This window comes from Lactuca sativa, chromosome 2 (assembly GCF_002870075.4).
Source record: "Lactuca sativa cultivar Salinas chromosome 2, Lsat_Salinas_v11, whole genome shotgun sequence".
Taxonomy (NCBI): Eukaryota; Viridiplantae; Streptophyta; class Magnoliopsida; order Asterales; family Asteraceae; genus Lactuca; species Lactuca sativa.
Window position 1 is genome coordinate 210,151,480 of NC_056624.2, and position 72,089 is coordinate 210,223,568.

General features: G+C 40.2%; 1 protein-coding gene across 1 annotated transcript; it reads right to left on the reverse strand.

Annotated features, from left to right (window-relative positions):
- Positions 1–24,030: 24,030 nt before the first annotated feature.
- On the reverse strand, positions 24,031–27,616 carry LOC111917961 (G-type lectin S-receptor-like serine/threonine-protein kinase At4g27290). The gene is made up of 7 exons (XM_023913602.3): positions 26,253–27,616; positions 25,920–26,087; positions 25,663–25,811; positions 25,330–25,540; positions 24,993–25,230; positions 24,753–24,903; positions 24,031–24,528 (listed from the first exon to the last, which is right to left on the reverse strand). Exons 1-7 carry the CDS (start codon positions 27,526–27,528, stop codon positions 24,244–24,246), a joined length of 2,478 nt encoding a protein of 825 aa, XP_023769370.1. The 5' UTR covers positions 27,529–27,616; the 3' UTR covers positions 24,031–24,243.
- Between the last annotated feature and the right edge of the window lie 44,473 nt (positions 27,617–72,089).

The following is a 72,089-nucleotide window of genomic DNA, read 5'->3' on the forward strand; positions in this document are numbered from 1 at the left end:
AAACTTGCCCTATAAATAGATTTGAAGGGCCAGCCGTTTAGCGTTGCTATTCTCTCTCTTCTCTTTCCCATTTTACCTCGATTTACATGCAAGAAATATCCCGAAGCAATTCCCAAAGCCCCGAAGATCCCAAGAAGTGCAACTCCCGAGCCGAAGCTCTGCCCGCGAGGAGTCCGGTTTTTGTGAAGATCTTCGAGATCTACTGAAGAATACTACTTCTACGAGCCGTAGTGCTGTTCGATATTCTTCTGATCAAGTGAGTGTGTAGTTATTTTATTCCAATACAATATTATGAAGTATTTTATATAAAATACGTGCTATGTGTATATATTTTGCTGTTATATGTGTGAATGTATATTCACTCTCTTCTATCTCATAGATCTGATTTATTCTCTATGAAATACGTGTTATGTGTGTGTGCCTCATCTGTTATGTGGAATATGTATTGATTAAAGCATGCTATACAGGTTTTTAAACTATGTATAAAAATGTATATTTTTATCTACTAATATGTTGGGTAGAACATGGGTAGATAGTTGGTGTGTAATAAACAGATGAGAGGCCTCGTTGTTGTTTTGATTCAGTCATCTAGCGGAGTTTAGATGATGACCACAGACTTTTCTAGATAATCTTGTGGAACACTAGCAGGCTCGCCACCTGTAGGTGTTAATGAACTTGGGTGTTCATTCGTTGTACTCCACCCCCCTCATGGTTGCCTTATTTGACTTATATTGTTGAGGAACCCCCCAAGCGTGTGTTGTCGCCCCGATGAAATATTCTTAGACTAGGTCCCTTATGTTAGTTGTCTTAGGGACGTAAAGTGAGAATAACGGGAATGGGTAATTGGGTTATTATTGGTTGGTGGAATTAAATATAATTATTTATTGTGGGTTGAAAACCCTATATGCTCACCACGCTCCCAAGCCTGACCCACTCAGTTTATTTGTATTATAGGAAGTGGCGCGAGGGCATGAGATGGATGAATCATCAAGTTGTTTTGTTTACAAGTCTGTATATGTATATATTTGTTGAATGACTTGTAATGTTATCGTTTATGCTTTATGGTCTATATCGGAACATGACATCCTGAGTTTTGATTAATGAAAATAATTTTTTTTATGAAATGCTTTGGTAAATATTATTTTATCATACTTTGTTTTTGGGAACAAATTCCTCAACTCTTTCAAATCAAAAGGATGTACTCTGAAATTATTTTAAAAGCATAAATGAAAATTGGTCTTTTCTGGCCGAGATTTTGGGGATGTTACAGTTGGTATCAGAGCACTAGTTTAAGCGAACTAGGAATTTGTAGGATTTCTAGACTTCAACTTAGAATGCTAAGTGAAATTTTGAGATGTGTGTCTGTGATATTTTAGACACGAGCACTAGTTCATTTTAGGAGGGTTGCCTAAAATGCTTTTATGTGCTAAATGGTATATGTTGCCATATATGATATTATTTGTTCGGATCTATGGTCTGTTGTCGACCGGATCTGGAAACCTTATGTGTGTAGGATTCTAAGCGTATGTCTACGATATTAGAACTAGCATGTAAATGTTTCAGAGTGATAAGGATGATTTGAATATCTATCGTGAATGAGGATCTAATTTCACTTTATTCGGTGTGTAGATCAAAAATGGTGAGAACAAGAAGTGGAGTTGGAAATGCTGATGAAAACAGGAATCAACCACCAGTGATTGAACAAATACCTGTCGTAGCAGCAGCACCTGAGCCAATAACCATGGATGGTGTGCAAATGATGATTCAAACAATGTTGGATCGTCAAATGGATGAAACTAGGCGGTTGCTTCAACATAATCGTGAAGAACTGTCAATTCGTGTGGAAGAGCCTGAATTAAATGAAGGGCACTCGGAAGGTGGAAACTTCAGTGGGTCTATTGGTCAAGCCAACCCACCGATAGTTAGGCAAAACAACCATGATGGAAGGAATGATGGAATGGGATGCAAGTACAAGGACTTTCTAACTTGCAAACCATCGACCTTCAATGGAAAGGAGGATCCGATTGGAGTTATGGATTGGATCTCCGAAATGGAGTTAGCCTTCATGACTTGTGGCTGCAGAGGCAAGTTGCAGATTATCTATGCAGTGCGTCAATTACGAGGTGGAGCCGTTCGTTGGTAGAACACTCTAGGGAAGACGTTAAGCCCTAATGATCCGCTGCAATTGACATGGGCAGAGTTCTTGGTGCGTTTCAAGCACAAGTTCTGCTCGGCTCAAAATCTGTTGGAGTTGGAGAATAAGTTTTTGGCATTGACGAAAGGCAGCATGTCAGTTGATGAATACACCAATAACTTCACCGATAAGATGGAGTTTGCCTTGCGTATCGTCCCAAATGAGCTGACAAAGGTGGACCGGTATGCGAAGGGACTCCCATGGGAGTACGAGGTGCCAGTACGTCAGACACATACTCTAGAGGCAGCTATCTGGGCTGCCAAGTCTGTTGAGAACATGATTAAGGGGAGAACCACCGACAAGGTTGAGGTTGGTGAGAAGAGAAAGTTTTAGGGAACATCTGGTTCCGATAAGAAAAGCAAATTTTCGCAATCTGATTCGAAAAAGTTTGGTGGAGGAAAAGGAGGCGAAGCGAAGTGGTGTGATAAGTGTAAGAAAAAGCACTTTGGAAAATGTAGCGAGGATGTAACCTGCTACAAGTGCGGAAAAATTGGGCATTTTGCCAATGAGTGTCCGAACAACAAAAGGATGTGTTTTGGTTGTAATGCAGAGGGGCACATTTTGAAAGACTGTACGAAGAAGAAGGAGGCAGCTAAGCCCAACATTCCACCAAAGCCGAAGGCGAGAGCCTTCCAGATGACACTTGAGGCTGTGAAAGATGAAGCTGATGTCGCTTCAGGTACCTTTCTCATAAACGAATTACCTGCTCAAATTTTGTTTGATTCTGGAGCCAACTACTCCTTTATTTCGCATGAGTTTGGTAGAAAACTAGCCTTTCCTGTTGATAGACTAGATAATGCTTTATTAGTTGAAGTATCTAGTGACAAGTTTGTACCTGTTAGCCATCGTATGAAAGACATCTTAATCGACCTTAATGGGAATAAGTTTCACGAGGAATTATTGCCTATCGAACTTAATGGTTTCGACATCGTGTTGGGAATGGATTGGCTTATCACCGATGATGCCGAAATATTGTGCAAGAAGAAGGTAGTTAAAGTAAACCCGCCTGAGAAAGATTCATTTATGGTGTACGGGGACAAACGGCGAGTAAATTCTGGAATCATTTCCCTAATGAAAGCCAGGAAGTTTTTGACCAAGGGATGTACATCATATTTAGCATTCGTGATCGATGCTAAGAAGGAAAAGAAGGTGATGCAGAGTATTCCAGTGGTGTGTGATTATCCGGAAGTATTTCCCGAAGATCTTCCTGGATTACCACCTGATAGACAAGTAGAGTTTAGAATAGACTTGTTACCAGGAACCACTCCAATAGCAAAAGCACCGTATCGATTAGCACCAACGGATATGAAGGAGATGATGATGCAACTTCAGGAGTTATTGGACAAAGGTTTCATTAGACCTAGTTCATCACCGTGGGAAGCTCCGGTGTTATTCGTGAAGAAGAAAGATGGAAGTATGAGAATGTGCATTGATTACAGAGAGCTGAACAATGCAACAATAAAGAATAGATATCCGTTGCCAAGGATTGATGACCTGTTTGATCAATTGCAAGGTTCGAGCTATTTCTCGAAGATCGATCTAAGGTTAGGATATCATCAGCTAAAAGTAAGAGAGCAAGATATCGAGAAGACTGCATTCAGAACTAGATATGGACACTACGAGTTCTTGGTTATGTCGTTTGGACTAACCAATGCTCCGGCAGCATTCATGGATTTAATGAATAGGGTTTGTAATATGTTCCTTGATAAATCCGTGATAGTGTTCATAGACGAAATTCTGATTTATTTGAAAAGCCAAGAGGAGCATGGCAGACACTTGCGAGAAGTGTTGGAAGTCTTGAAGAAGGAGAAGCTGTATGCGAAGTTCTCCAAATGTGATTTTTGGATTCGAAAAGTCCAATTCTTGGGTCACGTGGTCAACCAAGAAGGGATAATGGTTGATTCAGCAAAGATTGAAGTTGTGATGAAGTGGGAACAACCGAAAAGTCCCACAGAGATCCGAAGCTTTTTAGGATTAGCCGGATATTACCGAAGGTTTATCCAAGGCTTTTCTTCAATTGCTACTCCATTAACAGCTTTGACCCACAAAGGAGCTACTTATGCTTGGAGTGATAAGCATAAAGAAGCATTCGAGAAGCTAAAGAAGAAGCTATGCGAGGCACCGATACTTTCTTTACCCGATGGAGTTGAAGACTTCGCTGTTTATAGCGATGTGTCTAGGATTGGATTGGGTTGTGATTTGACCCAAAGAGAAAAGGTGATAGCATATGCGTCTCGACAGTTGAAGGAGCATGAAAAGAATTACCCGACTCATGATTTGGATTTGGCAGCGGTAGTTTTTGCTCTAAAAATATGGAGGCATTACCTCTATGGCACGAAGCGTAAACTTTTCACTGATCATAAGAGTCTCCAATATCTCTTTAATTAGAAAGAGTTAAATATGAGGCAACGACGCTGGCTAGAGTTACTCAAGGACTACGACTGTGAGATACTTTACCATCCTAGTAAAGCTAATGTTGTTGCTGATGCTCTCAGTCGGAAAGTCAATCTTGAAAGGAAGAGTCCAAGAGCGTTGAGAATAGAAGTTGTCTCAACAATTGTGGAGATTATAAAGAAAGCTCAAGAAGAAGCTTTAGAGAAGAATGACCGAAAGGCGGAACGTTTGGGTAAAACATTAGTATTCGGTATAAACAGTCACGGACTGAAGGTGTTCCAAGATCGGATTTGGGTACCTAAGTCCGGAGGAATTAGAGATCTTCTGATGGAAGAAGCTCACAAGACCATGTACTCGATTCATCCGGGTAGCACTAAAATGTATAGGGACCTGAAACCCTACTACTGGTGGCGACGATGAAGCTTGATGTTGCAAAGTATGTGACCGAGTGTGTGACTTGTGCAAGAGTCAAGACACAACATCAGAAACCATATGGGAGTTTAGAACCTTTACCTGTGCCTATGGGTAAATGGGAAGACATTGCTATGGATTTTGTCACTAAACTACCCCAAACAAAGAATGGTCACAACATGATTTGGGTGGTCGTTGATCGATTCACTAAGAGTGCGCATTTCATGGCAGCCAATGAGAAATGGTCTATGGAAAAGCTTGCAAGTTCTTACGTGAAGGAAATTGTGAGGCTTCACGGTGTTCCGTTAACGATTGTGTCGGATCGTGACAGCCGTTTCACCTCATGATTTTGGAAAAGTCTACAAGAGGAAATGGGTACCAAGTTGTGTTTAAGTACAGCTTACCATCCGCAGACTGATGGTCAGAGTGAAAGAACAATACAAACACTTAAAGATATGCTGAGAGCATGTACCCTGGAATTCCTAGGTAATTGGGATGAACATTTACCTTTGGTAGAATTTTCCTACAATAATAGTTTCCACTCGAGCATAAAGATGACACCTTATCAAGCTTTGTACGGACAGAAGTGGCGTACGCCGTCTTGTTGGCTTGAGGCTGGGGAAAAGCAGTTTATGGGTCCCGACATGGTCCATCAAACCGCTGAAAAGTTGAAAATAATAATAGAAAGAATGTTAGCAGCTCAAGATCGTCAAAAGTGCTATGCTGACAAGAAGCGAAGACCGATGACTTTTGAGGTTGGAGATTCAGTTTTGCTTAAAGTCTCGCCGTGGAAGGGACTTATAAGATTTAGTAAAAGGGGAAAGTTGAGTCCAAGGTTTATTGGACCGTTTAAAGTTCTTCAGAGGATTGGGAACCAAGCTTACAAGCTCGAATTACCCGAAGAACTTAATGAAATTCACAACACTTTTCATGTGTGTTATTTGAGGAAGTTCACGGGAGAAGTTCCTGGTATAATTCCAATTTCTGAATTGAGAATTGATGAAAACAAGAGGTTAATTGAAGAACCAGAGGCAATCGTTAACCGAAAGACTAAGAAGTTGCAACGCAAGATGGTCGAATTAGTGCTTGTCTGTTGGAAACATTCGAATTGGCCAAATCTCACTTGGGAAACGGAGAGTGACATGTTGAGTCGCTATCCGCATTTGTTTGTTGATGTGTGATTCCAGGGACGGAATCATTCTAAGGTGGAGAGAATTGTAACGCCCGCTTTTCCAGGCTAGGCATTATCATTGATGTAATAGTCTAGGTTAACCCTTGTAACTCTTTTTGAAGTATTAATGATGAAATATTTAAGTATTATGTGTTATGTGCTTAATTGTGTGACTTAATTTAATTAAGAATAAAAATAAGCGTCAAAATGAAATGTTAGATAAAGCCGATATCTATGGATAATGTTGTAGTGGTTGAAACGAGGTTTCCGAATATATAAAGAATGTCGAAATCCGAGTTATAATGAAGAAGTTATGACTTGTCGAAGTTTCGCGACAAAACCGACAACGCTGAATGACGTAAAAAGTGAAATTTACGTTAGTGCGATATTTAGCCTTAGTGATCTAAGCGAATGTTGTAGAGTTCTTTAAACCGAGAGCGTGCATAAAAAGAACACCTAAATCTGACTTCGTATGAGGAAGTTATTATTTTTCGAAGTTTCGACTTAGTGGTATGCAGCCCGAATACTCGAAATAGAGATCGAGTGATATTTAGCCAAAAATTTCTAAATGAGAATTGAAGATCTCATTGATAGTAGTCCAATGATAGAAAGACAGACGAAAACGGAGTTCATATGAAGGAGTTATGAATTTCGAACAGAGTTTTCCTGTCCCGGCCTACTAAAAATACTATATAAGTAATATGCTTATAATATATTAAAAATCAATTCAAAATTAGCCAATGGAGTCTAAACGAGAGTTGTATAGCATAATGTCACCTTCGCTTCGATATAAAGAACGTCAAAAACGGAGTTCGTATGCGAAAGTTATGAATTTCTGAAGTTCGGGGCGCGAACCCCAAACTTGCCCTATAAATAGATTTGAAGGGCCAGCCGTTTAGCGTTGCTATTCTTTCTCTTCTCTTTCCCATTTTACCTCGATTTACGTGCAAGAAATATCCCGAAGCAATTCCCAAAGCCCCGAAGATCCCAAGAAGTGCAACTCCCGAGCCGAAGCTTTGCCCGCGAGGAGTCTGGTTTTTGTGAAGATCTTCGAGATCTACTGAAGAATACTACTTCTACGAGCCGTAGTGCTATCCGATCCTCTTCTGATCAAGTGAGTGTGTAGTTATTTTCTTCCAATACAATATTATGAAGTATTTTATATAAAAATACGTGCTATGTGTATATATTTTGTTGTTATATGTGTGAATGTATATTCACTCTCTTCTATCTCATAGATCTGATTTATTCTCTATGAAATACGTGTTATGTGTGTGTTCCTCATCTGTTATGTGGAATATGTATTGATTAAAGCATGCTATACAGGTTTTTAAACTATGTATAAAAATGTATATTTTTATCTACTAATATGTTGGGTAGAACATCGGTAGATAGTTGGTGTGTAATAAACAGATGAGAGCCCTCGTTGTTGTTTTGATTCAGTCATCTAGCGGAGTTTAGATGACGACCACGGACTTTTCTAGATAGTCTTGTGGAACACTAGCAGGCTCGCCACCTGTAGGTGTTAATGAACTTGGGTGTTCATTCACTGTACTCCATCCCCCTCATGGTTGCCTTATTTGACTTATATTGCTGAGGAACCCCCGAAGCATGTGTTGTCGCCCCGATGAAATATTCTTAGACTAGGTCCCTTATGTTAGTTGTGTTAGGGACGTAAAGTGAGAATAACGGGAATGGGTAATTGAGTTATTGTTGGTTGGTGGAATTAAATATAATTATTTATTGTGGGTTGAAAACCCTATATGCTCACCAGACTCCCAAGCCTGACCCACTCAGTTTATTTGTATTACAGGAAGTGGCGTAAGGGCATGAGATGGATGAATCATCAAGTTGTTTTGTTTACAAGTCTGTATATGTATATATTTGTTGAATGACTTGTAATGTTATCGTTTATGCTTTATGGTCTATATCGGAACATGACATCCTGAGTTTTGATTATATAATGAAAATAATTTTTTTTATGAAATGCTTTGGTAAATATTATTTTATCATACTTTGTTTTTGGGAACAAATTCCGCAACTCTTTCAAATCAAAAGGATTTACTCTAAAATTATTTTAAAAGCATAAATGAAAATCGGTCTTTTCTGGCCGAGATTTTGGGGATGTCACAAAATGGCCCAACCCGAGGCCCATAAACGCGAAGTCCAATCTGACTGAGTACGCAGGGCGTACTCAGCTATACGTTGCACACACTTGCTTAATGGCTTGTACGACCAACGTACTTCCCTCTTAGTCCCACTTTTTCCATTAAGCACTTAATGCTTAAACCCTAAGTCCAAAACACGAATCTAAGTCCCAAATAACATGTAAAGACATAAAGTCACTGTCTTGGTGACTTTGCATGCGCCAAATGAACCCAAACTCCAAAAATGACATTCTACTTCCATGAAAATGGCCTTAACTCATATATAAGGTCAAAACACCCAACAAGGGCCCTTGATCCGACTCGCATTAGAATAACCGACTTTACTAGCAGTACCAGAGGACCCTTGGGGACCAATAGTATAAAAGTCATTGAAAGTCCTTTTACGCTGTGTTGGATCATGTAAGACCCAACAACTCGTAAGGTTGAAGTCTTCGGGCCTAAAGATCAGGTCATTGGGCTAGCTAGGCCCAACAAACAAGATTTTACACTTTGGGGCCCAAAGATGGTGCGTCGACGTCTATGCACTCTCACGTGTGTATTGAATTCCCAAATGTTACTTGTATGAATCGAGTTATCGTCGTGTTAATAGTTTCAGGTTGTTATTGATTCGAGACCGAATCAATTCGTTTAACAACGATTTTTGGTATTGTTGTGTATTGTATTTCGTCGGTAGTCGCGGTGCCAATATTTGATCACGATGGGTGTATTGAATTAGCCTTGAAAATTTTCTGTTTTCAGCCCCTCTTTATTTTGTAAATTTACTTTTTCAACCCTTTGCATAAATAAATTTCCGGTTTAGTCCTTAAGCTATTTTTCTTGGCATTTTAACATCAAAACTTATTGGAATTAATATTTTTCAGCACATTTTTAGTTGAATACATTTTTAGTCCCTGAAAATACAGTTTTCTCGGTTGTAACCCCTCTTTTTCGCAGTTTTTACAATTTTGGCCCAAATTGGAAATTTTTTGCAACTTTGGTCCTTTTTAATTTTGAAAAGCATTTTAAACCTTAGAAAAGGACTTGGAACACTAGTAGTCCACTGTTTTACAGAAAAACACAGTTTTGGCCCTTCAAAACAGAAAATTTCGCATATTGGGCCCTATTGGGCCAAAAATGCCATTTTTAGCCCATTAAGCTTGAAATTTATATTTTTAATCCTCCAAAAGAATGTATTTCCAGAAAACACTTTATTGAAACTGTTTTGACTCATCTCACCCATCAGAATTCGTAATATGTCATTTTGGGCCCTTTAACTTTATATTTTTAACATTTTGTGTCCAAAAATTGAGTTTTTAGCCCAAGGAAGATGTTATTAAGCCACTTAGCTATTTTTCTTGAAATACTTTGTATGTAGAAATATAATTGATGCTAGTATCATTTAACATAAAGTATATCTCGATTTTTAGGGGCTTATGACTAGATCCAACATCATAATCACACAAAAACACACATATAAGCATAGAAATCATACAAGGCATACAAAATACATATATATCTACACTTTCACTTGTATTCCCCCCCCCCCCCCACACATAAAACTTATAAAACAGAAAAATAGGGAGTATGAAGCTCACCTTAGGGTGTAGTTTCGGTTTTTGAAGAAAAGATGGAAGAAAACTTGGTGATTTTTGGCCCTAGCTCCCCTTGATGAAGATCTCGAGTTTATGGAGTTTTCTAGGATGTAAGATCACGATTTTTGCATGGATTAGGAAGAGATTTTTGATAAAATAAAGAATCTAAGTCATGGATCCAAGCATAACCTTACCTTAGATGAAGAGTTTGTGGAAATATCCTCTTGAAAACCTCCTAATTTTTGAGATTTTTGAATGGAGAGGAAGAGAGAAGTCTTGAGTGATTTAGAGAGATTTTTTTTGTGAGATGTGTGTATGTGTGTAAACTCTCGGCCAAAGGAAAGGAAAGAGAGAAAAGAGAAGTGAGTGAAGTGATATGTGCATGGAAACATGTGTTTGTGCATGGAGATCCATGAGAGAATAAAAGGTGGCAATGAAAGTCAAACCTTCTTCATTTCTTCTTGGATTTGGGCCTTGGGCCGAGAATTTTGAAGGAAAAGGAAAATTTGGGCTTTTATGCCCTCTAGCCCATGTAGAAGTTAGGTTGGATGAGTTTTAACCTAAAAGAAATATAATATGATTTTTACACTTTGTTGGACTAGTTTAGGTTATTCATGGTTCAAAACTCTTAATTTATTTCATTCTAGGCCCAATATGGCCCATAATGTTGAAATAAATTAATGTGGGTCCAATTAGAGCCCATGATAGTCAAATTGGAAGCTTATTGGTCCATTGAGTCCAATAAGGAAGTCCTAGTCCAAAATAGACCTAACAAGAACTTCTAGGATTTCCAATTGCTTGATGACTATTTGTAGTATTTGTATGATGTATTGATTGAAGTTTTTGATTTCATAATAATAGGTATCACACATGCTCTTAAGTTTTTGATTCAATATTTTACTTAAGTATAGTGATTACAAGAAACAAAATTTCTAGTTGTGACATCATCCCCCTGTTAGAGGGAATTTCGTCCCAAAATTCTGTTTGAAAGCTAGATTTGAGAATGCTAGAATAGGTGAGGGTACTTTCGCTTCATTTGGTCTTCGCGTTCCCACGTGAATTCTGGCCCACGCTTTGCGTTCCACCATACTTTCACGATCGGGATGCGACTTTGCTTAGTACGCTTCACCTCCCTGTCCATGATTTCAATTGGTTCTTCAACGAACAGGAGATTCTCGTTGATTTCGGTTTCGTCAAGAGGAATGACAAGTGTTTCATCTGATAAGCACTTCTTTAGATTAGAGACATGGAACACGGGGTGAACACTGTTTAGCTCTGTGGGTAGCTGCAACTTATACGCCACTGGGCCTATTCGGGCGACGATCTCGAAAGGTCCAATGTATCGTGGGTTCAGTTTTCCCCGTTTTCCGAAACGTATAACCCCTTTCCAGGGTGAGACTTTCAACAGTACTCGATCACCAACCTGAAACTCTAAGGGCTTTCGCCGTTTATCGGCATAGCTCTTTTGTCAGTCGCGCGATGCTTGTAATCGAGCTCTGATTTGAACGATCTTTTCCATGGTTTCGCGAATGATCTCCGGTCTCGTTAGTGCCTGATCCGACGTGAGTGCTTTTGCTAGTTAGGTGTCACCTACTTCAGCCCAACATAACGGTGATCTACATTTACGCCCGTACAGTGCTTCGAAAGGAGCCACCTTGATGCTCGAATGATAACTATTGTTATACGAGAATTCGATTAAAGGTAGATGGGTGTCCCAAGACTTCCCAAAGTCTATTACGCATGCGCGAAGCATGTCTTCGAGCGTTTGGATGATTCGTTCGCTTTGACCATCCGTTTGCGGATGATAAGCGGTGCTCATGTCGAGATGAGTTCCCATTGCCTTATGGAGAGATTGCCAAAAACGCGAAGTGAATCTACTGTCCCTATCCGAGATAATAGACACTGGTACTCCGTGGAGTCTCACAATCTCTCAAATGTACAAATGTGTCAATATTTCCATCTTGTAGGATTCTTTGATTGGCAGGAAATGGGCAGATTTCGTCAGTCGGTAGATTATTGCCCATATGGTGTCTAGTCCATCCGACGTTTTGGGTAGCTTGGTCACGAAATCCATAGAAATTCCCTCCCATTTCCACTCAGGAATTACTGGTTGCTGTAATAACCCTGAGGGCTTCTGGTATTCCACCTTTACCTTGGCACACGTAAGGCACTTACTAACGTAGGTAGCAATTTCCGCCTTCATGTTAGGCCACCAATAGTGTTGTTTAATATCCAAATACATCTTGTCTGAACCAGGATGAATGGAGTATCGCGTCTTGTGGGTTTCCTTCATAACTACCTCCCTATATCCTCCGACTTTAGGGACCCAAATACGGTTCATGAAGTAGTATACTCCATTCTCCTTTGCCTCTAGGTTCTTCTCCATCCCGCGTAATGCTTCGCTTGCCTTGTTTTCCGCTTTCATTGCCTCTGACTGGGCTACCGCAATTTGAGTGGATAAGTGAGATTGGATGGTTATTGAGAGAGTCTTCGCACGACGATTAGAGTACTCCTTCCGACTTAATGCGTCCGCTACCACGTTGGCCTTGCCTGGGTGCTACTTGATCTCGCACTCATAATCGTTTAGCAATTCTACCCATCTTCGTTGCCTCATGTTCAGCTCCTTCTGGTTCAGGATGTGTTGGAGACTCTTGTGGTCCGTGAAGATGGTGCACTTTGTACCATACATGTAGTGCCTCCAAATTTTCAGAGCGAAGACCACGGCTCCCAATTCCAAATCATGAGTTGTATAATTTACTTTGTGCGTCTTTAGTTGGTGAGATGCGTAAGCTATCACCCTTCCACGCTGCATGAGAACGCAACCTAAGCCCTGATTTGATGCGTCATAGTAGAGTACAAAATCTTCCGTTCCTTCAGGTAGAGATAGCACCAGGGCGCTGCAGAGAGCTTGTTTCAGGGTTCGGAATGCGACTTCTTGTTTGTCCGTCCATTTGAATGGTACACCCTTTTGTGTAAGCGAGGTAAGTGGTTTGGCGATCTTAGAGAAGTTCTGAATGAATCTCCTATAGTAGCCTGCTAGACCCAAGAATTGACGAATTTCTGTGGGTGTTGTCGGGGTTGCCCATCCTTCCACGGCTTTGACCTTAGAGGGATCCACATGAATTCCATCTTGGCTAACTATGTGACCTAGGAAGTTCACACTCCGGAGCCAAAACTCACACTTGGAGAGTTTTGCGTATAGCTTCTCCGATCGCAGCGTTTCTAGGATTTGTCGGAGATGTCGGCCATGCTCTTCTTCGCTTCGAGAATAAACGAGAATGTCATCAATGAAGACAATGACAAAGTTGTCGAGGAATGGTCGACAAATTCGATTCATTAGGTCCATAAATGCGGCAGGAGCATTTGTTAGACCGAAGGGCATTACAACAAATTCATAATGTCCGTAGCGAGTTCGGAAAGCGGTTTTTGGAATATCCTCTTCCCAGACTTTGAGTTGGTGGTATCCGGACCGTAGATCTATTTTAGAAAAATAACTAGCTCCTTGGAGCTGGTCGAATAGATCATCGATTCGTGGGAGTGGGTAGCGATTTTTAACAGTGAGTTTATTTAACTCTCTGTAGTCGATGCACATTCTAAAAGATCCGTCCTTCTTATTGACAAAAAGGACTGGGGCTCCCCATGGCGAGTAACTAGGTCGGATAAATCCCTTGTCCAGAAGCTCACTGAGTTGGCTGGACAATTCCTGCATTTCAGCAGGAGCCAGCCGATAGGGTGATTTAGCGAGAGGAGTTGCTCCTGGAACGAGGTCGATTCGAAACTCCACTTGTCTCTCTGGGGTTACTCCTGGAAGATCTTCAGGAAACACGTCTGGAAATTCACACGCTACCGGAATATCTCGAATGTTAGTTTCTTCCTTGGTTTTATCCACTATGTGAGCCAGAAATGCCGAATCCTTCTTCCGTAGGTGTTTTTGTGCCTTGATGCACGAGACGAGACGAAGGTTCATGCTAGGTTTGTCTCCGTAAATTACTAGGGTTTCGTGATTGGGAAGGCGAAGGCGAACGGCCTTCTCGTGACACATAATTTCAGCATGGTGGGGGCTTAACCAGTCCATGCCAATAATCACATCGAAACTCCTAATTGATATAGGCATCAAGTCTATTCGAAAGACGTGTTGATTGAGGGTTAGGGTACATCCGATGTATATTTCCCCAGTGGATTCGGTTTTCCCATTGGCCATTTCCACCGTAAAGGTTTCATTTAGCTTTTGGGGCTGTTGTTTTAATAAATGCTTAAACTTATCACTTACAAAACTTCGCTCCGCTCCGGTGTCAAACAAGATGCATGCATAAGTGTGGTTTAGGGGAAACGTACCGGTAACAACAGAGGGGTCCTGAATAGCCTCACCCTGACCCATGGTCAGCATCCTTCCTGTTCCTCCGTTTCCTGAATTGTTGTTGTTAGGGCAGTCTCGGCGGAAATGCCCCGTCTTTCCACACCCATAACAGGTGTGGCTAGGTCCTGCATTGCTGCCGCCCGTGATGATGTTGTTGTTGTTGCGATGATTGTTATTATTGTTTCCCTGATTTTGGTTCTGGGGAGGGTAAGTCCTGCAGTACCTTGCAGTGTGTCCCCTTCGATTGCAACTGGGGCACTAAAAATCCTTGCATTCTCCATTATGATGGAGACCGCACTTATTACACTTGGGAAGATTACCGGAATAAGGTCTTGAAGCATTTGAAGCAGCTGAGGCTGGAGCATGTGGTGCGGCTGGAACAGGTGTGGTGACAACATTAAACGCCACTGTCTGCTGCTTTTTAGAGGTCTCGGGGCCCTGGCGCCCCTTCCTCTTATTGTTCTTTCCCTTCTTGCCATCACCTTCCTTCTTTTTCTCAGCCTCCACTGGCTTCTCGCCCTTCTTGTTGTTATGGTCATACAGCTTCTTTGCCAATCTTTTTGCACTGTCAAATGTCTCGGGGTTTGCAGCTATCACATTCCCTTGAATTGGTGATGTTAGTCCCCAGATGAATCGCTCAATCTTCTTTCCTTCCGAGGTGACCATACCCGGGCACAACAGAGATAGTTCACTAAATCTTGATATGTAGGCATCGATATTCGCATTCTGCACAGTGAGGTTCCATAGCTCTTGCTCCATCTTCTGTATCTCCCCTCGTGGGCAGTACTCAGCCATTAACATTTCTTTCATCTCCGCCCACGGCATAGAGTTGGCTACAGGGAGCGTCATGGCTTCCACCTGTCCGTTCCACCAGGTGAGTGCTTGATCCGCAAAAGTGCAGGCCGCGAACTTCACTTTCATCTGCTCAGGGCAATCGCATATCTCGAATACCGACTCCACTTTCTCGATCCATCGCTTCAGGGCGATCACTCCTCCAGTGCCGTTAAAAGTTCGTGGTTTGGCGTTCATAAAGTCCTTGTAGGTACTTGTTTTGTAGGTCCTTGATTCATCCCGTTGTTCGAACTCCCTGCCCCTTGCCCGTTGCCTCCTCCATTATTTCCCTGATGGAGTTGTGCCATAGCTGCGGTGACCGCAGCAGACACGGCTGCCTGGAATGCAGTGGAGTCAACTTCGGGTGGAGTTGGTCCTGGGTTTCCGCGAGTAGGTCAGAGAGGCATCTTTCTGTCACGAAACGGAAAGATGTTGAGTGTATGTGGTTTCTGTGAGGTTGTGATCCTACTAACTAGGTGCATGGTACGAACTTAGACACTACTACCTTTGGACATACAATCATAACTTCTCAACACATAGCAATTTGTAATATCATAACAAAACACATAAAAGTTTATTAATATTATCCGCATTTGATACAAGAAAATTTTGCTCGTAAGAGCATACATGAGTGACACTAATTCGACAGCATAACGGCTCTATGAGTAGTGTAGTCATTTAAACATAGAGTCGAGGTACATAGCATAGTTCCTAATGACCTACTAAGATAAGTCTATCCCTAACCGCGATGGGATGCGTCCTATGTAGTGACGAGGTCATATGCCGAAATGTTGCGCCAGTAACTAAGCCATCTCCGCCATGTCTCCAATAACCTCATCCCTCTCATGCTCAGCTCGCACTGCCCGAGCTTCCATAGCATACAACTGTTGTCGCAGTGCGGCGATCTCAGCTTCCGGGGAACGGTTCTCCCTTGGGGGGTTCACTGGTGGAGCGGGGTGGTCTGGTTGCGCCTCGTTCTCACACGGCGGGACGTGGTCCTTGTCCCCGACCTGGCCTTCCTCGACGTCGTCGTCGGTCTCTCCAAATTCGTAGTCGGTGTCTATGTATTCGTCAGGTCCGACGTCGTGTGCTTCCTCTGGATTCTCTCCCGGTTCATCCTCAAGCATCCCATTAGCCACTAGGACTTGATGGAACTGGATACCCTGCTGCTTTTCCTCCATGACGACTGGGGGAAAATATAAACTATCGTCACTCTTCTGACTATGACTTATGCTAACTAGACGCTCTCTTTTTGGTGATAAAGGGTATAGTTTTAGGTTCCCTAGCTATCCCGGTCTCATCAAAACATGTGTTAGTTGTACTTTGGAGAGAATGTAGTTGATCAGGCTACATCCACTCATTGGCACCACTAAGAACAGTCCTGAATTAACCGAGATACTAGCATTAATTTGTTTGGTTCGACGTTATGTTCTTATTCCTAGTGCAAGCAAGGGTGTTTTATTTACTCGTTTTGTTCAGAGTTATGTTAGTCCCTCTTTTTGGTTTATAGTTGCATATCAATGTGTGGCTAGATATGCTAGTTCACTATAAACAAAGCTCTGATACCAACCTGTCACACCCCCGAACCAGACGGCGGAAACGTCCGGGGGCTGTCGTGACTTCAGTGAATACCATAACATTGAATATATATATGAAACATAACATCATTCGTCACCATGCATTAATATAGTACAACTGATAAAGTTTACACTGAGTACATTGTCTTAGCATTACATTCCCAAAAATTAAATTGTTCGGTTCAAAGATAAACAAACTGCAAGCCATCACTGGGTACATTTTTCCTTCGGTTTACTTGTTACCTGAGAATACAAGTATTTTGAAAAACGTCAACATATGAAATGTTGGTGATTTCATAAGCGGTATTTGAAAAAAACAACGTTTTGTATTGCTTTGAAAAACTACCAGAAAATCCGATATTTTCTGAAAAGAGTTTATGAAAAGTTTGTGAAGATCCATAACTATGCTTGTTTGTTTCTATAGTTGTAAAAAAATTGTTTATTAAACTTGTATACATTTTGAAACCGTATGTATTGAAAAACCCTAGGAAAACCCGATGTTTTCCTAACACTTTGAATTCCATGTAGTTGTTGTACCATCGCGGCGTGTGAAGTCATTGATTCCAGGCGACGTCGGATTATTGCGCATGGTGAATTGCTATAAACACGCGTTACGCAAACGACCAATTTACAACTATACTAACGATCCCGTAGGCGTCGTCCGTACTATTCATGTAATCCAACCGCCCTGACTTCTTGTAGTCCCACATCCGAAGAGAAAGAGGGCACGAAGACCTCGATAACTTCGTTAGTCGGTTGGGGATAAAAAAAAAGAGTGCGAAGGGCCCTTGACCCGACTCGCATTAGAATAACCGACTTTACTAGCAGTACCAGAGGACCCTTGGGGACCAATAGTATAAAAGCCATTGAAAGTCCTTTTACGCTGTGTTGGATCATGTAAGACCCAACAACTCGTAAGGTTGAAGTCTTCGGGCCTAAAGATCAGGTCATTAGGCTAGCTAGGCCCAACAAACAAGATTTTACACTTTGGGGCCCAAAGATGGTGCGTCGACGTCTGTGCACTCTCACATGTGTATTGAATTCCCAAATGTTACTTGTATGAATCGAGTTATCGTCGTGTTAGTAGTTTCGGGTTGTTATTGATTCGAGACCGAATCAATTCGTTTAACAACGATTTTTGGTATTGTTGTGTATTGTATTTCGTCGGTAGTCGCGGTGCCAATATTTGATCACGATGGGTGTATTGAATTAGCCTTGAAAATTTTCTGTTTTCAGCCCCTCTTTATTTTGTAAATTTACTTTTTCAACCCTTTGCATAAATAAATTTCCGGTTTAGTCCTTAAACTATTTTTCTTGGCATTTTAACATCAAAACTTATTGGAATTAATATTTTTCAGCACATTTTTAGTTGAAAACATTTTTAGTCCCTGAAAATACAGTTTTCTCGGTTGTAACCCCTCTTTTTCGCAGTTTTTACAATTTTGGCCCAAATTGGAAAATTTTTGCAACTTTGGTCCTTTTTAATTTTGAAAAGCATTTTAAACCTTAGAAAAAGACTTGGAACACTAGTAGTCCACTGTTTTACAGAAAAACACAGTTTTGGCCCTTCAAAACAGAAAATTTCGCATATTGGGCCCTATTGGGACAAAAATGCCATTTTTAGCCCATTAAGCTTGAAATTTATATTTTTAATCCTCCAAAAGAATGTATTTCCAGAAAACACTTTATTGAAACTGTTTTGACTCATCTCACCCATCAGAATTCGTAATATGTCATTTTGGGCCCTTTAACTTTATATTTTTAACATTTTGTGTCCAAAAATTGAGTTTTTAGCCCAAGGAAGATGTTATAAAGCCACTTAGCTATTTTTCTTGAAATACTTTGTATGTAGAAATATAATTGATGCTAGTATCATTTAACATAAAGTATATCTCGATTTTTAGGGGCTTATGACTAGATCCAACATCATAATCACACAAAAACACACATATAAGCATAGAAATCATACAAGGCATACAAAATACATATATATCTACACTTTCACTTGTATTCCCCTCCCACATAAAACTTATAAAACAGAAAAATAGGGAGTATGAAGCTCACCTTAGGGTGTAGTTTCGGTTTTTGAAGAAAAGATGGAAGAAAACTTGGTGATTTTTGGCCCTAGCTCCCCTTGATGAAGATCTCGAGTTTATGGAGTTTTCTAGGATGTAAGATCACGATTTTTGCATGGATTAGGAAGAGATTTTTGATAAAACAAAGAATCTAAGTCATGGATCCAAGCATAACCTTACCTTAGATGAAGAGTTTGTGGAAATATCCTCTTGAAAACCTCCTAATTTTTGAGATTTTTGAATGGAGAGGAAGAGAGAAGTCTTGAGTGATTTAGAGAGATTTTTTTTGTGAGATGTGTGTGTGTGTGTGTAAACTCTCGGCCAAAGGAAAGGAAAGAGAGAAAAGAGAAGTGAGTGAAGTGATATGTGCATGGAAACATGTGTTTGTGCATGGAGATCCATGAGAGAATAAAAGGTGGCAATGAAAGTCAAACCTTCTTCATTTCTTCTTGGATTTGGGCCTTGGGCCGAGAATTTTGAAGGAAAAGGAAAATTTGGGCTTTTATGCCCTTTAGCCCATGTAGAAGTTAGGTTGGATGAATTTTAACCTAAAAGAAATATAATATGATTTTTACACTTTGTTGGACTAGTTTAGGTTATTCATGGTTCAAAACTCTTAATTTATTTCATTCTAGGCCCAATATAGCCCATAATGTTGAAATAAATTAATGTGGGTCCAATTAGAACCCATGATAGTCAAATTGGAAGCTTATTGGTCCATTGAGTCCAATAAGGAAGTCCTAGTACAAAATGGACCTAACAAGAACTTCTAGGATTTCCAATTGCTTGATTACTATTTGTAGTATTTGTATGATGTATTGATTGAAGTTTTTGATGTCATAATAATAGGTATCACACATGCTCTTAAGTTTTTGATTCAACATTTTACTTAAGTATAGTGATTACAAGACACAAAATTTCTAGTTGTGACATGATACGTGTTCCTCCAGCTATGCCTCGTGTAGTTCCTTCTCTTTGGTATGCCCCGCATACTAGGGCTTTTCCCAAAATCCTAATTCTTCCGAAGGCTATAACTTACTCGATACAACTCCGATTCAAACCATTAATATATCCATAGAAAGGTATCGAGACGCTCAACACTATTATAAATTCTTGCCTATCGTAAAATATCCTGAACTAAAATCCATTTCCATAAAAGCCTGAGCCAAAAAATTACCGAAATACCCTTTTACCCAAAAACTCAACTAAATCCCCAAGCAACCAAGATACATATCTAACTCCAATTGGGTCTAAAACTCAACCCCTCAGGTATCCGTAGCTTGATAGCACTTAATCTTTTGATGACCAATTCAAAACTGGGAACAATTCGAATTAGGATATTACACAAATTGTCTTTGTTGTTTCCCTTGATAACCTACAATATCTTAGACAGCTTCAGTATCCTCATATAGTATTGGGAGCATGTTTGTTTGGTGCCCAGTCTTCAAGCATATCCATCAAGCTTTAATCTTTGGCTCGATACCTTTGTCTTTCGTCAGTAGAGGAATGGATTTTGTTAATTCTGAAATTTGTGTTTTGAGATGAGGATTACTTATCTCTTTCAGTCCCCTTGGTTGATCTAGGTACCATTCTTCTTCATTTGCAGAGTGATTGATTATATTGCTAACTTTTCAATTAACGCCCATATTTCAGTTGGTGTCATATCTCCTAATGATCCACTGCTTGAAGCATTGATAAGACGTCTCTCCATGGGTGTAAGGCCTTCCTATAATCATTGATATAGATGATAGTTAATTATATCATGTTGCGAGTGTCGAACTAGTAACTTCTTGAAATGCTCCCAGTATGTATGAAGAACTTCTTTTTTGTAAAAGTGTGTTACTTCATCCCAGAACAGACAACATGAAACTGCTTGAGAAATTTGTATGGTTCCTCATTCTAAATGCCTCGAAACGTGGGGAGTAAATGAATTAATCCAGACTTCAACTCAAATTTGTGGGCATCGGGAAAGGTAATGTAGAAAGGTTATTATGTAACCTGTTGTGTGGCCCATTCTCTAAGAGTTTTCTTTTGGCCTTCTCCGTCACTCATGGATGATTTTGGGGAGTCGGGTTCAAAGGGTTCAGGTGTTTCTAATTTTATGGATCATGATGAGTATGTTTTATATGGACGGTGAGAAGGTGAGGATGGAGGTGAATTCAGAAAAGATGAAATGGTTATTTCAGGCACGTTCCACAAGGGACTGCCTTACGGATCAGTTTTCTCTGAAGTTAGGGAAGATGTTGATGTGAAGAAACCCATCAAGGATTTATGTTGAGCTTCTTCTTTTCTGAGCTTTCTCAATGTCTTCTCTATCTCTGGATCGAATGTTAGTGGTGTACATGTATGTGAAGATCTTGGCATAAAACAATTAGTATTTGTTGTGCCCCCGAAAACAACGCTAATTTGTAAAGATGGTGTCGTAAGTGCCTAACAAATAATAAATATCCATGAAAATATTGCTAAAATATTGCATTAAGGGATAGTATTGTAAAGTAGAGTTCAATCTATAGGGACACGTCCTAAGATCTATGTATGTGTAAGGCACGCACTAGTCTGACAATAAATTAAATGTGTGTGTGTGTGGGGGGGGGGGGGTGGCGGGTTGATGATTAAAATTAATATTAAATGAGAAATTATAAAAATGCAACTAATAACTTATGAAATTTCAAATGATTAAAAGCAATTTCAATTTTGTGGTGACTCTCCTAATCATTCAAGTAACCCTCAACTTGATTGTTTGAATTATGCACTGTCTTAACTAGTACTAAAAATCATTAACAAGCTCTAATAATCTTCTTTTATCAAAAATTTTAACAAAAACATGCTCTTTGAATTAAACCTTACTTTTTATTAACTTAACTGAACAAGCTCTTATTTAATTTACAAAAGTAGCATTAATCACAATGTAAAATTCCTAGTAAAGTTTAAAGTTCAATAGTTATCATTGGCTCAGAAGCATAACAACTTGTTCAATTAGTTTATGTTATAATTAAATCTTAGCATAGAACCAATCTAATATTCGTTACTTATTAGTGATTAATTAAGACAATTACGGATCCTAACAACCAATTAACTAGAATGATTTATTAACAATTCAACTGACCAACAAAAACTGAATCAAAATCAAACATTATTTAAACACAAAACTGATCAAACTAGACAGTATTCACAATAAAAAAAATCAAGCCTAATGATTACTTGCACGAAAAGTTGAGTCAATGTGAAATTGAAATCTAGGGTTTTTAGCATATCATGGCAAGAAATTGATTACAAATGGTAAAAATAAAGTCTAAATGACAAGTCTTACTAAACAAGATGAATGAGTCAAACTGCAATCTTAAGATCTGGAAAATCGCCGAAAAACTTCATAAAATCGCCAGAAATATCATCTGCAGCAGCCTTCGGTTCGACTGAGAAGACATCACTTATTTATATAGCAGGCTTGGCAATAAATAAAGGCTCTGGCGAGAAGCATGACCTTTGCTTAGGAGGCACGACCCGTGTTTAGAGGCGGAATGAATCCATGCGTAACTAAATGAAGTACATTGCCAAAATGAGACTTTTTTCAGGAGCACGGGCATGAAGCATGACCCGTGCTTGAGTAACTACATTGTGCCTTTCAGACGCAAAATAACAATCTTTTAAATCTCGAAAAATTAGGACATTTGTCATCGAGGAGTAAGCACGACCCATACTTGGGTAGCACGAACTGTGCATGGCCATCGCAGGTCAGACTCCAGAAAATACCACTCAGAAATTGCCAGCTCAAGTGCATGAATGAAGCACGACCCGTGCTTGATATTTTTTCGCATTTAAGGGTCAAAACGTCATTCCAAGCTACTTTCTTCCATTATCTAGCATCATCGGGTACGTTTACCTCCAGCTAAGCTCCAATGCTCCACTCTTACATCCAAAGTCCAACTCCGCATCAAAATCCCTAAAAAATACATTAAAATATAAACAGTACGGGCATTCTTACAAGAAAAAGGCATTGCTCAAATTTTACTAAAAACATGGTTACAAATGCCAAAAAATACGATATAGAATCAGATTAAATATAACCAAAATTTTGCACAAAAATACATCCAATAGTGGTACCCCTAATGCTTACATTTTTTATACTATATGACTCGTAAAGTTAATTTGAAGCTTAACATTGTTGTCACGTCATGTCTCACGCTATTTAGAACCTTGATTGAAATTAAGAGCATCTACAATATATAATTTCATGAAACAGATGGATAAGATGGAATGCTTAGTTAAATCCAACTAAGGGTGTCGAACGGGTAAAATTTTCGGGTTTCGGGTAGAACGGGTATTTCCTTAAGAAAATAATACCCGATACCCGACCTATATTGTAATTCGGGTTTTCGGGTTTCGGGTATTCGGGTTTGAGGTCGGGTTGGGTAATTATCGGGTATACCCGAAAATTTCTTAAATGACACTTATTGATAAAAAATTTTACATGTTGGTTGGTTTAATAAAGAATCGGGTAGAAAAATACTCCATACAATTAATAAGTACATATATAATAACAATACAAATCATTATAATATGTTATGTACTTTTTTAATTCCATTCCGTGCGATAGTGAGAAATTGAGAATTATGATGACGGTTTAGGACTTCAGCTTCAACGTCGTATTCCATTTGCAAGTTTGCTTCGACTGTCGAGTCGCCGTTCATAAGAAGGAAACGAATGTTTTTGTTTTATTTGAAGTGTGCGTACGTGACTGCATTGTATATTTGGTATTATTTAAAAAATGAATTCGGGTATTCGGGTATACCCGAAAATAAATATTCATACCTAAAACCCGACCTATATCATTATCGGGTTAAGCTATTACCCGAATGTTCATACCCATTACCCGTTCTACCCGAATTCGAAAACGGGTCGGGTGGGTAGAACCGGTTTCGGGTTTTTTCGACAGGCCTAAATCCAACTATAATGGGATGTTAAGTTGACATTTAACAATTGAGTTTTTTTGAAACAAAAAAGAAACACTCTAAATAATCTTATTTCTAGACTACATTTTTGTTTGCTATGGGACTTGAACCTCATCCCCTTAGGGGAGAGACACATTTTCAAACACCTCATACAGCTAGGCCAAGAGGCCTTCGGTATAGAGGAGTTTAATGACCATTAAACAGTTCAATGAGATTCTTTTTCAATGATATGGAATGTCATGTCATAAATGAGTTCTTTTAAATATGTTCTATTGAAATTTTGTAAAGTTCAATGTATTTTATGAAAAACTGGAAGAATTTTTTGAAAAGTAGAATGATAATGTTACAATCTGGAATATTGTATAGAAGTCAATGCATCGTAGATGCCTAAGTCGCCATTTAACGATCTTATTATGTTTACAAAACATACATTTAACCCATAGATTCTATAATAATTTGGTTGATACGTCTATCATATATATGAAAAAGAAAGCTTAGTATTATGATCATGAGATGGACCTTCACATGAACAAATAATATACATATTATCGAGGTTCTAATGTTGTCATTGTGATGTCATCGACGGAAGCTAGATTAAGTTGAGGCAAACTTCCTTTGGCAAAAAATGCAGGTTGTTTAGGTTGAGGCAATGCACCTTCTTTATCAAACATCAAAACGACAGATGACATAGTTGGTCTATCTTTTGCAAAATGTTGGACACATAAAAGACCGATATGTACTGAGCGAAGTACTTCGGAGGCTACACATGACTCACGCATATGCGCAGCAAGCAACTCCATCGCCATGCCTTCATCAAAAAGTCTCCACGCCTAAAAAACCGAAATAAGCCGCAAAACAATCATCTTCTATGTAAACTAAATTTTATTCGATGATATTTAAAAGAATAATCGCATTGGAGAAGTAGAAGAAAAAATTGATGGACAAATTTGCAAATAGTTGTAACTTGACAGGGAAAGTTTTGATGTTAAAAAGAAAACTCTAACGTTTTGAGTCCAACAACTAAAAAACCCTTTTCAAGCGTTACAAAACTTACATGTGCAAGAAGATTATCACTGTCATTCTGATGAGAGAATCCTCTATTTTTTTTCCCACTCACAATTTCCAACACAAGAACACCAAAACTGAAGACATCTGATTTTTCTGAGAAAATCCCATCTACAGCATATTCTGGTGCTATGTAACCCCTGAAGGAAAATTTATGGAGATTTAAACATATGACTTGAAGAAGTAAAATTTATAAAGAAAGTTGCATGGTTAATTTATGAATTCTTACAAAGTTCCAACTACATTGTTCGTATTTGCTTCATTTTCATGTTCTCTAAACATTCTTGCAAGACCAAAGTCTGATATCTTTGGGTTCATGTCAACATCCAACAAAATATTGCTTGTTTTGAGATCTCGATGAACAATTTTAAATCGTGAATCTTGATGAAGATAAAGGAGTCCTCGAGCAATCCCATGAATGATACGAAAACGATCTGACCAACCTAGTATGAAACTTTTGATTTTATCTGCACAACATAAGTTATCAGTATGATTTACCTTAAGAAAAAATTGAAAAACAAGCAATTAAGGCGAAGAAACATGTTTCATAGACTGTAGAGTTGTACCAAATATGAATGAGTCCAGACTTTTGTTAGGCATGTACTCGTATATTAACATGTTTTCATCTCCTTGAATGCAGTATCCCAAAAGCTTTACAAGATTTCGATGTTGAAGCTTAGCAATGAATTTAACTTCATTTTTAAACTCTCCAATTCCCTGTCTTGAAGTTTTGGATAATCTTTTCACAGCTATTTCTCGTCCGTCATCAAGCACACCCTAAAGATCAAAGGGTATTTCAGATATTGAACAAAAAAAATAAGATTCTGTTTAACAAATATAAAATCAATTAAACGTTTATGAGAATAAAAAGAACTACTGGTAGCTGTTGACAGTCTTACCTTGTAAACAGGACCAAAACCACCTTGTCCAAGTTTTTTGTCATTTGCAAAATCATTAGTGGATTTCGATATCTTAGTCAGGCTAAAAGCCGTTAACTCTGTATCATCATCTTGGCTATCCATGATATACTCTTCATCAATGGTTTGAACTAGTACATGCAAATGGTAACAAACCAAACTAATATATGTTAAATGAACGATTCACATTTCAAATTATTATTGTTGACATTTACTCTATAAATAACCAAAATAATTACCTGGTATTTTTTTCACTCGTGATCTTTTATTTTTTCTCCTACCATACAAGATTGCTAAAATCAAGATCACCATAACAAGAATAGATAAGATCGACACCACCACTATGATTGTTTGCCTCTTTTTGTTGGAACCAGCTGGTCTGGAGGTAAATTCCGGTATTGATTGAACTATTAGCAAAAACATAACAAATTAATAATCTTTGAAACCTTGAACGAACATGAGCTGTTATTTGTCAAAAGAACCGGTAAGATTGTCAAAAAAAATACACATTAAAAACCCAAACTGGATCTTTGAAAGTCGTTTATTATCATGAAATTAAAATCAGCTTCTACCTGTCAAGTCGGAGACAGCCATTCTTACAAAAAGGTCCTGGCTTTCATCCACTGTTCGGATATCCATTAGATCACCGAACCACAGCAAGCATCCGCTTCCGTTCATTCGAATATCAATATTCGAATACGCGTTACACGAGCAATTCTGCTTGCATGCTGTCTCACATTCACCAAGTGTCATGCTCCTATTGAACCATGCACGCCGAGTGTCTGGCAATTTAACATTATTAAACACACGAAAGCCATCCCCATTCGAACAACTTAAAGCTGTTCTACGGCGACACCCACTTGACCACTGGGATGCACTCCATTCGTCTGGGTTTCGTGGTTCGAACCCTTCCATACAACTACAAAGAGGTGAGTTCTTTGGGTCGCACCTTCCATTTGAACCACATAGCGCGAAAAGGCTACACATGTCGATATTCGCGCTCGAGTATAGGAACCACATCTGTGTTCGTTCATTCCAGTTCATTCGTAACGGGATGCCTTCTGGAGTGAAGTAGATGCGGGTCACGACTGAAGTATTAACAAGTGTGAACCAATAGTACACCTCCTTATCATTCATAACAAAGTCGTGTGTGTATATGGAGTTTGAAATATGAGTAGGAATGCCATTGAACGTAAGACCATTCCATGGTCCAAACCTCGAGTAAGGAACAGAATCTCTTTCTACCCACAATTGTGGGTACCCGTTTGTATTCATCAACGCTTCATACAGGCCAGGTGAAGGATCGTCGACGCTCTTCCATGATGACAACCGCCTATCTAACCCAGAGATCAGGTCCTTCCCTAATTTTATCCCGGGAAGGAACATGTCTCCAGGGTGATCAAAACTTTGCCAAATCAAACTTCCTTCGCCACTTTGATCTCTAACAACAAGATTTCCAGGGTTCAAAAGTTGTGCCACCGGATTTATGGTTGGGGGAGATACCGGGCCAGGGTTAGATGACCAGACGACGGTGTTGTTGCTACCAGCGATAACCAATAGGGATCCGTTGGTGTCAACTCTGAAGACACCTGACGAGTCTCTTATTGGTGTCTCCCTGTTAGCAACCCATGCCACTGTCAGTGGGGATTTGTTCTTGTACCATATCCCCAAATACCGATTTGTAATGTTTCCGCGACTAAAAAACCCGAGTTCATACATTTCATCGGCTGAAACAAGGGTATCCCCATCACGGAGAGTTTGATTAGCTGTTATGGTGTCTTGTGCCCTACAAATTCCCAAATAAGACATCAGGAGACCAAAAAATAAGAAATAATGAAGGATCTCCATTGAAGTTTTCTTTGGAGAATTGTTAATTCATTTTTTCTTCAACTGCAGATTGTTAATTTATTTGGAATATATTCATTTTGTCAAAGAAGGCTGTGAGGCTAAGGGTTGACCTGATGAGTGGTTCTCCAAGATTTTGCTCCAGAATTTGGACTTAGACAGGAGCATGCATTTGGTCGTCGACACCAGCACCACACCCCACTTGCTACGTCGGTCATGAGGTTACCTCTGACTTTTTTGGAATTCAATCCAAGGTTTAAGCTTATGGGAATGAATAGTACAAAAAAAATCCTATTATTGACAGCTAATTCGGCGGATTTCAATGGGGACCAAAATTTTACAGAAAAACAAAAAATCCCGTGGATAATTTTTAAGAAAAATAGGACAATTACATCAAAATTATAATTTAACATTGTATTTTTTTTTTTGTCAAAATATGTGTTTTTAATCTTTTACACTTGACCAGTTAATCCAGTTACCTGTTGATGTGGCATAATGATATGTCAGTTTTGATGACGTAGCATGCTGACATGACATGCTGATGTGTCAAATTTGAATTATTTCCCGAGACACTAAATTTTCACTTTTTTTTTTTTTTTTTTTTTTTCATTTTGATACTAAGTTTAGTTTTTTCTTTCAATTTCAACAATCTGTTTTTTTTTTTTTCAAAATCGAATATCATTTTTTCCAATTTTATCTAATGTTGCCATTTTTCCATTTGAAACCGTATAAAGATTTTTTTAATACATTTTAAACCGTATAGATACTTTTTTTTCTTTTAAAAGACATAATTTTGTATAAATACAAGGTTTTTTTACATTCAAACCGTAATTTTATGTATAAATATGTATTAGTTATATAAAAAACTTTATTTTATATTGAACATGTAACTTTAAAATGAATTTGGAGGTTTGAAGTGTAACATCCTGTTTCCCGTCATTTTATATTTCAGGGTCGTGAGTCGGCAGTCGATTGTGTAAAAGCTTTGGACCTTAAGGTGGTAAATATTAGACCTTGTGGAAGGAGGCAATGATGGATGAGAGATCTAACCCTTGAATTGTGTTTTGGGCCGATGGGTAAAAAGGTAAAAGGCATAGGTCGGGGTCCTTGCATGAAATATGGATTTTTGTTTGAGAAGTTTTTAGCCCAAGATATTTAGATATTATTGTAGAGCTCTTCAACATCTTTCTATGGATATAAAAAACGTTGAAAACGGAGTTGAAAGGAAGAAGTTATGGCCGTTTGAGGCTGTGGTGATTTTTGGGCTAGCCACGAACGCTGGGCTTACAGGGAGTACCCTTGGCGTACTAAGGTGTCCCAAATACACTAGGCGTATCAGGAGTACGTGATCAGTACCTAAACGCTATTTTCGTGGTTTGAGCCATATTTAAGCTCCTTAACTTCCCCAAACCCACTCCATTCTTATCCTCCACCTCTCCAACACCCACTCTTGAAATTCTAACCCTAGTTTGAACCTTGTGAGCAAAAAGGTGTTTTAAGTGCTTTGGAGTGTTCTTGGTGTTAAATAAGGTGTCTAAGTCCATAACTATTTCTGGTATGTACTTGACCCGACCCGACATGGTCAATTTGGGTTGCATGGCACCATGCAATTGGATAGACTAAATGAGAGAAATAACACTTGTGGTTTATTAATATATTATAAGTTCTAATATATTAATAATATTATTTAATTAGTTTGATCAAGAATTAATTAAGTGATCAAAAGATAACTAATTGAATATATGGGTTGATTATGTAAATCATCCATAACTTATATAGTGGGCTAAGAGGCTCCATGGATAATCAAGTTGGGTTAAACCCATTGGATGCTCCATGGAGGCCCCATGGGAGTTACATACCCATGGGTCATGCAAATGAAGAGTCATGACACATTAGGGTTTACATGGTGTAACCCTAAATGTGTCAACACTATATATAGCTCATGTTTCTCCCAAAATCGGCTAGACATGCATGCTTGAGGGCTAGAGCCGATTTTCGAGTGTTACACTTTCTCTCCAAGTTTACTTCATAGCATTTGGTGTTGTGTGACGCATTTTAGGCATCACACTTGGGGTGCTAGGCTCACAAGGTTTCAAGGATCAAAATCAACAAGGTATGTAGTTCTATCTTTCATTTAAGTTAAAATTGTTCCCCATGTATGCTAGATAGGATCATAACCTTGGAAATCAACTTTGCATGAGAATTAGACAAAAATAGATCCAAGGTTATTAGGGTTGCATGTACACTTAGGAAGTGTTAGAATGCTCAAAACCCATCAGTGGTATCAGAGCCTAGGCTTGTTTGTTTGATACTTGATGCAAAATTGTTGAAAAAAGTCGATTTTGTGCAATCTGCCTGATGAACTCGCCGAGTCCATGGGGGGACTCGCCGAGTTCACGTGTATCTTCATCCTACTCTTCGAGTAGGTTTGTGCACTTGACGAGTAGGAGCCTCAGAATGCAAATTGTTGACTTTTGCTGCTGGAAATGGACTAGAAACATTACCCTAAACTGTTTTGGTGTTATTAAACTTGTTTTAGATGGTGTCATGTTTGTTCTAATCCATTTACAATGGCTAATATCAATTTTCATGATTATATGTGTTCATATGGTCTTGAAACTTTGATATGGATATTCATGTTCTTGATCTTATGAATTTAGATGATCATAGGAATTACTTGTAACCTACTTGGTAGTTTAATTCTTGGTCATAATGTGTTTTAATAGAGTCCATAACTTGTCCTCAAGTTATGAAAAACCAAGAGTCACACTTGAATTAAAACCATTAAAAGAACACAAGAGTTATAAAAATGAAGAGTCTTCATTTTAATACTCAATTAAATTCATAAGTTATGAGAAATGAAAAGTTTTGAAAGTTTACAAAACTTGCCCTCAAGTTTCGGAACAAGTAAAGTCTTGATTAAAACTTTAGTTCCAACCCTTAGAATTTTAAAAGTTAAAATTCAACTCTTATACTTATAATATTATAAGTTAATAGTGTATATATATATATATATATATATATATATATATATATATATATATATATGTATAAGATCAAAGTCGTCTTACCGCTAGTACGCCTCATTCACGAAGCCAGTCTACAAGGTGGGTATAAGGTTGTTACCTATAAAATGGCAACTTAATGGGTGTCCACTCTCACCCACCGCTTGCTTGACTGGTGGAGGGTCGTTAGGCGAACGAGTAGGACAATGACTTAAAAATTCTCATTAAAAGTATAATGATTATTATAAAGTAACTAAATGTTTTATAAATTCCCAATCTTAGTTACTTTAGGAAAAATGTGAATAAGGTGTTAATCTATTAAATTACACTTTGCACCTTGTTTAAGTCGTTGGTGGAGCTTGTGCGGTTTACCGGCACACTAACTTGGACTTAACAAGGAGGCAAAGGGTGACTTAAGGTTTTTCATAAGGTCGGAAGGAGCGCGTGTGGTTTACCGGCACAACAATTAAGTGAAAAACATTAAGGGTACCAAGTAATTTGCATGGTTACTTCACACCTTGTTTTGTGATCCTCGGTATCCCAGTCACAAAACATGAAGGGCACGCTCGAGATTGAAACATGCCATTGAAAAGTTCAACGAATCTCAAAGAATCTAGGAATTTCTAAAAACCTAATAAAACCTAATAATTTAATATTTCGTTTTCATGGTGGAAATTGGTGAATCGTCATTCACCTACCTTTCAAATATGTTATAACTTGGATTATGACATCCCTCTTCTAGGTTATAATATATTGTGATTGGATCCTAGCCTTAATATTACATTTGGGTGTTTTATTAAGGAGTATCCCTATATCTAAACTACACTTATCTTTCTTCTCTTCAGATGTCTTCTAATAATTCTACTCCTGGCCCAAATCCTACTGGCTCCTTCTCTCTCATGAACCTTTGTGGGAGAGTCATCTTTGATGGATCCAACTTTACTGACTGGATCAGAAACATCAGGATGGTCACTCGTTACGAGAACAAGGAATATGTTCTTGACAAGGATCTTAAGGTGCCTGAGCCAACTGCTACTCCTGAGGAGCTTGCTGAATATGAGGTTCATGAAAGAGATGCTACAAAAGTGGCATGCATCATGATGGCCACCATGACAGCCGAGCTCCAAAAGTCCTATGAGGACTACTATCCTTTTGAGATACACTGGGATTTGATGGACCACTACGATCAGAGTGCTTGTCAAGAGCGATATGAAATCACCTCCTCTATGATCACAACCCGAATGAAAGATGGTGAACCCATCACAAGCCACATGCAGAAAATGCAAAGGTATGTGGATCGATTGATGAAGTTGAATGTGAACTTCCCTGAGGAGTTGGCAATAGATATTATTTTGTACTCCTTACCTTCATGTTATGATCAATTCTGCATGACATACCACATGAATAAGGAGGAAGTTACACTTAGTAAACTTTAGGGACTCCTAAAGACAGCATAATTAGGTCTTAAAGGTAAGTCGGTTGTGACCACTCCTACTCCTACTCCAAACTCCTCAATTGTCCTGACAATTGGGAAATGGAAAGGGAAGAAGAGGAAGAACTCCTCGAAGGGTACCAAGGGGAAGACCCTTGATGGATCCTCTTCCAACGAAACCAAGAAAGGTTCCGTTACATCTTTTTCTGATCCCAAAGAGGCTGAATGCTTCTATTGCCATGAAAAGTCGCACTGGAAGCGAAAATGCCCAAAGTACCAGCAAGATTTGAAGGATGGGAAAGTGAAACCCAACCATATAGGTATTTACACTATATCATCTAATAATTCACTCTATTCTAACTCTTGGGTCCTTGATACTGGTTGCGGTATTCATATTTGTTCTGAATTACAGGGACTAAGAAGAAGTAAGAATGTGGAGCATGGAAAGATAAACTTGATCATGGGGAATAGGAAAGTTTCACCTGTCACCAAGATTGGAGTTTATACTTTGTTGCTTAGTAGTGGATTTACTTTAGATTTGAATAAGTGTTGTTATTCGCCAGAAATGGCAAGAAATGTTATTTCCTTTCATGCTTTGTATAAACAAGGTTTTACCTTTTCTTTGGATAATGAAATTGGTGGAATAAATGCTTTCTTTAATAATGTGTTTTATTTTAAAGCATTACCTTGTGATGGTGTGTATGAAGTTGTGTCTGTTGTAGATAATCTAGGAAATAATGTATTGTGTATTGATTCTACTAATGATAATAACTTGGATAAAGCATCATTATGGCATTGTCGTCTTGGACATATAAGCAAGAAACGCATAGGCCAACTCCAAAAGGATGGAGACTTGGAATCATTTGACCTAAAGTCAGATGATAGTTATGAATCATGCTTACTTGGAAAAATGACAAAGTCACCCTTCACAGGTTCTTGTGCTAGGGGTGAAGGTTTGTTGGATCTTGTACACACGGATGTGTGTGGACCCTTCAAACATGCCACAAGAGATGCTAATCGTTATTATGTGACTTTTACTGATGATTACAGTAGATATGGATATGTCTACTTAATCAAGCATAAGTCAGAGACTTTTGAAAGGTTTAAAGAGTTTAAACAGGAAGTCGAGAATCAATTGGGCAGGAACATTAAGATGCTTCGATCCAATCGTGGTGTTGAGTATCTTAGTACCGAGTTCCTCGACTATCTTAGGGAATGTGGGAATGTCTCACAATTGACACCTCCCAGGACACCGCAGTTGAATGGTGTGGCTGAGAGGCGTAATCGTACCTTGTTGGATATGGTTCGTTCCATGATGAGTCGAGCTTTGCTACCAATCTCATTTTGGGGGTATGCCTTAGAGACTGCCACCCATATCCTTAATATGGTCCCTACAAAGAAGGTTGCCAAAACACCTCACGAGATGTAGACTGGAAAAGTTCCTAGTCTAGCCCACATCAAGGTTTGGGGTTGCGAGGCTTTCGTGAGACGCGAGACTCATGACAAGCTCGAACCTCAAAGCGAGAGGTGTATTTTCATCGGCTACCCACAAAAATCCTTTGGTTACCTCTTTTACAGACCTAGTGAGAATGTGGTCTTTGTAGCAAGGAGGGCTGTCTTTCGAGAGAGATAGTTCATAAGCCAAGGAAACAGTGGGAGGCTAATTAACCTTGAAGAACTTCAATAGTCAAGTGGTGAAGGAACCTCAAACCCTAGCAACCAACTTGAGGAGGAAACTCATATTGTACCTCCAATTGTACCTCTGAGGCGTTCCACAAGGGTTAGGAATGTACTCGAGCATTACTATGGATTCCATATTACTGCGGAAGGTGATACACTTATCAGTGATGAGACACTGATAGGTTTGGATGAACCTAACAGCTATGCGGAAGCCATGGTAGGCCCCGAGTCTACTAAATGGAAAGAGGAAATGGATAGCGAGATACAGTCCATGTATGTTAATCAGGTCTGGGACTTGGTTGAAAATGTACCAGGTCGTAAGACAGTTGGGTGCAAATATATCTTCAAGAAGAAGACCGACATGGATGGTAATGTACACACCTATAAGGCACGATTAGTTGCAAAGGGCTTTTCTCAAACTCCAGGAGTTGATTATGATGAGACCTTTTCACCAGTAGCCAAGGTTAAGTCTATTAGGGTATTGTTAGCCATAGCTGCATTTCATGACTATGAAATATGGCAAATGGATGTCAAAACCGCTTTCCTTAATGGAAAGTTGGTTGAGGATGTTTACATGAATCAGCCAGAGGGTTTTGTCAGCACAGAGTACCCTAATAGAGTGTGTAAGCTTGAGAAATCCATTTATGGATTAAAGCTAGCACCTCGTAGATGGAATCTTTGCTTTGATGAGAAAGTCAAAGACTTTGGCTTTTCAAGAAGTGAAGATGAATCTTGTGTATATGTTAAGGCTAGTGGGAGTATAGTTAGCTTTTTGGTACTGTATGTGGATGACATACTACTCATAGGAAATGACATCCCAACCCTGCAGGAAGTTAAGTCCTGGCTTGGGAAGTGTTTTGCTATGAAGGACCTAGGAGAAGCTGCCTATATTCTAGGGATAAGGATCTTAAGAGACCGGAGTAAAAGACTAATTGGACTTAGTCAGAGTACATACTTGGATAAGGTGCTGAAGAGACTCAGCATGCAAGATTCCAAGAAAGGAGAGTTACCCATCCAGAGTAACACTAGACTGAGTAAGACTCAGAGCCCGAGTACTGAGGTAGAGATAGCTGAAATGAGTCGTATACCTTATGCTTCGGCAGTAGGCTCGATCATGTATACTATGACCTGTACTCACCCTTATGTAGCCTTTGCTTTAAGCATGGTTAGCAGGTATCAGGGGAACCCTGGTAAGGCTCACTAGATAGCGATAAAGAATATTCTCAAGTACCTGCGGAGGACTAAGGACTGGGTCCTTACCCTTGGTGGGAGTGATGACTTGAGAGTTGTAGGGTATAGTGATGCTAGCTTCCAGACTGATAGGGATAATTTCCGATCTCAGTCGGGCTGGGTCTTTACCTTAAATGGAGGAGCAATCTCTTGGAAAAGTTCCAAGCAGGAGACAGTGGCTTATTCAACTTGCGAATCAGAGTATATAGCGGCAAGCGAGGCAGAAAAAGAGGCTATATGGCTAAAGAACTTCATTGAAGACCTTGGAGTTGTACCAGCTATATCGAAGCCCATAGAGATCTTCTTGTTGGATTAGTGTCTAAGTCCATAACTATTTTGGTATGTACTTGACCCGATTATGAGCATGGTCCTTTTGGGTTGCCTTCATCATAGCAGTATGTAGGATGATTTAAGGAGAGAAAGGTTTAAATATGATTTATTAATATATTATAAGAATAATATATTAAAGGAGAAATCATATTGTTTAATTAATATTAGTCAAGAATTAATTGTTAATTAATTTTGTGGCTAAAAGAGATTAATTAAACTTAGGGGACTGGACTGCAATTATTGGATAATTGAGTTATTGGGCTAAGGAATGCTAAAGGAACAAGGGGTGAACGAAATTATGATGGAAGCCCATCATATTTTCGTCCATGGCCTTATCCAGAAGATTCCATGGGCTGCTTAGAGTTTAAACTGTCCATTAGGGTTTTGACTGAAACCCTAGCAGGCCACACGAGTATATAAAGGACCCCTTAGGCCCCAAAAACGTGGACAACACTTCCATTAGGGTTTCCAGCCGTTTTTGGTGCCTCCCCTCTCTTCTCCTCTTCATCCAAGTTGCATAAGGTGTTTGTGACTCCATTAGAGGTGCAGCACTTGAGGCACTAAGCTTTCTAAGGCCAATCCAAGCAAGGAATTGATTGTTATTGCTATATAACAATCAAAGGTAATTCTATAAACCCTAATTCAGTTTATAATATGTTAGATCTAAGTTTGTTAGTCTTGGATTCAAAGCATGTTCAATAGAGAAACCTAGATCCAAGCATTAGGGTTTGTATGAGCACATAGGATTGTTCATATGCATAAAACCTATCAGTGGTATCAGAGCCTTGATTGGTTTCAGTTGTATGTGATGCTTAACTGCTTTATTTGCTGGAAAATCGATTTTTGGCCTCTGCCCGACCTGACTCGGCGAGTCAGTGGAGAACTCGGCGAGTCAGTCCCTGACTCGGCAAGTCCAGGGGTCAGACAGATGGAATTCCGGGTTTTTGCTGCTGTTTTGACTTGGATTTGATACCTAATTCGTTTTTTGAAGTTAAAATCCGATTTTTATCTTAAATTAGTGATTATCCTTGCCAAAACAATAGATAATTTCAAATCTTTTAAATAAAAGTTTGTTTATATGATAAATATGGATTATTTCAAATTATTTGGTAATTATCTAATGACTAAAATAAGATTAGGTCAAATATAGATAATTGTAAAATTAATTGTTTAATTTGAATTATTTGTTGTTTGATCCCTAATGTTTTGAAATGTTTCAAAACTTGCCTTTAAGTTTTGGAATTTAAAATTTGATTAAAAGTTTAATTTTTGAAATGTTAAATTCTAAAACCCTAGTAATTTGAAAAAGTTCAAATCACACCCTTATGATTTATTAATTAATTAAAGTGTATAATTAAAAGTGATTTAATAAACCCATAAAGTTTTGGTTTACATTTAATTAAATTAAAAGTATAATTTTACTAAATTAAACCACCTAGTATTTTAAACGTGTAAAATACACCCTATACTATATATAACATTAAAAGTCTAATATTATATATGTATGAGTAAACCGTCAGTCTTACCGTTAGTAGGTCTCATTCACGAAGCTGGTCTATAAGGGGTGTTTAAGGAAATTGCCTATAAAATGGCGATTGAATGGGTATCCACTCTTACCCACCGCACTCTTGACTAGTGGAGGGTCGTTAGCCGAACGGGTAGGATAGGACAGAAACCTTCCATTATAAGTATAATGAAGTACAAAGTAACTAAATGCTTTTACAAATTTCCAAATCATAGTTACTTTAGGAAAAATGTGAAATTGTATGCTAACCCATGGAATTACACTTCGTACCCTTGTCAAACGTTAGTGAAGCGTGTGTGGTTAACCGGCACACTAATTTGGGGATGACATTGGTGGCGAAGGGTGGCTCAATGCTTATCATAGATCAATGGAGCGTGTGTGGCTAACCGGCACATTGATTAGGTGATAGTAGCATTGGGCGCACCACGTGATTCGTATGGTTATTCACACCTTGTTTGTGATCCTCGGCATCCCAGTCACAAATAGTAGGGCATAATCGAGATTAAACATGCCATTGAAAAGTTCAATGAATCTCAAAAGATCTAGGAGTTTCAATTCATTTAAAACTTAAACTTCCTTTCGTTTTTCATGGTGGAAATTGGTAAATCGTCATTTACCTAACTTCAAATATTCTGCAACTAGATTACGACATCCTTCTTCTAGGTTGTAGAGTATTGTGTTGGATCCTAGCTTGATGTTTCATTTGGGTGTTGCATCAAGAATTCCAATCAACTTAACTTGAATTTTCTCCCGTTTTGTAGATGTCTGAATCTTACAATGGTCTTCCCAAACCCTTTGGAACAAGCCTTCCAAATGAAGATGACATTCCGAGATACGATCGAGGAAATGAGAGTCATGCTTCACTTCCTCCACCTCCTCCAATTATTCTCCCTGACCCACAAGTTCAATGGCTTGAAAAGTTTAAACTCACTCAATCCCTTTTGGCAAGTAAACACGAAGATGGGAAACCTGTGTGTGCACACGTCTTAGAGATGAAGTCACACATTGATAGGTTAAGCATGTTGGGTGTCGAGATTTCAAGCGAGTTGGCTGTTGACTGGGTTCTTCAGTCACTTCCTGAATCATATAGTGAGTTCGTTAGAGAGTACTATATGATGGACCACGACGTGACCCTAATTGATCTCACCTATTTGCTTATAGCTGCTGAATCAGCAATGATTTGGCATGCTGGTCAAGCAAATTTGTCTAGTGAATCAAACTCCCAAACTTCAATGGACACTGGCAACATTGGAAGTCCAGAAAGAACTAAGCCTGTGATTGTCCGATGTGTTGTGCCAAAGGAGTCCATTTGCTTTTATTGCCATGAGAAGGGGCATTGGAGACGAAGCTGCCCTAACTACCTGAAAGATCTAAGAGATGGGAGAGTCAAGATGTATGGCTCTACTCCAGGTAAAATCCATTACCTAACTCTTTTGAGTTCCTATTCTAGATTCTTAATACATGATGTGATAAGATTACATTTTGATGTTTTGTAGGATCGAAGAAAAGAGAGGAAGCTTGAGGGAAGAAGTGAGCTGAATCTAATCATGAAGAAATGGATTTCGATCGCATTACTTGCAGAATGGATTCTTGAGCTACTACTTGGAGTTAGAATAGATTGTTAAGAAATATGTAATAACATAGTTTTTCAATTGAATTGCATTGTAAGGACAAAATTTTTTCCGCAATAAAATGAATTTTGATTTTATCTTATTTATTTATCCTTGCAATGGCATGTATGAAAAAATTGATGTTTGAATGTTTCTATTATTAGCAACAATGGATTTGATTCTTAATTATGTTATTTGTGGAAATGTCAAAAGTTTACCAAATAGGGAAAGTTTCTCATCGCCCAAGTTTCAATTGGACAGAAACTTGGAATCATGCAATGTGCATTATATGATGAATGAAAAACTTTCACATTTGGGAAACTTAGACTAATTCTTTGGCAAAGTGTCAATTGAAGGACTAGGAGATCGAGTACACTAGGTCGTACGTTGATCAAGTCTACCACAAGAGTGACAAAGATATTCGTCATATTTACTAAAGTTTAGTAAATATGGTTATACTTATAAGATTGAGTATTATTCTGAGTTAACTGAAATAGTTTCAATCAATAGCAGAACGAATAAGAAGAATCAAGAAGGCAGAAAGATAAAAGTTTCTCCATTCTAAGAAGAAGGGAGAGTACCTTTTATTGTGTTTTATGATGAAGTCTTAATGATTAAGAACCATATCTAAATTGATCCTCTAAGTGAGTCTTAGTGCATTTGCATGTCTAAGAAGAGGAATCGGGAATTGTAGAAATGGTTAAATAAAAGAGTCAATCATACTTCATTCCAATATCAAGTCTTAGAGTCATACTCCAAGATTGTGACATTGAGTGACAAGTCTTAAGTAGGTTTATAACACTCATCAAATGTGGAATTTGAAAAAAAAAATTCTTATTCTTGCACATGTAAAATTAGTAAGTTGTGATGTCTTGGATAAGACAAAGACCAACTAGGACCAATTGTGTGAAGTGTTTTGTCTTGATAAGAACTACACTAACTCTTGAATATTTGCTTTGTCAAGAAATGTTTCTTGACAAGAGAATCTTATATGTCAAGGATTCAGTGGGAGTCTTAATGGTCTTGAAAAGTTTCAAGAACAAATCAAGAATAAACCTCATCGATCATCACTAGCACACGACTTGAGGTTTACAACCTGTCGTACTGACATTATCTTGTTTTCTGTGCCATTCCAATTGAGTTAATTGCGTATGTGAGTTCTATGAGTTCTCATTTGAATGCATACTAGAGCCTTAGTCGATGGAATGTACATTGATGTAAGGACAAGTTACTAAACTACTTGGAAGACATGGTGGGCACTCGTGTTACCATAGGGCAAGAAATCAAGATTAAGAAAGTTCAGTCCATATGAGTTTGGATTTGTCGCAAACCTTGGTTTTGGCAAATTCACATGGATAGGAACTCATACACCTTAAAATCTAAGTGTCATAAGATTCCCTCCTTCATGAAAATGACTGTGAGGAAATACTTTCACTAAGAGAGGTTTTAAGAAGATAGCGATTGTGAAAATTGTATTCTCACATTCGATTATGGTTACGGCATCCCTTTCCATAGTTCGAATTGTGAGATTTGGCAATTAGTTTGAACATTTGGAACTTAGTAACATAAATTCTAAATTGTTTAAACACACATATGAGCTATCTAAGGCAAAGGTGTAGGCTTATCGAAGCATTTGGTATTAGAAATATGAATTTCAGATATTCAATAGGCATTGTTTTCTGAAACTTCATTTGTTCTCTGAATACATGTCAAAGCTAGCGGGAGCATAAGTGTTATGCTTATATGATAATAATCATCATGATAGTGGGAGCATAAGTGTTATGATTGTATGATTATTATGGCGAGTATTGCAAGTTAGCAATATTAATTATAGAAAAACAAAGATTCAATTTGCAAAGTTGCATGGGTTGAAACGTTGTTTTGATATAATTAAGGGAGAGAATATTATATTTCGTTTCAAAATCTAAAGCTTAGATTAAGAAATTTTAATATCTTCAGTCAAAGGATACATTGTGTGTTCTCAAATTTCGATTATGATTACGGCATCCCTCTTCATAGTTCGAATTGTGAGAACATGACACATAAAATATTATGGCAAAAGATTGGTAAAGTATCATATCTTTATGTAAGACATTATGCATCGTGTCCCATACGCTTCGGGTATAGGATCGATTGAAAATGCTATAATATTTACCATTCTAAAATTTTTCAAATGTCTAGCGCATTAAGAGGGAAAAAGGACTAGAATGGATTTTGACTAAAATTATTAAACAACTATCAAAGGACGATCCAAAGTTCGCTGAGGATTGGTCGCTTGTGAGTAGTTGGAAGTATGGTATTGGATGGACCATATCGACATTATTATGAGTAGATAAGATTCTATTAAGAATGAGTTGTCATATGGCAAATGTGGAAATGTTTCCATATTGGGAGTTGGATATTAAGAATCTATGTCTAGATTAGAAACTTTTATGCAAGAAGGATGTTCAAAGGAATGTACTTTGAATGTGAGACTTCACGTCTATGGAATTGTCATGTAACAATTTCTAAGAAAGCACTTTGTAATTTCATTAGCCAAGTTTTGGTGACTTTTGTGCTATGACTTTACGAAAGGATCGTTGCGTAAAATGTTAGAATCTAGCATATTCTAGTAGTGGAAGAACCTTGTGTTCTTACACTAATAATGGGGATTGAGGAATTGTGAAATGAGAATCATTGGAAAAGTTTTCAATTGTTCTATTTCACAAAGGACCATAGGAAACATAGTGTGCATGCTTTATGCATGGGACAACTGTTGTTGTAATTTAAGTAATAAGTTGATTTTCTGAAATAGTAAACGATAATAATGAGTAATCAATATGGTGGTTAAATAGAAGTGTTTTATTTACTCTCACAAGTTTGAGGCCATATAGGATTAAATATTATTGTTATGTTTCAATTTGCATGTTTTGACTTCCATAATAACTAGGTTATTCAAACATCCACAGTCGGTCATACGTTGGGAGTAGGTATGAATAAAGACTGTCATGAATCTGTCTGTAGATTGTCTGAAGTGTTTAGACATAGCACAAGTTTGCTGCAGAGTTCATGAGTGCTTTGATAAGATTAGAGTATTGGATTAAACCCACGCTCACTTGGATCACTTCATGGTTTTATCACGAGTGATTAGTGAGATGATAATATTGTATATTCTTGAAATCGAGACGTGTGAGTTGTTATTTGTTGGTCGGTTACACATTGATAATAAGTAAACGCACCAGTAACTTGGTGTTATAAAACTCATTGTTGTGTGTAATTCGATTAGTAAATGCAAGCGAGCATATGAGTCGAAGTTTATCCATTCCTTTTACCCAAATTAGGATAAAAGCGATATTTGTGGGCCTCTCGATGATTTAATGATGACACCTAAGCGCTTGGCCAAGCCGGGACTAAGTTGATGTGTTCAATTGTAGTCTGTTATCAGTCATCATAAATCAGAAGTCGGGAAACAGTATAGAGAGAACGATTGAAATTCATGTCTTTTGTCTATACGATATCTTGAGAATGGAGGAATATATAATCCCTTATCTAAAGGACACGCTATCTGATAAGATCAGAGTTGACAGCGGCTATTGAAAGCTATGATTGCTGATCAGGTTCTGAAGTCATACGGAAAATAGTTATTAGACTTATCCAAGTGGGAGACTGTTGGATTAGTGTCTAAGTCCATAACTACTTTGGTATGTACTTGACCCGATTATGAGCATGGTCCTTTTGGGTTGCCTTCATCATAGCAGTATGTAGGATGATTTAAGGAGAGAAAGGTTTAAATATGATTTATTAATATATTATAAGAATAATATATTAAAGGAGAAATCATATTGTTTAATTAATATTAGTCAAGAATTAATTGTTAATTAATTTTGTGGCTAAAAGAGATTAATTAAACTTAGGGGACTGGACTGCAATTATTGGATAATTGAGTTATTGGGCTAAGGAATGCTAAAGGAACAAGGGGTGAACGAAATTATGATGGAAGCCCATCATATTTTCGTCCATGGCCTTATCCAGAAGATTCCATGGGCTGCTTAGAGTTTAAGCTGTCCATTAGGGTTTTGACTGAAACCCTAGCAGGCCACACAAGTATATAAAGGACTCCTTAGGCCCCAAAAACGTGGACAACACTTCCATTAGGGTTTCCAGCCGTTTTTGGTGCCTCCCCTCTCTTCTCCTCTTCATCCAAGTTGCATAAGGTGTTTGTGACTCCATTAGAGGTGCAGCACTTGAGGCACTAAGCTTTCTAAGGCCAATCCAAGCAAGGAATTGATTGTTATTGCTATATAACAATCAAAGGTAATTCTATAAACCCTAATTCAGTTTATAATATGTTAGATCTAAGTTTGTTAGTCTTGGATTCAAAGCATGTTCAATAGAGAAACCTAGTGTAACAGCCCGAAATCTCAGGTATTGTTAATTATGTTTTTGGGGTGAGTTGAGAGGGGACTCGGCGAGTTGGAGCCTAGACTCGCCGAGTAGGATCGCAGACCTAGTCGCGGGTCCGCGACTGGACTCGACGAGTCCAGATATGGACTCGGCGAGTCGACGCTGTTCAGCAGAAACCCTAACCGTTCGGTTTTGGATCGTATATAATGCTCTTATATGCCGTCATTGTTCGTTTTTAGTCGATTGAGAGGAACCCTAAACGGTTGTGGGCATCTAGAGCAAGATTGGAGGATATTAGGGCTTGAAGAGGTTGTGGGGCAAAGAGGAGAAAGGTTTTGGCTAAAGGAACAGCAAAGGATTCGAGTTCTGCGGTTTGGAGACACAGAGAGGGCATATTCCAGGTAATATTTCGGATTCCCTTCTGTTGTTTGATGTGTTTATGAAGTTAGGGTTTATGAAACCCATTTAGTGATTAGATGGGTTATTATGTTATTACCCAAACGTTTATACCCCAGTAATTAGATGTTTAAAAGTCCAGAAAGTCCCATGGTTGTATATCTCGGGACCACACGTAATTCAGGAAGCAGTTGCTCGTCTGCATGGCATGGACTCGCCGAGTTGTTCTTCAGACTCGGCGAGTAGCTTGAAGATTTACTGGGACTCGCCGAGTTGTTCTTCAGACTCGGCGAGTGGAGTCGGGGTGGCCCCGCGATTCTTTCAAGGGTAACTCGTCGGGTCGAGGAGGGTACTCGACGAGTAGATAAGGAATCTCAGAAAGTTGGAGGACGTCTAGACTCGCCGAGTCGCCATGGTACTCGCCGAGTCCGGTCGAGCTGACCGTTGACCGTTGACCAGAGTTGACCTAAGTCTGACTTCTTAGGGATAGTCACCCTTAGAAGTTATAAGTGTTAATGAGATATGTGATGTTATAGGAAGGTTGTAGCTCGTCGGATTGTGCACGAGTGATTTCAGGAGTTGCTAGCTTTCAGCATTTACGAGGTGAGTCTTCTCACTATACTGTACCCGGAAGGGTTTGACTGTGTGACCGGAAGGTCGGATATGTTATGTGATATGTATGCTATATGTGGTAAGTTATTTGTTATATGTACTATGTATGTTATGTGGGCCGGAAGGCAATATGTTATGGGCCGGAAGGCGATTATGTTATGGGCCGGAAGGCGTGATAATGAGGACCGGAAGGTCAGGGCCTGGAAAGGCGTATGTGCGTAAGTGTATATTGGGGAACTCACTAAGCATTTATGCTTACAGTTGTTGTGCATGTATTTCAGGTACTAGCGAGGACCGTGGGAAGGCGCCGGCATGATCGATACACACTGAAGATTGTCTTTATGATCTTGGGATTTTGAATAATTGTATTTGACAGAATAATTAAACTATTTATGCCTTGTTTAAAATGGAAACAATTATGTTTTTTAAAAATGAAAAATTTGTTGAAAAATTTGAGCTGTTACAATTGGTATCAGAGCCAGGTTTGAGGGATTCAGGTGCACCTTAGGGGGTAACTGAACTCAAACCGAGGATTTGAGGAAGCTTTTCAAATAAAGGCATAATCTTTTGTAAATGGTTTTGTGGTAAGCAAGAAAGAAGCAGTGTGTACGATCAGTCAGCGCCCGAACGGTAAAGATCCCCAAAATACCTTACAATATTATATGATATGAATTGTTATGCATGCTAGAAGACTAGGTATTCATGATAGGACTAGAGTGGCCTGATTTGTGATGCCTTAGTCTAGGGGAGTTGCCTATATGAGATGCTTTGCTAGTATGCGGGTAGATAGAGCGTATCAGAAGTAGAGTACTCACTATCCGGAGTTTGGGGAGGAGGACTTGGGATGAACATTGATGCGGTGTGGTCGGTAGTATTGGGCCCGTACTACCGAGGACACCGGGTCAGTGGGAGGCCCAAGTAAGAATCCCTGGATATCTGGGACTGAGTAGGGTTGCGTATCGAGTACGATTATACTCGGTAGAATCTCTGATAGTTTTATGTTGTATTTCAGAGATATCATGGTTAGACCGCGTCACGGAGCAAGTACGAGCGGTGTGAGTGACGAGGATATTCGTCAGATGATCCACGAGGAGGTGGCGGCGGCGATCCGGGCTGAGATCCCGGAGATGTTTGGGTCTATCAAGACCACCCTGATGGAGACGTTCGACGAGCGGTATGCCGCATTGACTGAGGCTGCAACCGCTGCAGCTACCGCAGCTGTGGCCGCTGCTAGGCCACAGGGGGGTGATTCATTGCTGTTCCGAGAGTTCAGCAACACGAAGCCACCAGAGTTCGATAGGACGCAGGATCCGATTGCTGCGATGAGGTGGATCGCAGATATAGAGGGGTGCTTCTACACTTGTTCATGCCCGGAGCACCTGAGGGTACGGTTCGCTTTGAACCAGCTCCGTCTGGGAGCAAAGGACTGGTGGAAGTTCGTGACGGCGAACTTCACTTTGGCAGAGACTGCGGCAGTGACATGGGAGGGGTTCACTACCATGTTCAGGGAGGAGTACGTTCCCCCGGTGGAGCGGGAACGATTGGTTCAGGAGTTCTTAACCCTCAAGCAGGGTACTGATTCGGTGGCGGCGATCACGCGGAAGTTCCATGAGAGGGCGATGTTTTGCCCCGAGCTGGTGGCCACAGAGCAGGCTCGGATGAGCCGGTACTTGGGTGTTCTGAGGAGGGAGATCCGGGAGTTTGTGTCAATCTCCACTTACCATACTTTTACTGAGCTTCAGGCGAATGCCAGGAAGCGTGAGATCGAGTTAGAGACTCAGGCCAGGGAGGAGGCCGAGTCTCAGCAGGCAGACCGGCGGCCGGCTCAGTCTCAGCCGGCAGCCAAGCGGATCAAGTCCGCCGATTCAAGGACGGGAGGTTCGAAGAACCGCACTTGCGTAAAGTGCGGCAAGGGTCACGACGGGGCGTGTCGAGCCGGTGCCTGCTACAAGTGCGGCAAGGAGGGGCACATTGCTAGGGAGTGCCCCAAGGGGTTTATGGTTTGCTTCCATTGCAACCAGACCGGCCATCGGAAGGCCGAGTGTCCGCAGCTTCGTCAGGGATCTGCACCTGTTGCCAGGACTACTGAGACTCGACCGGTGAAGGTCGAGGCCCCGAGGGCTCGTGGGAGAGCCTTTCAGCTGACTGCGGAGGAGGTCCGCGCTGCGCCCGATGTTGTGGCAGGTATGTTGTAATTCGTGTAATTATTTTAATGTCGATATGTTATGCTTATGTTATTATGCGCGTAGGTACTTTCCTTGTGAACTCTGTGCCTGCCTTAGTGTTATTTGACTCGGGTGCGAGTAGGTCCTTTGTGTCCTTAGCCTTTAGTCAGCAGATCGGCGTTAGTCGTGAGTCGTTGAGTCGACCTTTGCAAGTTTCTATAGCTGACGAGAAAGTGATTCGTGCTACGGAGGTTCTTCGGGGATGTGTACTAGAGATTTTCGGGGTTGAATTCCCGATTGACCTGATTCCTATTACGATGGGGGATGTCTGTGTTATCGTGGGCATGGACTGGTTGAGCCGATTCGGCGCTGTCATCGACTGCGAGCGTCAGTTGGTGACCATACGAGACCATAGTGGGGGAGTTCTTTCGGTGTACGGTGAGGGTACCCGTTCAGGATCAGCTTTTTGTTCGGCCGCTAGGGCGAGGCAGTGTCTACAGCAGGGCTGTAAGGGTTTTGTGGCGTATGTGATGGATACGCGGGAGGTTTTCCGAGAGACCGAAGTCAGTTAAGGAGGTCCCTGTGGTGCGTGAGTTTTCAGATGTTTTTCCTGAGGAACTGCCGGGAGTACCTCCTGAGAGGCAAGTAGAGTTTGGTATCGATCTGGTTCCGGGGGCCGCGCCTATTGCTAGAGTGCCCTATCGTCTTGCACCTCCAGAGATGCAAGAGTTGTCCTCGCAACTCCAGGAGTTGCTGGGAAAGGGATTCATTCGGCCGAGCAGCTCGCCATGGGGAGCACCTATTCTGTTCGTCAAGAAGAAGGATGGTTCACACCGGATGTGCATTGATTACCGGGAGTTGAACAAGCTAACGGTCAAGAACCGTTACCCGTTGCCGAGGATCGATGATTTATTCGATCAGTTGCAGGGAGCATCTTGGTTTTCCAAGATCGATCTGAGATCAGGATACCATCAGGTGAGGGTACGGGAAGAGGACGTCCAGAAGACAGCGTTTAGGACGCGATATGGGCATTATGAGTTTGTGGTGATGCCTTTTGGACTCACCAATGCCCCGGCTGTGTTCATGGATCTCATGAACAGGGTATGCAGGCCGATGTTGGATCGGTCAGTGATTGTATTTATCGACGACATTCTGGTGTATTCGAGATCTAGAAAGCAGCATGAGGAGCATTTGAGGGAGGCCCTTGAGGTATTGAGGTCGGAGAAGCTTTATGCAAAGTTCTCCAAATGTGACTTCTGGTTGCGGGAGGTCCAGTTTCTAGGACATGTGGTTAATCAGAAAGGGATATTAGTCGATCCGGCCAAGGTTGAGGCGGTGATGAGTTGGGAGGTGCCGAAGTCACCCTCTGAGATCAGGAGTTTCCTTGGGTTGGCAGGGTATTATCGGAGATTTATCAAGGATTTCTCCAAGATCGCAGTGCCACTCACCAGATTGACCCGGAAGGGTGTTACATTCTCATGGGGACCCGAGCAGCAGACCTCCTTTGAGACACTTCGCCAGAGATTGTGCGAAGCCCCGGTATTAGCTCTCCCAGAAGGGATGGAAGATTTCGTGGTATATTGCGACGCATCGATTTCGGGATTGGGTGCAGTGTTGATGCAGAGGGGTCATGTGATAGCTTATGCGTCGAGGCAGCTGAAGCCTCATGAGACGAGATATCCCACGCATGATTTAGAGTTGGGGGCAGTAGTGTTCGCTCTCAAAATTTGGCGTCACTACTTGTATGGGGTTCGATGTACGATATACACGGACCATAAGAGTCTGAAGTATTTGATGGATCAACCCAACCTAAATATGCGTCAGAGGAGGTGGTTGGATGTGGTCAAGGATTATGATTGTGAGATCCTGTACCACCCAGGCAAGGCTAATGTGGTAGCCGATGCATTGAGCCGCAGGGCGGAGAGCACTCCATTGCGAGATGTATGCTTGAGACTGACTGTGATGACTCCAGTATTGGACGCTATTCGTGGAGCCCAGGCAGAGGCTGTGCGACCAGAAATGCGGAGGAAAGGGCGGGTTGTGGGGTTAATCTCAGAGTTTGTCAAGGATAGTCGAGGCCTTATGACGTTTCAGGGTCGGATTTGGGTACCGTTCGTGGGCAGTACGCGTATTACGTTGATGGAAGAGGCTCATAGATCGAAATTCTCGATCCATCCCGGTGCTACAAAGATGTATTTGGATTTAAGGAAGGAATATTGGTGGCCCTGTATGAAGAGGGACGTAGCATGGTTCGTTGAGAGGTGCTTGACCTGCCGTAGGGTCAAGGCCGAACACCAGAGACCGCATGGCAAGTTGCAGCCATTGGAGATCCCCGAGTGGAAGTGGGAACAGATCACTATGGATTTTATCACCAAATTGCCAAGGACTGCTAGGGGAGTTGACGCAATTTGGGTGATTGTGGATAGGTTGACGAAGAGTGCGCACTTCCTTGCCATCAGTGAGAGTTCTTCAGCGGAAAAGTTGGCGGAGATATACGTGAAAGAGGTGGTATCTCGGCACGGGGTGCCGATCTCGATTGTGTCAGACCGCGACGTACGCTTCACTTCCAGGTTCTGGAAGAAATTCCATGAGGAGCTGGGTACTAAATTGCATTTTAGTACCGCATACCATCCCCAGACCGACGGTCAGAGCGAGCGGACGATTCAGACGCTGGAGGACATGCTCCGAGCGTGTGTGTCAGACTTCGGGGGTAGTTGGGATGCGTATTTACCATTGGCAGAGTTCTCCTACAACAACAGCCATCATTCGAGCATTGGTATGCCACCTTTCGAGCTGTTGTATGGTAGGAGGTGTCGGACCCCCATTTGCTGGGGAGAGGTGGGACAGAGAGTGATGGGCAGCACGGAGATCGTGCTCCAGACGACAGAGCAGATTCAGCGAGTGAGACAAAGGTTATTGACTGCCCAGAGCCGACAGAAGAGTTATGCAGACAGGCGCCGATCCGAGCTTGAATTTCAGGTCGGCGACTTCGTTCTCCTGAAGGTCTCTCCTTGGAAAGGAGTGATTCGGTTCAGGAAGAGAGGCAAGTTGGGGCCCCGGTATATTGGGCCATTTTGTGTGATTGCAAGGATAGGTCGGGTAGCCTATCGGTTGGAGTTACCAGCGGAGTTGGGTCAGATCCATGACACTTTTCATGTGTCGCAATTGAGGAAGTGCATAGCCGATGAGTCGGCAGTGGTTCCATTGGAGGATATTCAGGTGGATGCGAGCCTGAATTACGCGGAGAGACCAGTGGCGATCAGGGATCGGAAGATCAAGGTTCTGAGGAACAAGGAAGTACCTCTGGTGTTGGTTCAATGGCAACACCGTAGGGGATCGGAAATGACTTGGGAGCCGGAACGTGAGATGCGGGAGCAGCATCCGGAACTATTTGCAGAATGAGACTTCGAGGGCGAAGTCTAACCCAAGTGGGGGAGTGTTGTAACAGCCCGAAATCTCAGGTATTGTTAATTATGTTTTTGGGGTGAGTTGAGAGGGGACTCGGCGAGTTGGAGCCTAGACTCGCCGAGTAGGATCGCAGACCTAGTCGCGGGTCCGCGACTGGACTCGACGAGTCCAGATATGGACTCGGCGAGTCGACGCTGTTCAGCAGAAACCCTAACCGTTCGGTTTTGGATCGTATATAATGCTCTTATATGCCGTCATTGTTCGTTTTTAGTCGATTGAGAGGAACCCTAAACGGTTGTGGGCATCTAGAGCAAGATTGGAGGATATTAGGGCTTGAAGAGGTTGTGGGGCAAAGAGGAGAAAGGTTTTGGCTAAAGGAACAGCAAAGGATTCGAGTTCTGCGGTTTGGAGACACAGAGATGGCATATTCCAGGTAATATTTCGGATTCCCTTCTGTTGTTTGATGTGTTTATGAAGTTAGGGTTTATGAAACCCATTTAGTGATTAGATGGGTTATTATGTTATTACCCAAACGTTTATACCCCAATAATTAGATGTTTAGAAGTCCAGAAAGTCCCATGGTTGTATATCTCGGGACCACACGTAATTCAGGAAGCAGTTGCTCGTCTGCATGGCATGGACTCGCCGAGTTGTTCTTCAGACTCGGCGAGTAGCTTGAAGATTTACTGGGACTCGCCGAGTTGTTCTTCAGACTCGGCGAGTGGAGTCGGGGTGGCCCCGCGATTCTTTCAAGGGTAACTCGTCGGGTCGAGGAGGGTACTCGACGAGTAGATAAGGAATCTCAGAAAGTTGGAGGACGTCTAGACTCGCCGAGTCGCCATGGTACTCGCCGAGTCCGGTCGAGCTGACCGTTGACCGTTGACCAGAGTTGACCTAAGTCTGACTTCTTAGGGATAGTCACCCTTAGAAGTTATAAGTGTTAATGAGATATGTGATGTTATAGGAAGGTTGTAGCTCGTCGGATTGTGCACGAGTGATTTCAGGAGTTGCTAGCTTTCAGCATTTACGAGGTGAGTCTTCTCACTATACTGTACCCGGAAGGGTTTGACTGTGTGACCGGAAGGTCGGATATGTTATGTGATATGTATGCTATATGTGGTAAGTTATTTGTTATATGTACTATGTATGTTATGTGGGCCGGAAGGCAATATGTTATGGGCCGGAAGGCGATTATGTTATGGGCCGGAAGGCGTGATAATGAGGACCGGAAGGTCAGGGCCTGGAAAGGCGTATGTGCGTAAGTGTATATTGGGGAACTCACTAAGCATTTATGCTTACAGTTGTTGTGCATGTATTTCAGGTACTAGCGAGGACCGTGGGAAGGCGCCGGCATGATCGATACACACTGAAGATTGTCTTTATGATCTTGGGATTTTGAATAATTGTATTTGACAGAATAATTAAACTATTTATGCCTTGTTTAAAATGGAAACAATTATGTTTTTTAAAAATGAAAAATTTGTTGAAAAATTTGAGCTGTTACACCTAGATCCAAGCATTAGGGTTTGTATGAGCACATAGGATTGTTCTTATGCATAAAACCCATCACTTCTATGATAGTGAAAGTGCAGTTTCCTTAGCAAAGGAACCAAGGGATCATGGGAGATCCAGACACATTAACAGAAAATATCATTTCATCAGACATCGTATAGAAGAAGGACTCCTCGTGGCAAAGAGGGTATCATCAGATGAGAACCCGGCAGATCCCCTCACGAAGGGACTGGGTAGGGTTAAGCATATCCAGCATGCTAGGCGCATAGGGATGAAGGATGATATAAGTTTTAGTAGTTAGATAATTCTGAAATATGTAAAATGTATTTGACATTTGATGATGAATAAAAGTTTTGTTTATTCATGAGTAAAGTGTTGCTATCTTTTTTCAATCGTTTACTATTATTTCTTTTGCATGTTTTGACTTCCCGAATATTTATGTTGTGTTTTTACATATTATTCAAATTATCCACAGTCGGCCATATGTCGGGAGTAGATATGAATTAAGATTGTCATGAGTTGGTTGTAGAGGTCTAAGGTGTTGGACATGGCCTCAACACTCATGAGTGCTCATAAGTTCTGAGTATTGGATTCAACCCACACTCGCTGGTATCACTTCATGGAATTTATCTCGAGTGATCGCGAGACGGTAATATCATATAAGTCTTCAAACCTAGAGATATGATTTGTTACTTACAAGTTGGTTATGCATTGATTGTACGAAAATGAATTGGTAACTCGATGTTATAAAATGTGCTTTTGTGTATAATTCAATGAGTGGTAGAACAAACATATGAGTCGAAGTTTATCTGTTCCTTCTTGGATTAGAAGCTGATATCCGGGCCCCTCGAGAATTTGTTTTGACCTATGTACCGGGCCCGGTCAGAACTAAGTTGATGTGTTCAATTAAGTTTTATGTCAAACAAATCGGAAATCGGGAAACAAACTGCTGGACAATAAGCAAGACCATGTTCCATGTGTTTGTTCAGCTGATACCTAGCATAGAGGATTATATGATCCCTTATCTGAAATGGCGTACCATCATCTTCTCAGTTCCGAGATACCTTGAAAAGAGCTACGATTGTCGATCGGTTCCTGAAGTCATACTTGAAGTTATAGTTATTAGACTTATCCAAGTGGGAGACTGTTGGATAAGGTGTCTAAGTCCATAACTATTTCTGGTATGTACTTGACCTGACCCGACATGGTCCATTTGGGTTGCATGGAACCATGCAATTGGATAGACTAAATGAGAGAAATAACACTTGTGGTTTATTAATATATTATAAGTTCTAATATATTAATAATATTATTTAATTAGTTTGATCAAGAATTAATTTTAGAATTAATTAAGTGACAAAAGATAACTAATTAAATATATGGGTTGATTATGTAAATCATCCATAACTTATATAGTGGGCTAAGAGGCTCCATGGATAATCAAGTTGGGTTGAACCCATTGGATGCTCCATGGAGGCCCCATGGGAGTTACATACCCATGGGCCATGGAAATGAAGAGTCATGACACATTAGGGTTTACATGGTGTAACCCTAAATGTGTCAACACTATATAAAGCTCATGTTTCTCCCAAAATCGGCTAGACATGCATGCTTGAGGGCTAGAGCCGATTTTCGAGTGTTACACTTTCTCTCCAATTTACTCCATAGCATTTGGTGTTGTGTGAAGCATTTTAGGCATCACACTTGGGGTGCTAGGCTCACAAGGTTTCAAGGATCAAAATCAACAACAAGGTATGTAGTTCTATCTTTCATTTAAGTTAAAATTGTTCCCCATGTATGCTAGATAGGATCATAACCTTGGAGATCAACTCTGCATGAGAATTAGACAAACATAGATCCAAGGTTATTAGGGTTACACGTACACTTAGGAAGTGTTAGAATGCTCAAAACCCATCACTTGGTGCACCTTGGAGAAGACGGAACTCATTGAAAAAGCGTTGGTTGGATTGGAGCTTGTAGATCCTAAACTTGTTCACCTTGATCTTTCTTCTAGATGTATAAAATTTGAATTTTGATGATGAAATTGTTAGATCTAGCTAGTTTTGGGTGTTATGAGCTTTTGGTCACTTTAAGTGCATAAAGTTTAGATTTTGAAATTTTATGACCTTGTTATGGATAAAGTTGGAAACTTTATCCATCTTAACATCGTACTGATTCAGATATGAAGGTTGGAGATCTTGGACTTAATGGATTAAGTTGAAAAAGATGCACTTCTAGTCCCTTTATGACTTAAAGACTATATCTTGTTTGTTAGGATCAATCTAATGGATAAAGTTGGAAACTTTATCCATTATGTAGCTATTAGGAACCATAAAAATGTGATTTTGGTCCTTCTATCCCTTCCATGTAAGATTTGTAATGCCTTAATGGATTAATAAGTTAGGGTTTTAGCTTTTGGACCTTCCCTAGCCATGAAAAGTAATAAAGGTGAAAACTTTATGATTTAAGACAATGTTTTGAGGCTAGATCTAAATTTGGGTGAAAAGTCCTTAAGGGATTAAGTGCTTAATGGAAAGGATCGAACCAGATCGACTACGTTGGGCGTAATTTTTGTACGTTGGGCATACTAAGCCAGCCCATGTATGTGGGGTGTAAGTTGAGTACGCAGGGCGTACTTAACCAACCTTGGACTTTGACTTTTGTTGAATTTGTTGACCGTTGACTTTTTGACCAAGTTTGACTTTGGGACAAACGTGAGGGTTTTGATTGGTGATTAAGATTTTATATGGTTCTGCTGTTAGTGGATCCACGGGAGCAAGCAGTGTAGTAGGGAGGATATCACATTGTTTTCAGGTTTCTTCATTTCAGGTGAGTTTTGCCTCATTGTAGCTGTGGGTCGAAGTCACCAATGTCGGCCCACTAGTTTTGGTTATCTGTTAGTAGAGGGATGCCTTAGGGACTATATATAGTTATGTAGGATAGACTAAGGACTCTTGATCTAGGTTCCTTTACCTGTTCCTTTTTTAGTTGTGGTTCTAGAGTAGGATCACATGTCCGGGTGTCTATCTCACCTCTAATTATATACTTTCATCCATTCCTTGGATTGTTGATATTGAGTATGTTGCTATGCTGAAGTGATCTATTAGAATTGTATCCTGGTATAGAGTATGTTGCTATGTTGCAGTAACCTATTAGATATGTATCATGGTATCAAGTATGTTGCGTTGCGGTTGTGATCTGTAGATCTGTATGTCTATTTGTACTTGATGGTTATCATATAGTGGAGTGCCTTAAGGACTGTCTTTGGTCATGTAGGATAACCTGAGAACTCTAGATATAGGCTTTCTTGCATGTTCCGTGTTTGGTTGTGCCTCTAGAGTAGGATCATCTATTCGGGTAGCTATCTCACCTCTGGTTACTTATGGTTACACATTCTATGGAGGTTACCTGGTAGCAGGATTGTATGTTGTAAGAGGATTAGTAGGTGATAGTGAGCTGTATGATTGATGTTTGCTTGTATTATGTGCCTACTTGATCCTTGGTTGTTTATATATCAAAAAATGGTAGTAGTGGGTTGAGGCGGTCATGATTTGTGATGTAGGTCAAGATACGCGGTGCGGGTCGGCTGTAAGCCATAGGTATGGAGGTTTGGGAATAGCGGTTGGGTTGAGGCGGTAGGCCAACAAACCCTAGGTATTCCATCCCGATGGTTGAGTGGACCCGATGCATGCTTGTATGTTTATCGTATGACGTATTTTGGGGAAACTCACTAAGCTTTGTGCTTACCCAGTAGTTTATTGTTTCAGGTATCATCAGTCATCAATGGATAGCGAAGGCATGACGTTACACATTCATCAGTAACAATGAAGATATCGCACTTTAATATTATTCTGATTTTTATAAATGTATGTGGAGTAAAAGGTTTTCTCCATAACGAATTTATAATTGGGAATATTTACTTAATTAAAATTGAAAATTTCTAGCTGTGAAAATGGAATGTTACAAGTTGTTATTAGATCCCTAGTTTGAGCGAATTGGAGGAACACTTGTGTGAATCCAATCTCAAACTAGGATGTGAAAATTTTCACAAAACGTTTTGAAAAATAATTTATAATAAAAGTTTTGGGTTAGGGACATGGACTCGGTCTCTTGTCATGCTCTTGTTTGGTTGTTGGCTTGGGATCAGGAATGTCGACCTTGAATTAACTTTGGGTTTACAGAATGATGCGATGTGTATAGTCATCCAAAGCCTGAACAAGAGAGTGGTTCCCAAAATACCAATACTTGTTATATGTATTGAGTTTTGATGTTACTGATATGTGAACTGTTAGGAAAGTATGCTAGTGGATAACTTAAGGTTCTGTTAGGAACTATTGGATATAAATGACTGATTTCTATGATGCCTTATGATATACAGAGTTGCTTTCCTTATATATATATATATATATATATATATATATATATATATATATATATATATATATAAAACTTGATTTGTGATTGTTGTTTGTAAGTTGATTAGTTGTATATGATCAGGATTGATAGCCTTATAATGATCGAATTAGCCTTACTTCTTATTCCTTGTTTGGTTGTAGACTTATGGCAAAGTCTATTATTCGACAGTCTATCTGATCTCGTATTGTGTACAATAAGCATGCATAAAAGCAATCAGTGATGAGGGAGCGAGAGTAATCCTAGGAGGAGTACCTAAGAAGTTATTTTTAGCTTGTAAGAGAAGTGAGTGTTAACACACCTAGGAGTGGTCTAGTACAATGAATTAGAACCTTGGGCTGAATTCTGAATCGACTAAGGATAGGTGTGGAAGGTAGTATGGGCCCGTACAACTGAAAGCATAGGATCCGTATGAGATCCAGGAGGAATTTCGAGGATATTAAGGAACTAACTAGAGTAGGGCCTTGTAACGCCCGTAGATCAGGGCTAGTCAACTTAGAGAAGATAAGCGTAAAAAAATGACTTTTTGATAAAGATTATTTAGAATGAATAATCTTAACTAAGTTGTAGTGGTCGTGACAAGGATTCTGTATATATAAAGAATGCCGAAATCCGAGTTATAATGAAGAAGTTATGACCTGTCAAAGTTTCGCGACAGAACCGACACGAAGTTGTGTGACATAAAAAAGTGAATTTACGATAAAATGCTTTTTAGCCTTAGCAGTCTAAACGAATATTGTAGAGTTCGTTAAACCGAGAGCGTGCATAAAAAGCACGTTCAAATCTGACTTCGTATGAGGAAGTTGTGATTTTACTAAGTTTCAGCTTAGTAGTATGCAACCCGAAACTCGAATTTTAGATCGAGTGATTTTTAGCCAAAAAAATCTAAACGGGAATCGAAGATCTCGTTATGAGTAGTGCAACGATAAAAAGACAGACGAAAACGGGCGTCGGATGAAGAAGTTATGAATTTATAACGGAGTTTTCCTATCTCGACCTACTAAAAATAATATAATAAAAATAAATTCAAACTTAGCCGACGGAGTCTAAACGAGAGTTGTAGAGCTTAGTCTCACCTACGCGTGGATATAAATAATGTCGAAAACGGAGCTCGTATGAGGAAGATATGATTTTCTGAAGTTTTTAAATAATTAAAATATATAAATTTTATTATATATTCGGATAATATCCGAATTGGTGACTCGTCCGATCTGATCTGAAGGGTACGCCCAACGTACCTAGGTGTACGCCCCGCGTACATATCCATAGCAGTTTACGCCCCGCGTAATCTTTGGTTACCACCAACGTAACCCCGAAGTTCAGCCCTATAAATATGATGCGAGGGCAGCCGGTGTTTGTTGCTAATTTCTCACTTCTTCACCCTTATTCTTCCTATTTCTTGGCAATTTATACCCCCGAAGCCCCGGTATCATCCCGACACCTGAAGCAAGTCCCGAAGCCCTGAAGATCCCGAGAAAAATAGTTTTCGAGCCAAAACTCTGCCCGTGTGAAGCCCAGTTTTGTAGAAAACGTCTCGATTTTATCGGAAAAGATTATATTAAGAGACGAGGTGTTGTCCGATCATCGTCTTATCAAGTGAGTGTATAGCCCCTTTCACAAACACGATTTTAATACAGGTATTGTTTGAATGTATTAAGTATATGTTTTGGGTGAGTGTGTAGTTACTTTCTTCTAACACATAAATATGAAGTATTTGCTATGAAAAACGTGCCATGTGCTTATATATTGTTGTTTATTTGAGATGAGTGTGGAATGGATGTTTTATATAGTTTTTAAATGAGTTAAACTGTATATGTATTTTATATCTACAAATATGTTGGGTAGAATAGGGGTAGATGAGATAGTTGGTGTGTGATAAAAGATGAGTTGGATAATGAGATAAAAGGTGATATAGATCTTGAGGTGAGGGTGACATGTGAAAAATGAGTGAAACCTTTACCCAAACAATGGCCCCCGTCATTCAGCTGAGTATGGATGACAACCACAGACTATTCTAGACAGTCTAGTGGAACACTAGCAAGCTCACAACTTGTAAGTGTTGTGAACTTGATGTTCACCGGTGTACTCTAAAAACCTATTGACACGTATTGCGAGAGGGGTCTCGAAAACTATACTGTCAATAAACGAGATAAACTTGTTACTAATCCGGGAGTATGGATTAAGACATAGTTAATTTTCCCTAGTCCGGGACTATGGATTGGGCACAGTTTTAGATCCGGGAGTATGGATCAGATCAAGAGGTTAGTTTTAGATCTGTGAGTAGGGATCCGGTAAAGAGGTAAATTTTGATACGAGAGATTAGATCGTGTCATTGTGAGGATCGACGGGGTGGGATAAGAGTTGTTTTGTATGGTGAAATTGTATAAGTTTGTGAGTCTAATATATATATACATATATAATATAATATTGTGGGTTGAAAACCCTATATGCTCACCAGGCTCCCAAGCCTAACCCACTTAGTTTTCTTTATATTACAGGTTATGGCACGAGAACATAAGTTGGCTGGAATAACGAGAGATTTTGGATTATAGGCCAGTAGTTATAAACAACTATTGTAAGGTCTATTTTATACTGATTATGCTTTTGGTCTGTATCGAATAATGACATCCCGAGATTTTGTTATTTAATTAAAATACATTTCTTTAAAGAAATTCTTTGATAAATTCTTATCATATTTTGTTTTGGGAACTAATTCCGCAACTGTTTTCTATAAAACATTACTCTGATTTTAAAAACAAAGCATAAACAAATCCATCTTTTCTGGTAGTGAAAATGGGGATGTCACAGGCCTGGTGTGTTGAGCATTGTGTTGTGATGTCTGGTCTTTTCTTGGTATATTTTTAGTTTGGTGTTTACGAGAGGATCTGGTTCCGGGTCTAGAGCGAGTGGCCAGGATAGGACAGAGTTGACTGATGATTAGATTCTGGAGATCATCGTCACTAAGGTGGCTGGAGGAATTTTGAGGTTACTAAGGAACTAATCGGAGTTGTTTGGGTCTATCAAGACTACCATGATTGGGATTTTTGATGATCTGTATGCTGCTCTTTTGGATGTTATTGTTGCTACTGCCACCGCAATAGTTTCTACGGTAGGGATTCGAGGGGATCTTTCCAGTACCAACACTTCGACAATACGAAGTCCCCTGAGTTTGAGGGAGCAGCGTTAGGCTCCGGTTCAATCCCAACCTATAGCAAAGCGGTTCAAGTCCTCCGGCCAGACTTCAGGATGAGCTGAAGGGAGGGGCACATATTTTGTATGTCACATGTGTGGCGAGGAGGGCCATTTTGGTAGAGATTGCAGGCGATGTGCGCGAGTTTGTTTCCATTGCAACCAGGAAGACCACATTAGAGCTTGTTGTCTTTTTCTTGTTTTTGGTGAGGTGTTGGATCCCTCACCCCTAGCTTGTCAGTTACTCGACGGTCGTCTTGGGACAATCGGAGTCCCGGAGTCTGAGATTTGAGTTAGCAGCTCTTCTATTTAACAATTATTGTGGTATTTGTTACATCCTCCTCCGGCACGTATCACCATATTGTCCGCTTTGGGCTTCCGACACAAAAAATTCCCAAAGGGTCACCCATCCGTGAAATGCTCTCATCCGGGCACGCTTAACTGCAGAGTTCTTATAGGATATGTTGCCCTCACGGCTTTAAAACGCATTGTGACAAGGAAGGTATCCACACCCCTTATAAGGAAATGTTTCGTTCTCCTTCCAAGCCGATCTAGGATCGGGTGCAACCCACCTTCACCCCCTCCCCCCCCCCCCCCATTATAGGGTTCAATGTCCCTGTTGAACACATCAAACCGTGCCCCGTCTCTGTTACCATTTGTAACATCCCCATCCGGCACATATCACAATACTATTCGCATTGGCTCTCGGCACAAAAACTTCCCAGGGGGTCACCCATCCCTGAATTTCTCTCACCCGAGCAAGCTTAACTGCAGAGTTCTTATGGGATATGCTGCCCTCACAAGTTTAAAACTCATTATGACAAGGAAGGTATTCACACCCCTTATAAGGTAATGTGTTGTTCTCCATCTAAGTCAATGTGGGATCGGGTGCAACCCACCTTACTTGTAACATCCCAAAAATTTCAACAAATTTAAACTTTTCAAAACTACCATTTTTCCAATAAAATGTTTACAAAATTAGTGTTCTTAAAACATTATTTAAAAATTAGAGCCTCCCAAGATCAATGACATAAAATCAAGATGTGTACGGTCATGCCTTCTCCTTGCCACGATTCTCTAAAATACTTGAAACCATAAACTAAAAACTGTAAGTACAAAGCTTAGTGAGTTCCCCCAAAGTACCAACGCACATAAAATAACATATACAACAAACAACATATTATGGGTCCAATCAACCATCAGGTTTCTTGGGTTGGCAGGGTATTATCGGAGATTTATCAAGGATTTCTCCAAGATCGCAGTGCCACTCACCAGATTGACCCGGAAGGGTGTTACATTCTCATGGGGACCCGAGCAGCAGACCTCCTTTGAGACACTTCGCCAGAGATTGTGCGAAGCCCCGGTATTAGCTCTCCCAGAAGGGATGGAAGATTTCGTGGTATATTGCGACGCATCGATTTCGGGATTGGGTGCAGTGTTGATGCAGAGGGGTCATGTGATAGCTTATGCGTCGAGGCAGCTGAAGCCTCATGAGACGAGATATCCCACGCATGATTTAGAGTTGGGGGCAGTAGTGTTCGCTCTCAAAATTTGGCGTCACTACTTGTATGGGGTTCGATGTACGATATACACGGACCATAAGAGTCTGAAGTATTTGATGGATCAACCCAACCTAAATATGCGTCAGAGGAGGTGGTTGGATGTGGTCAAGGATTATGATTGTGAGATCCTGTACCACCCAGGCAAGGCTAATGTGGTAGCCGATGCATTGAGCCGCAGGGCGGAGAGCACTCCATTGCGAGATGTATGCTTGAGACTGACTGTGATGACTCCAGTATTGGACGCTATTCGTGGAGCCCAGGCAGAGGCTGTGCGACCAGAAATGCGGAGGAAAGGGCGGGTTGTGGGGTTAATCTCAGAGTTTGTCAAGGATAGTCGAGGCCTTATGACGTTTCAGGGTCGGATTTGGGTACCGTTCGTGGGCAGTACGCGTATTACGTTGATGGAAGAGGCTCATAGATCGAAATTCTCGATCCATCCCGGTGCTACAAAGATGTATTTGGATTTAAGGAAGGAATATTGGTGGCCCTGTATGAAGAGGGACGTAGCATGGTTCGTTGAGAGGTGCTTGACCTGCCGTAGGGTCAAGGCCGAACACCAGAGACCGCATGGCAAGTTGCAGCCATTGGAGATCCCCGAGTGGAAGTGGGAACAGATCACTATGGATTTTATCACCAAATTGCCAAGGACTGCTAGGGGAGTTGACGCAATTTGGGTGATTGTGGATAGGTTGACGAAGAGTGCGCACTTCCTTGCCATCAGTGAGAGTTCTTCAGCGGAAAAGTTGGCGGAGATATACGTGAAAGAGGTGGTATCTCGGCACGGGGTGCCGATCTCGATTGTGTCAGACCGCGACGTACGCTTCACTTCCAGGTTCTGGAAGAAATTCCATGAGGAGCTGGGTACTAAATTGCATTTTAGTACCGCATACCATCCCCAGACCGACGGTCAGAGCGAGCGGACGATTCAGACGCTGGAGGACATGCTCCGAGCGTGTGTGTCAGACTTCGGGGGTAGTTGGGATGCGTATTTACCATTGGCAGAGTTCTCCTACAACAACAGCCATCATTCGAGCATTGGTATGCCACCTTTCGAGCTGTTGTATGGTAGGAGGTGTCGGACCCCCATTTGCTGGGGAGAGGTGGGACAGAGAGTGATGGGCAGCACGGAGATCGTGCTCCAGACGACAGAGCAGATTCAGCGAGTGAGACAAAGGTTATTGACTGCCCAGAGCCGACAGAAGAGTTATGCAGACAGGCGCCGATCCGAGCTTGAATTTCAGGTCGGCGACTTCGTTCTCCTGAAGGTCTCTCCTTGGAAAGGAGTGATTCGGTTCAGGAAGAGAGGCAAGTTGGGGCCCCGGTATATTGGGCCATTTTGTGTGATTGCAAGGATAGGTCGGGTAGCCTATCGGTTGGAGTTACCAGCGGAGTTGGGTCAGATCCATGACACTTTTCATGTGTCGCAATTGAGGAAGTGCATAGCCGATGAGTCGGCAATGGTTCCATTGGAGGATATTCAGGTGGATGCGAGCCTGAATTACGCGGAGAGACCAGTGGCGATCAGGGATCGGAAGATCAAGGTTCTGAGGAACAAGGAAGTACCTCTGGTGTTGGTTCAATGGCAACACCGTAGGGGATCGGAAATGACTTGGGAGCCGGAACGTGAGATGCGGGAGCAGCATCCGGAACTATTTGCAGAATGAGACTTCGAGGGCGAAGTCTAACCCAAGTGGGGGAGAGTTGTAACAGCCCGAAATCTCAGGTATTGTTAATTATGTTTTTGGGGTGAGTTGAGAGGGGACTCGGCGAGTTGGAGCCTAGACTCGCCGAGTAGGATCGCAGACCTAGTCGCGGGTCCGCGACTGGACTCGACGAGTCCAGATATGGACTCGGCGAGTCGACGCTGTTCAGCAGAAACCCTAACCGTTCGGTTTTGGATCGTATATAATGCTCTTATATGCCGTCATTGTTCGTTTTTAGTCGATTGAGAGGAACCCTAAACGGTTGTGGGCATCTAGAGCAAGATTGGAGGATATTAGGGCTTGAAGAGGTTGTGGGGCAAAGAGGAGAAAGGTTTTGGCTAAAGGAACAGCAAAGGATTCGAGTTCTGCGGTTTGGAGACACAGAGATGGCATATTCCAGGTAATATTTCGGATTCCCTTCTGTTGTTTGATGTGTTTATGAAGTTAGGGTTTATGAAACCCATTTAGTGATTAGATGGGTTATTATGTTATTACCCAAACGTTTATACCCCAGTAATTAGATGTTTAGAAGTCCAGAAAGTCCCATGGTTGTATATCTCGGGACCACACGTAATTCAGGAAGCAGTTGCTCGTCTGCATGGCATGGACTCGCCGAGTTGTTCTTCAGACTCGGCGAGTAGCTTGAAGATTTACTGGGACTCGCCGAGTTGTTCTTCAGACTCGGCGAGTGGAGTCGGGGTGGCCCCGCGATTCTTTCAAGGGTAACTCGTCGGGTCGAGGAGGGTACTCGACGAGTAGATAAGGAATCTCAGAAAGTTGGAGGACGTCTAGACTCGCCGAGTCGCCATGGTACTCGCCGAGTCCGGTCGAGCTGACCGTTGACCGTTGACCAGAGTTGACCTAAGTCTGACTTCTTAGGGATAGTCACCCTTAGAAGTTATAAGTGTTAATGAGATATGTGATGTTATAGGAAGGTTGTAGCTCGTCGGATTGTGCACGAGTGATTTCAGGAGTTGCTAGCTTTCAGCATTTACGAGGTGAGTCTTCTCACTATACTGTACCCGGAAGGGTTTGACTGTGTGACCGGAAGGTCGGATATGTTATGTGATATGTATGCTATATGTGGTAAGTTATTTGTTATATGTACTATGTATGTTATGTGGGCCGGAAGGCAATATGTTATGGGCCGGAAGGCGATTATGTTATGGGCCGGAAGGCGTGATAATGAGGACCGGAAGGTCAGGGCCTGGAAAGGCATATGTGCGTAAGTGTATATTGGGGAACTCACTAAGCATTTATGCTTACAGTTGTTGTGCATGTATTTCAGGTACTAGCGAGGACCGTGGGAAGGCGCCGGCATGATCGATACACACTGAAGATTGTCTTTATGATCTTGGGATTTTGAATAATTGTATTTGACAGAATAATTAAACTATTTATGCCTTGTTTAAAATGGAAACAATTATGTTTTTTAAAAATGAAAAATTTGTTGAAAAATTTGAGCTGTTACACCTAGATCCAAGCATTAGGGTTTGTATGAGCACATAGGATTGTTCTTATGCATAAAACCCATCACTTCTATGATAGTGAAAGTGCAGTTTCCTTAGCAAAGGAACCAAGGGATCATGGGAGATCCAGACACATTAACAGAAAATATCATTTCATCAGACATCGTATAGAAGAAGGACTCCTCGTGGCAAAGAGGGTATCATCAGATGAGAACCCGGCAGATCCCCTCACGAAGGGACTGGGTAGGGTTAAGCATATCCAGCATGCTAGGCGCATAGGGATGAAGGATGATATAAGTTTTAGTAGTTAGATAATTCTGAAATATGTAAAATGTATTTGACATTTGATGATGAATAAAAGTTTTGTTTATTCATGAGTAAAGTGTTGCTATCTTTTGTCAATCGTTTACTATTATTTCTTTTGCATGTTTTGACTTCCCGAATATTTATGTTGTGTTTTTACATATTATTCAAATTATCCACAGTCGGCCATATGTCGGGAGTAGATATGAATTAAGATTGTCATGAGTTGGTTGTAGAGGTCTAAGGTGTTGGACATGGCCTCAACACTCATGAGTGCTCATAAGTTCTGAGTATTGGATTCAACCCACACTCGCTGGTATCACTTCATGGAATTTATCTCGAGTGATCGCGAGACGGTAATATCATATAAGTCTTCAAACCTAGAGATATGATTTGTTACTTACAAGTTGGTTATGCATTGATTGTACGAAAATGAATTGGTAACTCGATGTTATAAAATGTGCTTTTGTGTATAATTCAATGAGTGGTAGAACAAACATATGAGTCGAAGTTTATCTGTTCCTTCTTGGATTAGAAGCTGATATCCGGGCCCCTCGAGAATTTGTTTTGACCTATGTACCGGGCCCGGTCAGAACTAAGTTGATGTGTTCAATTAAGTTTTATGTCAAACAAATCGGAAATCGGGAAACAAACTGTTGGACAATAAGCAAGACCATGTTCCATGTGTTTGTTCAGCTGATACCTAGCATAGAGGATTATATGATCCCTTATCTGAAATGGCGTACCATCATCTTCTCAGTTCCGAGATACCTTGAAAAGAGCTACGATTGTCGATCGGTTCCTGAAGTCATACTTGAAGTTATAGTTATTAGACTTATCCAAGTGGGAGACTGTTGGATAAGGTGTCTAAGTCCATAACTATTTCTGGTATGTACTTGACCTGACCCGACATGGTCCATTTGGGTTGCATGGAACCATGCAATTGGATAGACTAAATGAGAGAAATAACACTTGTGGTTTATTAATATATTATAAGTTCTAATATATTAATAATATTATTTAATTAGTTTGATCAAGAATTAATTTTAGAATTAATTAAGTGACAAAAGATAACTAATTAAATATATGGGTTGATTATGTAAATCATCCATAACTTATATAGTGGGCTAAGAGGCTCCATGGATAATCAAGTTGGGTTGAACCCATTGGATGCTCCATGGAGGCCCCATGGGAGTTACATACCCATGGGCCATGGAAATGAAGAGTCATGACACATTAGGGTTTACATGGTGTAACCCTAAATGTGTCAACACTATATAAAGCTCATGTTTCTCCCAAAATCGGCTAGACATGCATGCTTGAGGGCTAGAGCCGATTTTCGAGTGTTACACTTTCTCTCCAATTTACTCCATAGCATTTGGTGTTGTGTGAAGCATTTTAGGCATCACACTTGGGGTGCTAGGCTCACAAGGTTTCAAGGATCAAAATCAACAACAAGGTATGTAGTTCTATCTTTCATTTAAGTTAAAATTGTTCCCCATGTATGCTAGATAGGATCATAACCTTGGAGATCAACTCTGCATGAGAATTAGACAAACATAGATCCAAGGTTATTAGGGTTACACGTACACTTAGGAAGTGTTAGAATGCTCAAAACCCATCACTTGGTGCACCTTGGAGAAGACGGAACTCATTGAAAAAGCGTTGGTTGGATTGGAGCTTGTAGATCCTAAACTTGTTCACCTTGATCTTTCTTCTAGATGTATAAAATTTGAATTTTGATGATGAAATTGTTAGATCTAGCTAGTTTTGGGTGTTATGAGCTTTTGGTCACTTTAAGTGCATAAAGTTTAGATTTTGAAATTTTATGACCTTGTTATGGATAAAGTTGGAAACTTTATCCATCTTAACATCGTACTGATTCAGATATGAAGGTTGGAGATCTTGGACTTAATGGATTAAGTTGAAAAAGATGCACTTCTAGTCCCTTTATGACTTAAAGACTATATCTTGTTTGTTAGGATCAATCTAATGGATAAAGTTGGAAACTTTATCCATTATGTAGCTATTAGGAACCATAAAAATGTGATTTTGGTCCTTCTATCCCTTCCATGTAAGATTTGTAATGCCTTAATGGATTAATAAGTTAGGGTTTTAGCTTTTGGACCTTCCCTAGCCATGAAAAGTAATAAAGGTGAAAACTTTATGATTTAAGACAATGTTTTGAGGCTAGATCTAAATTTGGGTGAAAAGTCCTTAAGGGATTAAGTGCTTAATGGAAAGGATCGAACCAGATCGACTACGTTGGGCGTAATTTTTGTACGTTGGGCATACTAAGCCAGCCCATGTATGTGGGGTGTAAGTTGAGTACGCAGGGCGTACTTAACCAACCTTGGACTTTGACTTTTGTTGAATTTGTTGACCGTTGACTTTTTGACCAAGTTTGACTTTGGGACAAACGTGAGGGTTTTGATTGGTGATTAAGATTTTATATGGTTCTGCTGTTAGTGGATCCACGGGAGCAAGCAGTGTAGTAGGGAGGATATCACATTGTTTTCAGGTTTCTTCATTTCAGGTGAGTTTTGCCTCATTGTAGCTGTGGGTCGAAGTCACCAATGTCGGCCCACTAGTTTTGGTTATCTGTTAGTAGAGGGATGCCTTAGGGACTATATATAGTTATGTAGGATAGACTAAGGACTCTTGATCTAGGTTCCTTTACCTGTTCCTTTTTTAGTTGTGGTTCTAGAGTAGGATCACATGTCCGGGTGTCTATCTCACCTCTAATTATATACTTTCATCCATTCCTTGGATTGTTGATATTGAGTATGTTGCTATGCTGAAGTGATCTATTAGAATTGTATCCTGGTATAGAGTATGTTGCTATGTTGCAGTAACCTATTAGATATGTATCATGGTATCAAGTATGTTGCGTTGCGGTTGTGATCTGTAGATCTGTATGTCTATTTGTACTTGATGGTTATCATATAGTGGAGTGCCTTAAGGACTGTCTTTGGTCATGTAGGATAACCTGAGAACTCTAGATATAGGCTTTCTTGCATGTTCCGTGTTTGGTTGTGCCTCTAGAGTAGGATCATCTATTCGGGTAGCTATCTCACCTCTGGTTACTTATGGTTACACATTCTATGGAGGTTACCTGGTAGCAGGATTGTATGTTGTAAGAGGATTAGTAGGTGATAGTGAGCTGTATGATTGATGTTTGCTTGTATTATGTGCCTACTTGATCCTTGGTTGTTTATATATCAAAAAATGGTAGTAGTGGGTTGAGGCGGTCATGATTTGTGATGTAGGTCAAGATACGCGGTGCGGGTCGGCTGTAAGCCATAGGTATGGAGGTTTGGGAATAGCGGTTGGGTTGAGGCGGTAGGCCAACAAACCCTAGGTATTCCATCCCGATGGTTGAGTGGACCCGATGCATGCTTGTATGTTTATCGTATGACGTATTTTGGGGAAACTCACTAAGCTTTGTGCTTACCCAGTAGTTTATTGTTTCAGGTATCATCAGTCATCAATGGATAGCGAAGGCATGACGTTACACATTCATCAGTAACAATGAAGATATCGCACTTTAATATTATTCTGATTTTTATAAATGTATGTGGAGTAAAAGGTTTTCTCCATAACGAATTTATAATTGGGAATATTTACTTAATTAAAATTGAAAATTTCTAGCTGTGAAAATGGAATGTTACAAGTTGTTATTAGATCCCTAGTTTGAGCGAATTGGAGGAACACTTGTGTGAATCCAATCTCAAACTAGGATGTGAAAATTTTCACAAAACGTTTTGAAAAATAATTTATAATAAAAGTTTTGGGTTAGGGACATGGACTCGGTCTCTTGTCATGCTCTTGTTTGGTTGTTGGCTTGGGATCAGGAATGTCGACCTTGAATTAACTTTGGGTTTACAGAATGATGCGATGTGTATAGTCATCCAAAGCCTGAACAAGAGAGTGGTTCCCAAAATACCAATACTTGTTATATGTATTGAGTTTTGATGTTACTGATATGTGAACTGTTAGGAAAGTATGCTAGTGGATAACTTAAGGTTCTGTTAGGAACTATTGGATATAAATGACTGATTTCTATGATGCCTTATGATATACAGAGTTGCTTTCCTTATATATATATATATATATATATATATATATATATATATATATATATATATATATATATATATATATATATATATATATATATATATATATATATAAAACTTGATTTGTGATTGTTGTTTGTAAGTTGATTAGTTGTATATGATCAGGATTGATAGCCTTATAATGATCGAATTAGCCTTACTTCTTATTCCTTGTTTGGTTGTAGACTTATGGCAAAGTCTATTATTCGACAGTCTATCTGATCTCGTATTGTGTACAATAAGCATGCATAAAAGCAATCAGTGATGAGGGAGCGAGAGTAATCCTAGGAGGAGTACCTAAGAAGTTATTTTTAGCTTGTAAGAGAAGTGAGTGTTAACACACCTAGGAGTGGTCTAGTACAATTAATTAGAACCTTGGGTTGAATTCTGAATCGACTAAGGATAGGTGTGGAAGGTAGTATGGGCCCGTACAACTGAAAGCATAGGATCCGTATGAGATCCAGGAGGAATTTCGAGGATATTAAGGAACTAACTAGAGTAGGGCCTTGTAACGCCCGTAGATCAGGGCTAGTCAACTTAGAGAAGATAAGCGTAAAAAAATGACTTTTTGATAAAGATTATTTAGAATGAATAATCTTAACTAAGTTGTAGTGGTCGTGACAAGGATTCTGTATATATAAAGAATGCCGAAATCCGAGTTATAATGAAGAAGTTATGACCTGTCAAAGTTTCGCGACAGAACCGACACGAAGTTGTGTGACATAAAAAAGTGAATTTACGATAAAATGCTTTTTAGCCTTAGCAGTCTAAACGAATATTGTAGAGTTCGTTAAACCGAGAGCGTGCATAAAAAGCACGTTCAAATCTGACTTCGTATGAGGAAGTTGTGATTTTACTAAGTTTCAGCTTAGTAGTATGCAACCCGAAACTCGAATTTTAGATCGAGTGATTTTTAGCCAAAAAAATCTAAACGGGAATCGAAGATCTCGTTATGAGTAGTGCAACGATAAAAAGACAGACGAAAACGGGCGTCGGATGAAGAAGTTATGAATTTATAACGGAGTTTTCCTATCTCGACCTACTAAAAATAATATAATAAAAATAAATTCAAACTTAGCCGACGGAGTCTAAACGAGAGTTGTAGAGCTTAGTCTCACCTACGCGTGGATATAAATAATGTCGAAAACGGAGCTCGTATGAGGAAGATATGATTTTCTGAAGTTTTTAAATAATTAAAATATATAAATTTTATTATATATTCGGATAATATCCGAATTGGTGACTCGTCCGATCTGATCTGAAGGGTACGCCCAACGTACCTAGGTGTACGCCCCGCGTACATATCCATAGCAGTTTACGCCCCGCGTAATCTTTGGTTACCACCAACGTAACCCCGAAGTTCAGCCCTATAAATATGATGCGAGGGCAGCCGGTGTTTGTTGCTAATTTCTCACTTCTTCACCCTTATTCTTCCTATTTCTTGGCAATTTATACCCCCGAAGCCCCGGTATCATCCCGACACCTGAAGCAAGTCCCGAAGCCCTGAAGATCCCGAGAAAAATAGTTTTCGAGCCAAAACTCTGCCCGTGTGAAGCCCAGTTTTGTAGAAAACGTCTCGATTTTATCGGAAAAGATTATATTAAGAGACGAGGTGTTGTCCGATCATCGTCTTATCAAGTGAGTGTATAGCCCCTTTCACAAACACGATTTTAATACAGGTATTGTTTGAATGTATTAAGTATATGTTTTGGGTGAGTGTGTAGTTACTTTCTTCTAACACATAAATATGAAGTATTTGCTATGAAAAACGTGCCATGTGCTTATATATTGTTGTTTATTTGAGATGAGTGTGGAATGGATGTTTTATATAGTTTTTAAATGAGTTAAACTGTATATGTATTTTATATCTACAAATATGTTGGGTAGAATAGGGGTAGATGAGATAGTTGGTGTGTGATAAAAGATGAGTTGGATAATGAGATAAAAGGTGATATAGATCTTGAGGTGAGGGTGACATGTGAAAAATGAGTGAAACCTTTACCCAAACAATGGCCCCCGTCATTCAGCTGAGTATGGATGACAACCACAGACTATTCTAGACAGTCTAGTGGAACACTAGCAAGCTCACAACTTGTAAGTGTTGTGAACTTGATGTTCACCGGTGTACTCTAAAAACCTATTGACACGTATTGCGAGAGGGGTCTCGAAAACTATACTGTCAATAAACGAGATAAACTTGTTACTAATCCGGGAGTATGGATTAAGACATAGTTAATTTTCCCTAGTCCGGGACTATGGATTGGGCACAGTTTTAGATCCGGGAGTATGGATCAGATCAAGAGGTTAGTTTTAGATCTGTGAGTAGGGATCCGGTAAAGAGGTAAATTTTGATACGAGAGATTAGATCGTGTCATTGTGAGGATCGACGGGGTGGGATAAGAGTTGTTTTGTATGGTGAAATTGTATAAGTTTGTGAGTCTAATATATATATACATATATAATATAATATTGTGGGTTGAAAACCCTATATGCTCACCAGGCTCCCAAGCCTAACCCACTTAGTTTTCTTTATATTACAGGTTATGGCACGAGAACATAAGTTGGCTGGAATAACGAGAGATTTTGGATTATAGGCCAGTAGTTATAAACAACTATTGTAAGGTCTATTTTATACTGATTATGCTTTTGGTCTGTATCGAATAATGACATCCCGAGATTTTGTTATTTAATTAAAATACATTTCTTTAAAGAAATTCTTTGATAAATTCTTATCATATTTTGTTTTGGGAACTAATTCCGCAACTGTTTTCTATAAAACATTACTCTGATTTTAAAAACAAAGCATAAACAAATCCATCTTTTCTGGTAGTGAAAATGGGGATGTCACAGGCCTGGTGTGTTGAGCATTGTGTTGTGATGTCTGGTCTTTTCTTGGTATATTTTTAGTTTGGTGTTTACGAGAGGATCTGGTTCCGGGTCTAGAGCGAGTGGCCAGGATAGGACAGAGTTGACTGATGATTAGATTCTGGAGATCATCGTCACTAAGGTGGCTGGAGGAATTTTGAGGTTACTAAGGAACTAATCGGAGTTGTTTGGGTCTATCAAGACTACCATGATTGGGATTTTTGATGATCTGTATGCTGCTCTTTTGGATGTTATTGTTGCTACTGCCACCGCAATAGTTTCTACGGTAGGGATTCGAGGGGATCTTTCCAGTACCAACACTTCGACAATACGAAGTCCCCTGAGTTTGAGGGAGCAGCGTTAGGCTCCGGTTCAATCCCAACCTATAGCAAAGCGGTTCAAGTCCTCCGGCCAGACTTCAGGATGAGCTGAAGGGAGGGGCACATATTTTGTATGTCACATGTGTGGCGAGGAGGGCCATTTTGGTAGAGATTGCAGGCGATGTGCGCGAGTTTGTTTCCATTGCAACCAGGAAGACCACATTAGAGCTTGTTGTCTTTTTCTTGTTTTTGGTGAGGTGTTGGATCCCTCACCCCTAGCTTGTCAGTTACTCGACGGTCGTCTTGGGACAATCGGAGTCCCGGAGTCTGAGATTTGAGTTAGCAGCTCTTCTATTTAACAATTATTGTGGTATTTGTTACATCCTCCTCCGGCACGTATCACCATATTGTCCGCTTTGGGCTTCCGACACAAAAAATTCCCAAAGGGTCACCCATCCGTGAAATGCTCTCATCCGGGCACGCTTAACTGCAGAGTTCTTATAGGATATGTTGCCCTCACGGCTTTAAAACGCATTGTGACAAGGAAGGTATCCACACCCCTTATAAGGAAATGTTTCGTTCTCCTTCCAAGCCGATCTAGGATCGGGTGCAACCCACCTTCACCCCCTCCCCCCCCCCCCCATTATAGGGTTCAATGTCCCTGTTGAACACATCAAACCGTGCCCCGTCTCTGTTACCATTTGTAACATCCCCATCCGGCACATATCACAATACTATTCGCATTGGCTCTCGGCACAAAAACTTCCCAGGGGGTCACCCATCCCTGAATTTCTCTCACCCGAGCAAGCTTAACTGCAGAGTTCTTATGGGATATGCTGCCCTCACAAGTTTAAAACTCATTATGACAAGGAAGGTATTCACACCCCTTATAAGGTAATGTGTTGTTCTCCATCTAAGTCAATGTGGGATCGGGTGCAACCCACCTTACTTGTAACATCCCAAAAATTTCAACAAATTTAAACTTTTCAAAACTACCATTTTTCCAATAAAATGTTTACAAAATTAGTGTTCTTAAAACATTATTTAAAAATTAGAGCCTCCCAAGATCAATGACATAAAATCAAGATGTGTACGGTCATGCCTTCTCCTTGCCACGATTCTCTAAAATACTTGAAACCATAAACTAAAAACTGTAAGTACAAAGCTTAGTGAGTTCCCCCAAAGTACCAACGCACATAAAATAACATATACAACAAACAACATATTATGGGTCCAATCAACCATCAGGTTTCTTGGGTTGGCAGGGTATTATCGGAGATTTATCAAGGATTTCTCCAAGATCGCAGTGCCACTCACCAGATTGACCCGGAAGG

What these genes read in the sequence shown, in the direction of transcription:
- LOC111917961 (XM_023913602.3), bottom strand. Translation starts at nt 27,528, where the DNA reads ATGGAGATCCTTCATTATTTCTTATTTTTTGGTCTCCTGATGTCTTAT. An exon ending in TCTGGACTCATTCATATTTG is followed by an intron (nt 25,231 to 25,329) that starts GTACAACTCTAC and finishes TATGTTGTGCAG; the next exon opens with ATAAAATCAAAAGTTTCATA. An exon ending in AACAATGTAGTTGGAACTTT is followed by an intron (nt 24,904 to 24,992) that starts GTAAGAATTCAT and finishes ATTTTCCTTCAG; the next exon opens with GGGTTACATAGCACCAGAAT.